Source organism: Vulpes lagopus, chromosome 11 (assembly GCF_018345385.1).
Source record: "Vulpes lagopus strain Blue_001 chromosome 11, ASM1834538v1, whole genome shotgun sequence".
Taxonomy (NCBI): domain Eukaryota; kingdom Metazoa; phylum Chordata; class Mammalia; order Carnivora; family Canidae; genus Vulpes; species Vulpes lagopus.
Genome location: NC_054834.1, coordinates 96,291,413 through 96,363,501, shown reverse-complemented (window position 1 = coordinate 96,363,501; position 72,089 = coordinate 96,291,413). Strand labels below are relative to the sequence as shown.

Genomic DNA, 72,089 nt, shown 5'->3' with positions numbered 1-72,089 from the left:
GACAAAAGGGAAGAGTCTCCAAGAGACTCTCCACTGAGCATGGAGCTGATCCAGGGCTCGATCCCATGACCCTGAGGTAGTGACTTAAACCGAAATCCAGAATCAAGACATTCAAATGACTGAGCCACTCAGATGCCCAATGACTTTGAAACTTTTGAGGTCATGGTCAGTTATTTTATAGCTGACCTCATTTTGGGTCTGTCTGATATTTTCTTATAATTAGATTGAAGTAAATCATTTTTGGCACAAATACTAGAGAAGTGTTTTGTCCTCAGTGCATCATATCAAGGGGTATGTGATGATATCCTATTACTGGTGATATTCACCTTGATACTTGGTTAGGGAGGTGTCTGCTGGGTTTCTCCACTGTAAATTTACTGTATTTCCTTGGAAACTAATAAATATCTGTGGAGAAATACTTGAGGCTATGCAAATATCTTGTTTCTTATTAAATTTTCATCCACCAATTTTAACATCCATCAGAGAATCTTGCTTGCAACAATTGTCACTGTAGTGTTTTATAACATTACAACATAGACAACATGATTTTCTATTTCCTTCATTTCTTTTACATTTATTAATTAGGATTCTTCTTTAAAGTATCTCTTATTAATTTATTCATTCAATAATTTATGTATATATGGGCTCATAGATATTTAACTTTTTTCTAAGGGTTATAATGAAATACTGTAACTCATCTTATTGCTCAAATTAGTACTCCTTTTGCCATTGATTTGCTTCCGTGCCCTTCTGACATGCTTCCATTTTGAGCAACTTGTGGTTTTTTTTTAAGATTTTATTTATTTATTCATGAGAGACACAGAGATAAAGACAGAGAGAGAGAGACAGGTAAAGGGAGAAGCAGGCTTGTTGCAGGGAGCCCGATGCTGGACTCGATCCCAGGACCCTGGGATTATGCCCTAAGCTGAAGGCAGATGCTCGACCACTGAACCATCCAAGCGTCCCAAGCAGTTTCTAACTTGAATTATGTGGTCTGTCTCTTTTCAGCATGTGCTTCAAAATGTGGTTGTTATTAAGTGTCATCTGTCCTGACCAACAAACTGGCCTCCCAAGAGGGAGCACAGGAGCCCCTCACTATCACAGTATCTCAGTTTCATCATATTGTTTGGGCCCACCTCTGGAGATTCTGATTTGGCAGGTCTCATGTTTGGATTCTACCTGGATTTTGTAAAAATTTCATCAAGTGATGATTACAAAGCTAACTGTATTTGGAAGCCACTGCCCTATTCCATAGATTATAGGAGTATATTTCTTTTTTTTTTTTTTAGGAGTATATTTCTTACTGGCCTCTAGCCACACTACTCAAAGTTTAGAAGGCCAGCAGCCTTGGCATCACCTGGGAGCATGTTAAAAATCAAAGTTCTTGGGGATGCCTGAGTAGCTCAGTCAGTTAAATGTCCAAAGTCTTGGTTTTGGCTCAGGTCATGATGTCAGGGTCCTGGGATCAAGCCCTACATGGGCTCCATGCTCAGCAGGGAGTCTGCTTGAAGATTCTCTCTCTCCCTCTCCCCTGCGGCCCCTCCCCCAGCTTGCATACTCTCTCTTTCTCTCTCAAATAAATAAATCTTTAAAAAAGTTCTTAGGTCCCTCGCAGACTTAAGGATGCAGAATATCTGGGAGTGGAGCCTAGGCATCAGCATTTTAGTGAGCTCTTCAAGAAATTCTTATGCACACTGAAATATGAGAAGCCCTGAAAATATACTATGTTATAGTTGGTAAAAATCACAGATGGGGGCAGCCTCAGTGGCCCAGCGGTTTAGCGCTGCTTTCAGCCCAGGGTATGATCCTAGAGACCTGGGATTAGGTCCCATGTCAGGCTTCCTGCACAGAGCGCCCCCACTCCATGAATAAATAAATAAAATCTTTAAAAAAAAATCACAGACAGGCAAACACAGTTCATCCTTTTGGTCTAACCCTTACCTGAAGCAACTACTCCCAGCTGACTTTTTTTTTTTTTTTTTTGTATTTTTTTTTTCCTGGAATGTGTTTACCACAAAGATTCTCGTAATCCAGTGCTATATTTTTCTTGGGTGTCATCCAAATTGTTCCAAACTTATGACTAGCTCCTAAAGTTGTCAAATTAGAGAGGAAAAAGTGGATTCTTGTTTGCAAAGAGGGATACACACATTCCAACACAGAACACCACTTCCTTTTTTTCTCTTGATTTTCAGTATCCTTCTCACAGAAGAAACAATGCTGAAAAAATCAAAAACGTAGTGTATGTGAGAATTAAGTTGTCATTTAATTTAAACTTTTTGTGCAATGAGAATCACTTTCAGACAGACATATATAAGACATATAACATTTCCTGTTATGTCTTAATTTATCAACTGTGTACATTATTATGTATCTATGGCAAACCCTGCAATAAATTATAAAAATCCAGTTGAGGCAGTACACACTGTGCAATTATGCTATTTTATTTTGTATTTTAAAATAAGCATTATTTGCTTCATTATTAAAAATACACATTTAGAGAAAAAGGAAAAGATAATACTGGGTATTTTGGCCAAGTTTACCCACAATAGCCTGATTCATCAATGAGTCAGTTAAATCCTTTAAAGATCACTTGTTAAAAAAAAAAACAAAAACAAAACAAAACAAAAAAAATAAAGATCACTTGTTAAAATGTGATTAATTATACGCATTATTTTATGACTGTATAACCAAACTGATTTATTCAGTCACTTAGGCAATAAACATCCTTCTGCCAGATATTGTGCAAAATCTGGGAGAAATAAAGATGAATAAAGGGTCCGAAAGAATGTGGTGGTTGCAGTAACCACCACTCCAGTCTTGATGACTACAATGACAAATGCTCTCCTCACTCTGTCCTCTGACATAGTAGAAACTGCTGTCTCTTAGCATCTGTGCACAGCCTAGCTTCTTCTAGTAGTACATTATATAGCACCTACAATAGATGTACAGACGTACTAAGAATTCAGTAAACAATTAAAGATATTTAACTTAAAAATAAAGATATTTAACTTAATTTAGGTCTTATTTTGTGATGTGTACAGTGCTAAGTCTTTTAAATATTTATTGCCTGTAATCAGTGCTATGCCTCTCGGGGAGGAAAAGGGCCTGATTTACAGCATTCGCAGATCTCCATGGCAGAAATACTCTGATAATGGCTCATTTCAAGCTACCCAGTGGTTTAACAAGTGATCTGGAAAAATCCTAAAAATTTAACAGCTCATCAAGAAGAGCTGACTCCAGTACACCACTGCGTGCAATCTTCACAGCAAGACTATGTAGTAGTATTAGGACTGTTGTTTTATTATTAGTATGTCCATTTTGCAGATAAGAAAACCAAGGGCACAAGGAAGTCAAATAACTTGCTTAGGGTCAGAGAATAAATGGTAAAGCTAGGATGCAAACCAGGGGCCCTGGAAGGTTAAAGCTAGCATTGCATTAAACTGACTGATGGTAAATTCCATTAGCAACTGTGGAGTAAGGTGAAGAGTTATTAAAATTCCCATGTGAATCTTCACAGATGAATCAAAAGCATTCTGGATTTTGACTTCCTTCCCATTAGAACATGAAACCATTGCTCCCTGGCTGTGTGACCTAAAGTCTTTTCCTTCTTAGGTTCAGGATGTGTTTATCCTGTAGCTTACAGCTGAATTCCTTCATTGAAGAGTTTGCTTTTTAAAATTTCTTTAATTAGTTTAGAGGTAGAATTTAGTGATTCATCAGTTGCATATAACACCCAGTGCTCGTTACATCAAGCACCCTCCTTAATGCCACCACCTAGTTATATCATCTCCCACCCACCTCCCCTCCAGAAACCCTCAGCTTGTTTCCTAGAATTCAGTGTCTCTTATGGTTTGCCTCACTCCCAGTTTTCACATTATTTTATTTTTCCCTCCCTTCCCCTATGTTCATCTGTTTTGTTTCTTAAATTCCACATATGGGTGAGATCATATGGTATTTGTCGTTTTCTGACTGATTTATTTCGCTTAGCATAATACCCTCTAGTTCCATCCATGTCATTGCAAATGGCAAGATTCCATTCTTTTTGATAGCTGAGTAATAGCCCTTTGTGTATATACACCACATCTCCTTTATCCATTCATCTGTCAATGGACATCTAGGCTCTATCCATGGTTTGGCTATTGTGGACATTGCTATAAAAACTGGGATGCATGCGCCCCTTCAAATCACTGTTTGTATCCTTTGAATAAATATCTAGTAGTGCTATTGCTGGGTCACAAGGTAGGTCTCTTTTTAACTTTTTGAGGAACCACCATACTGTTTTCCAGAGAGACTACACCAGTTTGCATTCCCACCAACAGTGTAAGAGGGTTTCCCCTTCTCTACATCCTCACCAACCTCTGTTGTTTCCTGAGTCACTAATTTCAACCATTTTGACCAGTGTGAGATGATGTCTCATTGTGGTTTTGATTTATATTTCCTTGGTCCTAAGTGACGTTGAGCACTTTTTTATGTGTCTGTTGGCCATTTGTATATCTTCTTGGGAGAAATATCTGTTCATGTCTTCTGCCCATTTCTTGACTGGATTGTTTGTTTCTTGGGTGTTGAGTTTGATAAGTTCTTTATAGATCTTGGATACTAGCCCTTTATCTGATAAGACATTTGCAAATATCTTCTCCCATTCCACAGGTTGCCTTTTAGGTTTATTGACTGTTTCCTTTGCTGCGCAAGAGCTTTTTATCTTGATGAAGTTCCAATAGTTCATTTTTGCTTTTGTTTCTCTTGCCTTTGGAGTCATGCCTAACAGGAAGCTGCTGTGGCAATTCCAAGAGGTTGTTGTGTGCATTCTCCTCTAGGATGTCGATGGATTCTTGTCTCATATTTAGATCTTTCATCCACTTTGAGTTTATTTTTGTGTATGGTATAAGAAAATGGTCCAGTTTCATTCTTCTGCATGTGGTTGTCCAATTTTCCCAACACCATGTCTTCTTTCCATTGAATATTCTTTCCTGCTTTGTAGAAGATTAATTGACCATAGAGTTGAGGGCCCATTTCTGGGTTCTCTATTCTGTTCCATTGATCTATGTATCTGTTTTTGTGCCAGTACCATACCATCTTGATGATTACAGGTTTAAAGTAGAGTTTGAAGTCCAGGATAGTGATGCTACTGGGTTTCGTTCTTTTTTCAACATTCTTTTGGCTGTTTGGGGTCCTTTCTGGTTCCACACAAATTTTAGGATTGTTTGTTCCAGTTCTGTGAAAAATGCGAATGGCATTTTGATAGAAATTGCATTGAATGGGTAGATTGCTTCGGGTAGCATAGACATTTTTTTTTACATTTTTTTAAAAGATTTTATTTATTTATGCAGAGAGAGAGAGAGAGAGAGAGAGAGAGAGGCAGAGACACAGGCAGAGGGAGAAGCAGGCTCCATGCAGGGATCCCAACATGGGACTCAATCCTGGGTCTCCAGGATCCCATCCCGGGCCAAAGGCAGCGCTAAACCGCTGAGCCACCAGGGCTGCCCTAGCATAGACATTTTAATAATATTTGTTCTTCCAATCCACGGGCATGGAATGTTTTTCCACTTATTTGTGTCTTGCTCAATTTCTTTCATAGGTGTCTAAAGTTTTCAGAGTACAGATCCTTTACTTCTTTGGTTAGGTTTATTACTACATATCTTACGGTTTTTGATGCAGTTGTAAATGGACTCAGTTCCTTGATTTCTTTCTTCTGCCTCATTGTTAGTGTGTAGCAATGCAACTGCTTGCATTGATTTTATCGTCTATGAAGAGTCTATGAAGTTTGACTTCTTCTTTGCCAATTCAGATGCGTTTTAATTCTTTTTGTTGCCTGATTGCTGAGGACTTCCAGTACTACGTTGAACAATACTGGTGAGAGTGGACATCCCTGTCATGTTCCTGACCTTAGGGAGAAAGTTCTCAGCTTTTCTCCACTGAGGACAATATTTGCTGTGGGTTTTTCCTATGTGGCTTTTATGATATTAAGGTATGTTCCTTCTATCCCTATACTGCAGAGAGTTTTTATCAAGAAAGGATGCATATTTTGTCAAATGCTTTTTCTGCATCTATTGAGAGGATCATATAGTTCTTGTCCTTCTTTTATTAATGTGATGTATCACATTGATTTGCTGATATTGAACCACCCTTGCAGTCCAGGAATAAATCCCACTTGGTCATCTTTTCCCACCTATCCATGGTATGCTCCCTTTGTCTTACCTAAAGCAGGTGTTCACTATGAACAGAAGAGTTGAGATGCTTCCTCATTACCCCAGGACTCCTTTCCAAGTTCACCTATAAACCTCCCATGCTGTTTGCTATTAATCATGGTTTGTAGACGGCACTCATAGAACTCAGTAATGTTAATTGAAGTTTCAAATTTCATATAAGCAGGTGGAACACAAGTCACTGTGGGTGACTAGCCCACCTTTAACATTTGAGGAGCATAGAGCAACAATGTTAATGAAAATCCACATAATATTCATCTAAATATTTAGAATTATAATTCAAACCACTAAGCTGTTAAACGAGAATATATACTCTGTCTTTATAGCGTCTTAGGAAATCAGTTTTTAATATTAGAATTACTGAATTCCTCCAACTTTCTCATAATAGAGCAGGGAGTACTGGTCCCTAACCAAAGGGCTGCTTATCTCCCCCCCACTTCCCCCAGCTCTCTCCTTACACACATGGTTGTGGACCCTTCCCAGCCAATACATCCAAGCTTGATCCCCTTCTCCAGCAAAAGGTCCCATAGTCACTCCTTGGCTCTAGGGGTACACAATGCTGGAGCTGGGGCCCACCTCAGGAAGGCAGTTCAAAGAAGGAGGCCTGTGTTGGCCTTAGGTGTGAGTTCAGGGCTGTTGGGCAAGTAATCCAGAACTCAGGCACCAAGGGCGAGCCCTGCATCTGGAGAGGAGCCTGAGCACAGCCCTGCACAGCACAAGGCTCAGGGTCACGTTGCCTCTTGCACAGATCTAGTTAGTACTGAGGGTAGGAGCTCAGTACTTGATTGTGCTCTTCCTGGGGCCCAACTTTGACCTTCTGAACAATCTTTTTTTTTTTTTAATTTTATTTATTTATTTGACAGAGAGAAAGAGAGTGCGCATGTGAGTGCACACACAAGCAGGGGGAGCAGTGGGCAGAGGGAGAGGGAGAAGCAGGCTACCCCGCTGAGCAGGGAGCCGGGATGTAGGTGCCTGAACCCAGGACCCCGGGATCATGACCTGAGCCAAAGGCAGACATTTAACCGACCTGAGACACCCAGGTGCCCCTGAAGATTAATTTTGAATGATTCCAGTATTTGACAAAAAGATGAAGCAAGATAAGGTAGCAATCTAATATTTATCAAAATTGCCATCATTATGAGCTAAAATTCACCTTTCCAGCCCCTGATGTCAAGTCCAACATTAATGCAGTTTAATCCAGTTTGGCTAATTGCTTATAATAAACATTATGGCAATCCAAAAATGAATGAATGGAAGGCTCCTCAACACTTTCTTACATACAATCTGACTTATTTAGTGCTGCCTCCTTCCAAAGCTCCTCTCTTGAATATGTAAATTATTTGAATAATTTTATTTTAGTTCACTTGAGTGTAAAAGCAAATCATCTCCTAAGATTAAAGATTTGATACCTAAATTTTCTAAACCTTAGAAGCAAAACAATTGAATAAGGCTACGAAGCACCTTGACACGGACAAGGAGTGCTCATGGTTGGGAGCTCAGAGCATAGACACACCTAAGGCTGGGACTGGCTCCTGTCTTGGGGGGTCTCAATGAAGCAAACCAGGCTCAGCTCACACTGCTCTTTAGCATGGAAATTCCCCAACATTTTTATGAGTCAGACTCCCCAGGAGGGCTTGTCAAAAATGCAGCAGAATGTTGGGCCCCACCGTGAGAACTTCTGATTCGATAGGTGTGGGGTGGAGGCTCAGAGTCTGCATTTCTAACAAGTTTCCAAGGGAGTGCTGATGCTGCTTGTCTGGACACCCCATGTTGAGAACCACTGCTCTAGGTTTTTTTTTTAACAGATAGTCCTGTACTGTAGTCACAGCAGGACTTCAGTCTATCACTGATCCTCCTCCCACCTACTTAGTTACATAATTGATAACCCATCTTCATACCAAGTAACCATATAGGAGATTAAAATAAACTATGTAAGCAATTTGCATACCAAAAAAAGTTACAATCACATACAGTTTTCCAAGTTAATGGCCAATTTTAAAAGTTTTAATGATAATTATATCTTCCTGTCCTTTTTTGCTATAAACAAACCCCTGAATTTATTTCAGGGTGATTGATTCTGTTCAGCCCTGTACTTTTCCTAGACAGCAGCACCTCCAGAAGATGGTTTATGGGATCTAAGTCCAAAAGTACTGACGTTCATAATTAGCTTTAATGACCCAAACACCTCTAACTTTCTTCCAGATTTGTTCCTTGTGATGTTACCTAAACCCTTGCTGTTTCTATTTTCAGCACATTATAACCTCTAACAAAAACAGTTATCTCTCCATGTAAAAGACCAGCACCTATGTGATTGGCTGTGAGCAGAAAGGCACATGTTATAAGCATAGACCCATGGTATTTAAGCAAAGTACTGTAAGCAAACTGAGGGAAGCTAAAAGCTGCCACCTGTTTAATTTCTAAAGAATTGTTAAAGTTGGGGATCCCTGGGTGGTGCAGCGGTTTAGCGCCTACCTTTGGCCCAGGGCGCGATCCTGGAGACCCGGGATCAAATCCCACATCCGGCTCCCGGTGCATGGAGCCTGCTTCTCCCTCTGCCTATGTCTCTGCCTCTCCTTCTCTCTCTGTGTAACTATCGTAAATAAAAGAAAAAAAAAAAAAAGAATTGTTAAAGTTTAGAACCACTCTATCACCCAAACCATATTTTTTTTCTACCTCTAGCCTATGTCTGTGTTTCTTCTTTGTAGCCCTTTCCTTCTTTTTAAAAGATTTTTTTTTAATTTATTTATTTGAGTGCGAGAGAGCGAGAGAGAGCATAAGCAGTGGGGAGAGGCAAAGGGAGAGGAAGAGGCAGATTGCCAGCTGATCAGGGACCCCAGCTCGGGGCTGAATCCAGGAACCCGGGGATCATAACCTGAACCAAAGGCAAATGCTTAACCCACTGAGCCACCCAGGTGCCCCAGCTCTTTGCCTTCTTGACCACATCTGCCAGTGGGCAGCCTGACTTTCTCAGGCAGTTTGGTTGGGGTGTCTCTTCAGGACAGGGAGGCAAGGCTCAAAATGAGACATAGCATCACCTCAACCCTAAATATACACTTAAAAATAAATTTAAGATGTCCTTTCCAGCTACTCAATTTCTGTACACCATACACTAGTTAGATACCATCCATATCTATAACTTTATTAAAATGTTTAAATTTTCCAGTAAGTACTTTTCTGCCTCTCTTCAAGGGTGGGGCAACCCAAAATGATAAATTTTATTTTATTTTATTTTTTTTTGATAAATTTTAAAGATAAAACAAATTTTCTGGTAGTGGCTCATGGTCTCTATCATATTGTACATTTTGCAATGTTTCTCAAGCTTTCTGGTGTGCTCGCTGGTTTCTGCAATGCCCTGCTGACCTCCTTGATCATATCCCACACGTCTGTTCTCCTTCTACTTAGAGATTGTGCTGAGGCAAATGTCTGCACTGACTCAGCTTGCTTTGATGGCCATCCCCTATTGACACAGACCAAAGCCAGAGCAATCATGTAACACCTGATGTGTCTTCCCTAAAACACACATAAAGGTTGGAGTCCCTCAGGGCACAAGCCTGATGGAAGGGCCAGAGTCCTCATTCATTTTGCCCATTTTTTAGAGGATTCCATTCTAGCAATATTTCACTTGCACAGCTTTTCATGCAGACTTTTCAAGCTAAATTATTTTTATTTTAAACAAAAATCTATTTTTTTCCAGTGCAGCATGTTTAAGTTAGCATCACTTACTTTGTGAATGAAAATATTTATATATGATTTACTAACTAAAAATCATACCATATTTTGTGCTTTTTGTGTTAGATGCTTTTAATTGCAAAGAATAGAGAACTCTGGCTGTCTCAGATTAGGGAAGTCTATTGTAAATCTTACCCAAATAAGAAAGCAGGGATCTCAGAAACACAACTAGGACACCCGAGCACCCAGAAAAGTCAAATTCTGAAATCTCTCAGGAGAAAAAGGTATGAGCCAGCCCTGATGGGGGACTGGACATGCAGGCCATTCAGGATACAGGTGGCTCCTGTATCCGTGGAATTGCACAGCCCTCTCCATGGCTGGTTACATAATTTGCAGGTGCAGACTGAAAATGTGGAGTCTTTAGATCAAAAAGCAGGTAAAAAGTGCCATTATAGGTTCTAAGATATAAAGCTTTTTCCTTTCTATTGCTGCCTCTCTCTCAACGTGTCATGATTTTTAAAATTTGTTATTTAACATCATTCTAAGTAAAGTGAACATTTTAGATTATCAGCATGTTTTTTTTTTTACCATTCATCTTTATATGATGTGATGTCAGTTTTCAATGTAAATATAAGAGCATTAAGAGATTCATAGTGGAATCATCAAAATTGCACAATTCCTATCTTGTAGTTCCTGTGGACATATATGTTACATTCTTATCAGAGCAGCGAACATGCTGCACAAAACTAATTCAGTTGTTTTCATTTCACTTCTTTATTTGTGCACATCCTACCAACAGCCTCTACCTCCAGTTTCCCGATGATCAGGGAAGGACTGAAAGAGAAAGGATTAACTTTTGTTTCCTTCCATGTCATCATTTTCAGTGGAAGTGGTAGACCAAGATGGAGAAGCAAAATGAGTAAGAAGGAATATGAGAGGGTTCCCCAGTCATTTGTGTTTCTTAAAACATGTTGCATTCTGGAACGCCTGGGTGATCAGTCAGTTGAGTGCACAGGTCTCTTGATTTTGGCTCAGGTCATGATCTCAGGGTTGTGGGATTGAGCCCCGCATAGGGCTCCGTGCTCAGCAGGGAGTCTGTTTGTCCCTCTCCCTCTGCTTCTCCCCCCTCCCTTTTAATAATTAATTAATTGATTAATCAATTTTTAAAAACCACACACATTACATTCTTTGTGTTTTCAAAAACAGTTCTTGTTCTGATGCAAAGTGTGGCCTTTGATGGTGTCAGGGCCCTGCTTACTCAGACTTAAACAGACTGCCTTACCTTGTACTTGCTCTGAGCCTCCACACTCCCATGCGTCTTGGATCCATCACATTCTGTGCTCCTGGGACACTCTAAACATTATACATAAATGAGTACGTAAGGAGTGGCAGACATGCTTATTGTGGCTATCTCAAAGATAAAATTAATATAAATTTCAAGACAGAGGCAGCAGAACATTAAATCAAGTGCTGGGCTGTGTTTGTGGTCACATGTTCATGAAGCTGCCTCTGGTCCCCTCACTAGCCCAGCTGTGTCTGTTTCTACTGCTCTTGCTGCTGCCACTGACTACCTCGTCTTCTCTGTTTTTCACACTGTCCTAATTTCAGTTTATTCATGGGCTTTCATGGCCTTTTTTTGTATTTCTTCTAACTTCTGATGCCAACTGACCCATTCTCTTTACATTGCCACCTAAACTACTGCAAGAGAGAGACTCAGATGCTCTTTTTCTGGGTTTCATGCCAGGCCACCCCTTGGATGGGGCCGAGTGGCTAGGGTGGGAGGGGCAGGAGGGGGGAGAAGAAGAGAAGAGAATTGAAGGCACATGAATTGAATTCAGGAACTTGAAATTATTTCCTTTGCCCTTAGATAATGACTTTTCCATCTCTAAGTGAACGACTACGGAAAATAACTGAAATGACAATGGGTAATTGAAAAGAGAAACACATTTTTTATAGACACGTTACAGCTAAAAATCAAATGGTTGCTCAAAGATTTATTAAAGAGATTTAGACATGAATATTTTCTAGTTTCACGCTACAAATCATACCATGAGCTCTTTTGTGGATAAAAACTATTATACAGATTTTGCCCATATGATTAATTTTACTAAAGAAATAATATTATCTGCATGTTAATATTTCTGTGGGATTCAATTAATTTTCAAAGAGAGGGTATTTTTTTCTTTTCACTGACTTCATAGAAGGGAAAATTTCTGTCTCTGGAAATGTGTGGGAGCAAAAACACAAAGTGTCTATTAAACTTTGGTTTAATAGGGTTTTGGGGATCCCTGGGTGGCTCAGTGGTTAAGCGCTGCCTGCAGCCCAGGGAGTGATCCTGGTGTCCCGGGATTGAGTCCCACATCGGGCTCCCTGCATGGAGCCTGCTTCTCCCTCTGCCTGTGTCTCTGCCTCTCTCTCTCTCTCTGTCTCTCATGAATAAATAAATAAAATCTTTAAAAAAATAAACTTTGGTTTTATTATTCATTTATTTTTATTTGTGGCATGCAGTAATGGATAATATCACCCAAGGCAATCCATGCAAAATTATGAAATGCCTTTTTCTTTGTGAATTCATTTTTTAATGAAAATGCCATGTCTGACCATGGCAGAAGGCCATGGTGTTTCTTTCTTGGGATCATACTTGAGAATGTTGGTTGACCATCATCAGTTCCTTGCATGACTATTTCTACCCAATTAACAGTCATGCAAATAAACCAAATACTATGGAATTCTTGTCTTCATCATAATGTTGATGTTATCTGCCTTCTCCACCCCATTTAAAAAAAAATAAATGAAGGCTGCTGGTGTCAAAATAGAAAATGGAACAGATCAGAATGGGAATACCAATTTATGTATTTACCTAACTAAAATTAATTAAATCACAACAGCCAAAGAATAAATAATCTAATCAAGAAATGGGCAGAAGACATGAACAGACATTTCTCCAAAGAAGCCATACAAATGGCCAACAGACACATGAAAAAATGCTCAACGTCACTTGGCATCAGGGAAATACAAATCAAAGCCACAATGAGATACCACCTCACACCAGTCAGAATGGCTAAAGTTAACAAGTCAGGCAACAACAGATGTTGGTGAGGATACAGAGAAAGGGGAACCCTCTTACACTGTTGGTGGGAATACAGGCTGGTGCAGCCACTGTGTAAAACAGTATGGAAGCTTCTCAAAAGGCTGAAAATAGATCTACCCTAAACCCAGCAATTGCAATTGGTATTTATCCCAAAGATACAAATGTAGTGATCTGAAAGGGCACCTACACTCCAATGTTTATAGCAGCGATGTCCACAATAGCCAGACTATGGAAAGAGCCTAGAGGTCCATGAGTAGATGAATGGATAAAGAAGATGTGGTGTATATATAAAATGGAATATTACTCAGCCATCAAGAAAATGAAATCTTGCCATTTGCAATAACATGGAGAGAACTAGAAGGTATTATGCCAAGCAAAATAAGTCAATCAGAAAAGACAATTATCATATGATCTCACTCATATGTGGAATTTAAGAAACAAAACAGAGGATTATAGGGGAAGAGAGGAAAAAATAAAACAAGACAAAATCAGAGAAGGAGACAAACCATAAGAGACTCTTAATCAGAGGAAACAAACTGAGTGTTGCTGGAGAGGAGGGGAGCTGGAATAACTGGATGATGGACATTTAAAAGGACACATGATATAATTAATAATGAGCCCTGGGTATTATATAAGACTAATGAATCACTGACCTTTATCTCTGAAATTAATTAATTAATTAATTTAATTAAACTAGAATATAAAAAATTAAAGTGGATTAAAATGGGTGGAAACCAAAAAATATCAATTGATACTATTTCAAAGTTTCCTCAGAATAATGAAGTGCTTCTTGGACCAAATAGTACCAATGTTTATTCATTTTTAAAAAATTTTATTTATTTATTCATGAGTGACACATAGGCAGAGACATAGGCAGAGAGAGAAACAGGCTCCATGCAGGGAGCTGGGTATGGGACTGGATCCTGGGACTCCAGGATCACGCCTAGGCTGAAGGCAGATGCTCAACCACTGAGCCACCCAGGCATACCTGTTTTTTTGAGAATACAATACATTTGAAGGGAGTTATCTTGTATCCAGCATGGTGTCACCTGAGAGTGTTTGGTAGACATTGAAAGAACATTCATTGAAGTGAAGTTTGGCAGAATAAATAGTAGTAAATGATCTGTCTGGAGGTTCAGGGGTGAGTGTGTGGTATGTTACAGTATGATGGTGAGGAACCCTTTAACTAGATACTGTGCTCCAAAACAGTTGCCAAACTGCTGATGATAAGAAGCCATTCAGAACTGGTCCACGTGGGGATCAAAAAATATTTGTAAGTAACAACCATTCCTTGAAGTCATCTACAAGGCTGCCTTGGATAGAAGTCTAGAGTCAGGTCTATTTTCAGATTCATTCAACTGTCTTAGGCTGTCCTTTCTCATAACTGTTACTTAAATCTCATTGAATACCATATACTATCATATAAACAGCTAATAAATTATAAATTGAGACAGAAATTCTGGGGAACTTAAAGTCTGGAGTAGGAAGGGGACTTATTTTTTACTGTTTGCCCCTTGACATACTTTGACTTTTATCTTACTGCATTTTTATCTTTAAATTTAAAAAGAAAGGAAGAATATAGTTCGAGGACATTGCAGTATAATTTCTGTAGATGATAGAAATGTAATAATTTCTGTACAATTAAATATTACTGTGAAATAAATGTACAGTTTATTAAATCTACCCTGTTGCTATAGAAATGGATGTAATATAAATGCTCAGATGCATACTAGATTTACATATTGAACAATGCAGTGATATTGTAGACTTAAGCACATATAACAGAAATTTCAATATTTTTGATGTAACAGTTATGTAAATCTGTAGTTGCCAAAGGAATTGTATGGAAAATGACTAGGCTGTGCTTGCTTTTGGTGGGGGGAAAAAATGGACACAGGAAGTTTTCTAAAAAAAAATTATTTCCAGTTGAATAAAGTTGACATTTGGATAGGAGCTCTTTTTCATGGAATGCAGTTACAATGACCATCTTCATTATATCGCACTAGCACGCTGTAGTTATTTCATACAAAGGGGAGATAAGATGTTCTTAGAGCTTTTGTCAATTACATTTTCTTTTTGAAAAGAATAAGGGAACTTATCTATTCTTTTTTCTTTTTAAGAACAGATTGCCTTTATTGAAGAAATAAATGTGGTTCAGGAATTTTTATACCTGAACATGAACAAGGAAGCACGTTCAAAGTTCACTGCAGTACTGTCATACAGGTAAAAATTTAAAACCCACAACACAATATTTTATGTTACTTATGAATCCAGTGGTATGTAATAAAAGTGGGCAAAATGTGGATTGGTGACACTTCAAATTCAAGAGAGTAGTTGCTTCAGAGGAGGTTAAGATGTGAGTATAGAAAGGGAAAAACAGGGGACTTTAACTTTGTAATAATAATTTGGTATTAAATAAAAATAAATTAAATTGATAAATAAAATAGAAACTATTATTGATCTTTTATTGTTAAGAAGAAATAGAATGGAAGAAAATATAAAATGTCAGCATTTGTTCATTTGGGAGCTCGGCTTATGAGAATTTGTTATAGTATCTATTGTACTTTTCAAAAACTTTTCATTAAAAACACTACAAAGAAAGCAAGAAAACAGATTTATTCTATCTACAAAAAGTATAAAAATGCCCCTTTAGTATTATTAATTATTAGAATAAGTAATGCATGTAATAATTTGGAAAGTGAATGACTATTTCTAAACAATGGTCCGTTTTGATTTTGATCAGTTGGTGATTTCAAGGGAGTAAACAAAAGAAACCAAAGGGAAAGAAAAGCAACAAGTAAAAAATACCAAATAAAAAAACACACTTTATTTTTTTAAATGAGAAACCATCTATGGTTCAATGTACCATTATTCTAGGGGGCAGGATGGAGGTGAAAATTGCCAATATGGCTGCTAGATGTCATCCATCTAAAGATGAATCCTGATTCCAAAGATGTTCAGATTTAAAGCAAAACAAAACACTACATCTTAGAACTGGTAAAATTTAATAAGCTGGTGTTCTAGATCTTCCATCTCAAGTTAACCCAACAAAGAATGCAAGGAACTTTTGTTTTTGTTGGAAAAAAAATTTTAAACTTGATAAAAATCTTTAAGGAGGTGTGTCTGGGTGGCTCGGTCAGTTAAGCATCAGATTCTTGGTTTTGGCTCAAATTGAGATCAGTGCAGAGTCTGCTCAGTTCTCTCTCCCTCCTCCTCTCCCACCCCATCTGCCCCTACCCCCCACTAGTACACACACACACACACACACACACACACACTCTCTCTCTCTCTCTCTCAAATAAATAAATAAATAAAATCTTTTTAATAAAAAGTCTTTAATGGGGGATCCCTGGGTGGCTCAGTGGTTTCGCGCCTGCCTTTGGCCCAGGGTGCGGTCCTGGACTCCCGGGATCGAGTCCTGTGTCGGGCTCCTGGCATGGAGCCTGCTTCTCCCTCTGCCTGTGTCTCTGCCTCTCTCTCTATGTCTTTCATAAATAAATAAAAATAAATCTTTAAAAAAAGTCTTTAATGAAATAAGACTTAAATAAATGTAGAGATATGCAATTTTTGTGATTTGGAATGACAATATTGTAAGATTCTACTTCTACTCATATTAATTTATAGGTTTAATGCAATTCCAATCAAAATTGCAAGGAGGTTTTCAAGGAGCTTGAAAAACTTATTCTAAAGGTTCTATGGAAAAATGAAAGTCTAACTAAGGCAAATATAGGAAAGAAGGGATAAGAAGGCTGTATCAACAAAAAATACATTCAGACACAAATATCAGAAAACTGTACTATTATTGAAGCTTACACAGATGAGATGATTTGATTTATGTGTCAAGCTCAGAGGCAGTCTAGGATTGATACTGACAGCTAAACAAAGTTGTGAGGGACCAGGCTCTTTCAGTTTTTCTGTCCTGCCATTCTTAATGTGTAGAGCTTTGTCCGCATGCTTGTTACCTCAGACCACTGTACCTCTAGACCTCATATCTACATTCTAGGCAAGAAAAGGGGGAGATGAGATGAATGGCTTTATCATGATAATTCTTTTTACTTGGAAAAAGATACTGTCCTTAGGGAATTTTGCTTCCATCTCATTATTTGTAACTGTACCACATGGGCAAACTCTGCTCCACAGGAAGCTGAGAAAACAAACATTTTTGGCTAGGGATACTGCTATTCCAAACAAAATAAGAGTTCTGTTTGTAAAAAAGAAATGGGGAATGGATATTGGATAGGTAATTAAGAGAGTCTGCTTTAAGGGATGACTTACTCTTCTGGTAATAAACAACTAAACAGGCTATCAGTGTACTTCTGGAGCAAGTCAAACAAACTGACCGTGAGATAGAACAGGATAAGATAGGATTGTATGAAATGGAATGGTATAGGATGGGAAAGATGGGGATAGAATAGAATAGAACAGAATACAATACAGTATATTACAATACAATGCTCAAAATAGACCCATGTATATATAGGAACTTATTATTTGACAGAGGTGGCCCCACAAATCAGCAGGAAAAGGATAAATTGTTTAACAGATGCTATTTGGAAAACAAGTCCATTATATAGAGAAAAATAAAGTTGGAACTTTATGTCCCTCCATATGTAAAGATGACTTCCAAATAGATGAAAGACCTACAGGTAAAAGGTGAAGCTATAAAGGGAATAGCAGCATATGTAGGAGTGGGAAGGATTTCTTAAGATCCCATGAGACTGTTGGGGTGCCTCAGTGGCTTAGGTGGTTAAGCATCTGCCTTTGGCTCAGGTCATGGTTTTAGGGTCCTGGGATAGAGCCTTACATCAGGGCCCCTGATAAAAAGGGAGCCACTCACGCTCTCTCTCTCTCCCAAATAAAATAAATATTTAAAATAAAAGATCCCATGAAAATAGATAGATATAAATAGATAGATATAACTACATGAATATTACAGATTTTTGTTTAATGAAGGACACAATATATAAGATTTATAGCTGGCTGATCATTTGGGAGAATATATTTACAATGTTAAAAATTGACAAGGAATGAATATTTAACTGTGCTATCCCTTAGAACTTTCTGTGATGAAGGAAATATTCTGTGTCTGTGCTCTCTATGGTTCCACAATCCACATTGGGCTCCTGGACACTTGAAATGGGGATAATGTATCGAGAACTGAGTTTTTAATTTTTAAATTTTAATTACTTTAAATAGGAACATGTGGCTAGTGTCTACCTTATTGGACAGCACTAGGCCTAGAATATTCAAAGAACTCTAGCAAATCAACAAGAGAAATCTAATGTTGTCCAATAGAAAAATATAAATAGGTTGATAGAATGGGAAGTCCAAACAGCCAGGAATTACATGAAAGATCCAAAATCACAAGTAACTGGAAAAATGCAAACTAACATAATACAAGTAACTGGAAAAATGCAAACTAACATAATAACATAGTATTGCAAAAAAAAAGTAGAAAGTCATAAAATACCAAGTGTTGGTGAGGATGTGAGGAAAAGCAACCCTCACCTACTACTGAAGGTTGTGGGTAGACCAATGGCCATCTTGGAAAGCAGTCTAGTGAATTTATGGATGCATATGTCAAATAATCAAGCAATCTACCTCACTTTGTGTAAACAGCTCACACATCTGTCATGAAAAAGGTGCATGATCAAAGATGTTCATCATGATGCTGTTGATGATGGTAGAGATTTGGAAGCTGTATAGGTTCATCATGGTGGAAATGGAGAATTACAGTGCAGTGGAAGCATACTATGGAATACTCTGCTACAGTCAGAAATAATGAACTAGAACTACATATAGAGACAGAGCTTAAAAATCTAGTGTTTGGTGGAAAAGGCAAGAAAAAGATCGAGATGTGTAGCATAATCCTACTAATGTATGTTTTCAAAATTAATTGTCACAGAAACAGTACTACATTTTTCAAGATAGATACCTAAGGACAAATACCAAGCATAACTGTGAAGGGGGAGGGTGGAGGGATAGCAGAGAGCAGGAATGAAGGAGTAAAAAGAGAGAGAACTGCTGCAAAAAGACTGATATATAAATGAAAGAATATGATTAACTTCTTTGCACTTGATGTTCAAAGGATGGGGGAGCAAAATATGACCTGGTACCTGAATTCCCCAGATAATCTAATCATTATCTATGGTTTTCTTGATATGGTGCATATTTTTTATGAGCTAAATAGAAGCATATTTTGTGTCCTGTTGCTTCTTTTATGTCAGTGCTTGCTTTAAACACAAGCATGCTTATAATTCATTATATTGTGCTTTCCTGGTTTCTGTGAACTCCACCAGCTGCTATTGCTTTTGTACAAGAGAATATTTTATGTTCCACTCCAGTATTTCCCCAAAGAACATAATGCTTTGTGAAACCTCTATTGCAGAAAATATGTGAATACTGAATTGAAACTATAAGAACTGAAGAGCAAAAGGGTCCAGAGGAACAGAGCAGGTGACAATTCACGGATGCTCACTTTAGCTGCTCTAGGTGCAGGTTAGATACTATTCTTTCAGACAAGGTTCTCAGTCGAGTGTATTAGTTAATCCCCTGAACCTGAAATGATTTGCATAATCATGTGGCTGGGCCTGGGATTTGATTCCTAGGGCAACTCAAGCTTTTTCAGATTCTCTCTTCCCTTTCTCTCTTTTTCTCTCTAAAATTTTTCAGGAATGGATCTGTGGGTTGTTGTTTTTTTATTTATGTAGAAGCTGATCTTGTAAATCTTTCACAAATTAAAAAGTATTGAGAGCTGCAAAGAAAGTAATTGGACACCTGTATTTTACAGCACCTTCCCTGAGGTATTACCATGACCTTCCTCCTTGTAAATTAGTTTACCTTCTTGTTTTTGTTTACCTGATTTCCTAAATAATGACTCCTCCCAAATTACATGTGCCTCTTCAATTTCAAAAGTATATAATTAAAATGATGGAAATTAATGTCTATATGAATTTCCAGACGATAGCCAGAAAAGTATAGTTGCTTCATTTCAATCCTTATAAAGCTTTCCTTTTCTGCAAAATAAGTATGCCTCTGGGTATCTATCATCTCAACTAAGATGACCACGTCAATTATCTAATACTATTTAATAATTGCTCCAAAACTTAGTGGCTTAAAATAAAGATAATCTTTTGCTGTATCTCATGGTTTCAAACAGTCAGGATTTCAGACAGGCCACAGTGGGAAGCGTGATGACTGTATCTGGGGCCTCATCTGTAAGACTCCCAAGTCTTCAGAGTGGAGTCATCTAAAGGCTTGTTTGCTTACTTGTCTGGAAGTCGATGTTGGCTGTCAGCTGAAACTCTCGGTTCCCCTTTCATGAGCCTCTCCATGTGGGCTGGTTTGAGTTTCCACATAGCATAGAAGCTGAGTTCCAAGGGCAAGTGTCCTGAGAGAGCCAGGCAGAAGCTGCATCCTTTACATGGTCCAGCTTCAGAAGCCACATGGCATCTCTCTCATTATTTCCCACTGATCAGGGCTGTGCAAGCCCCATCTGGACTCAAGGAAAGAGTATCTAGATCCCATATCTTTTGGGGAGGGGTGTTAGCTACATTTCTAAAAAGAACACGAGAGGTGGGATAAATATATTTTATTATCACATCACAACAACCAACTCATTTTAACTTGGAAAAGAAGCTCAAATCCCAGGATGGCTTTGTGCTCAATATTATTCCTTCCTAGCTAGTGCACCTGCATGAGTCACTCTTCAAAAATAAGTAAATGAAACAAGTACTCTCTAAGTTGCCAGTGAAAAGATCTCTTACTCAAGGTTACTAGCTCTTTCAAGATAATTATCAGAAAATGTAATAGAGATAAACCAGTAGCATAAAAGAAACTGTCATAGATAATCAATTAGGACTCATTGGGTTGCAAGTGACAGAAATGAACTCAAACTAGTTTAAGTAGACAAGAATTCATTGTCTCATGAATCTGAAAAGTCCAGGCCTTCATATGGATTCAATCATAGCTGGGCCTAACTGGATTCACCAGGAACTCAAAGGATGTTATCAGGCCTCTGTTTCTTCCCATTTCTTGATTCTTCTTTTCTCTGTACTGGTTTACTCCCAGAGAAGCTCTTTTCTTGTGGTGACAAAGATGGTTCCCCAATATGTCCAGACTCACACAGTCTCTAGTGCTTGTGATAATAGGAGATAAGCTTCCTCTAAGCCTTTTCTTGGCATCCCGAATAATCCCTGAAAAAGGATTAGGGTTAGGGTCTGGTGGGGATACCCACTGGACAAGTCATTGTCAAGGTTCTCAAGAGAAACAGAACCAACAGGTATGGAGGCAAAGAAGTCCCATGTACCACAGCACAGGAGAGTTGGAGAGCCAGGAAAGCTAATGGTATAATTCAGTTTTAAGTCCAAAGTCCTGAAAAATGGGGGGCTGATGATGTAAGTCCCTGTCTGAGTCTAAAAACCCAAGAACCAGGAGAACTGATGTACATGAGCAGAAGAAGATGGATGTCTCAGCTCAAGTGGAGAGAGAAAGAATTTGCCCTTCTTTTGCCCCTTTTATTTGGCCCTTGATAGATTAGATGATGCGAGATTGGTGAGAATGATCTTTACTTGGCCTTCCAATTTAAATGCTAATCTCTTCCAGAGACACTCTCACAGACACTCCCAGAAATAATGTTTTACCAGCTGCATGGACATCCCTTACCCTCTATAGTCTAGTCAAATTGTCACATAAAATTAACCATCATGAGGTGGATGGGAAAATTTGGACAGCCAGAGTCATACCCCAGAGGCACGGGTGGGGAGGTCTTATGATTGACAGCCCTATCAGGTGTCAGAGGAATAGCTCCTGAGTCAGTACTGTAGCTGTGATACCAGATGGCAGGGGTAAGTAGCTGAGATGCAAAAACAACATCTGTGACCAAAGCTAGTATTTTTTTTTTAAAGATTTTATTCATTTATTCATGAGAGACACAGAGAGAGGCAGAGATATAGGTAGAGAGAGAAGTAGGCTCCTTGTGGGGAGCCTGTTGCGGGACTCAATCCAAGAACCCCGGGATCACGACCTGAGCCAAAGGCAGATGCTCAATCACTGAGCCACCCAGGTGCCCCCAAAGCTAGTATGTTTTAATGCCTCCTCAAACATTAGTCTAGAATTTTGGTAGAGTTGAATGGGAGAAAGTCAACTTATTAAATCTTAAGTTAGGAGAACCCAATAAGCAACCTCCTATGTTCTTATGCTATCAAGTGGGGTGACTAAACAATTCCACTTCATAAATCTAGAATGTCACTATTTTTCATATCTACATATTCATTGTTATTTTATCTTTGAAGTGGCATGGTTTAACCTCAGTCTTCAGTCTACACTGGGGGTTTATAGGTCTCCTGTGGAAAGTTGTATTAAATCACAAAGGAAAAACGACCTTCCGGATCCTGTTGGAATATGATTTATGAGTCCATGCTTAAGTGTTTTATTACTATATATCATAACTTTTATTAGTGCTTCCATTAATATTGCCAGTCATGAGCCATAAAATTGACTCTGGGTGTATCCACAGACTTTTATAAAACTCTTTCTGAATCACTAGTTTTTCTGTAAATCATATAAAACATTTTTTTTTAATGTGGCAATTCTCTTGGTTGTGGTTTAGCACTCTCCTTTTTTTAAGAATAGAGTCATAGCTGCTTAGAATTGTGTGAGCTCTTGGAAGTCTCCTAATCTCACTCTGTATTTCCCTATGACTGGAATATAGGCAATCTGTACATTTAGTAGAATGAATGAATCTCTTTCATAATGTCATGCTGCTGATCACCTTACAATGTCCTAAGGGTTATTTTCACTGTTTGTTTTTGAGACAAATTCTAATTATCAGAAATTTCCCAGTTTTGTTTTTTTCCTTTCAGCCCCACAGAGCTAGCCTAAAAATAGCAGGTGCTTAATTTCCCATTGTTAGGTTACCACAGGTTCCCTGGGCTTCTTCAGGCTTCATATTCTCAGTTCTGTCCAACTTTCTTTATGTGTCATAGTTTCCATAGCCACCTCTATCTTGATCACTTGACTTTGACCATGTTCCAGCTCTTACTGGGAATAATGGTTCATCCTACTAGCCCTTCTGTTTTCTGGTCCTCATTTTTGCATCTTCTTCATAGCAGTATCTCCAGAGACTGTCAAACTATTTTCTGCAATCCAGATACCTTATTTTAAGGCCTTTGGTTGACTAAGACAACTACCAAAAAAAAAAAAAAGTAAATGAGATGAGTTTTGTCTGGAATTTTCCCAGACAAATGGGAACATTTGGTTACCAATCTATGATTTGCAGCATCTTCTTCTTCTTCTTCTTTTTTTTTTTACTTAAAAAAAAAGTGAAAAAAAAAAAAAAGTGGAGATTTTTTTTTTCCACTGGTCTTCTTTTTTGATCATCTGGTCTTTTTCCCTTCTCCCTAAACTATCAAAGACTATAACAAAGTTTTATTGATCTCATCCACAGGTCCTATTAGGATTCTTGGATGTAATTGTGACAGGATAATATTTTGAGATGTTACCTAAGATTTTCCTTTCTTAGTTTCTTTTACTCTTTGCTTTTAATGCATTTTAGTCAATGCATTCATTGCCTCAGGGAAAGGTTATTACAGGAGAAAAGCAAAGAAAAGGCTTTTTACATTTCTAAAGCTTGTGCCTTTGGACATAAAAAAAAAAAAATTCTAGGCCCAGAGGGAACTCAGGCCATAAAAATTAGAGGGGGGGTGGCTGGATAAATTGTGTTATCTACAGTCAGGGTCTGCTTTTCTCGACCCTGTCACACCCCCTGCTTTCCTTTCTCTTCACCTGTGATTTATTGAACTACATAAATTTATTCAGACTGGAGAAAGAGAGAGAAGAAACAGTAAGTTTGGAAATCCAAGAACAGAGGAGAATGTGGCCACCCCCGGGGAAAGAGGCAAGGCGTGAGTGTTTTCTTGTGCTTGGAAGGAGAGGAATAAGTGAAATGTCTTAAGTGACATTTCCAGGCAACCCAGGACAGCCTCACAAATCCCTACTCTCCCCAGTACAACCTGGGGAATAGCAGAATGACTCCCCTGAGCCTGAGAGCAGTGTGGAAGTGGTGAACGTCATGCTAACATGGAGGCTTAACACAGAAATTAATGAGTAGTAGAAAGGCAGCAAAAAAGGCCAAATAGGAATTTTACTTCTATATGTTTTTCCGGCATGTCTTCTGAGGAAGGCATGGAGATATACTGCTCAGATCCCTCCGCACACCGCTGTGGGCTGTAAAGGATGCAATTAGTCAAATGCTTCATCTGTTGGTAACTTCAGGCTCTGCTTCACTTCTTAAGGTCTCCCTTCTAAGGTAGCTCCCCAGTGAGTGACTGGGTGTGGAGAGGGTTCCAGCCATTTCTACTCTAAGTCGGGGTCCTCATGGTCAGTCTTTGCTCCTAGCCAACCCATTATTTCAGCCAAGACTGTCAGGCCTGCATCATGGTCTGAGGCTCTTCCTGCCCCATACCATTTCCTCCCCTAAATTGTGTTCTAGTTAACCCTCCCTAAACTTTTGCCCTCCTAACTCTGTCTCTGGGTTGCACATCACTGTCACACAGTACCCAAATGACACAACTTTTCTGTAGGAAAGGCTTCAATTAAAACACTAGCTGGCAGTATTTGTTTTTATTGACATGCATATGTAGCATGTATATGGTTGAAGTCCATTCACTAAGGAGAAAATTTACTGGTAAATTTTCTAATCAAACTTTTGATTGACAGTTAATTGGATTTACAAAAACATAAAAGTCTTCCCAGAACATAGGACCTTGCATTTGAGAAACTTACCCATAGCTTAAAAATGCTTTACGTTTTTTTTATGCTTTACATTTTTCAAAGAAAAAATTTACCTGTGGCCATAATCAATGTAGAAAACCCCATGACATCATTAGTTTACAGTATTAATACTAATGGCTGTCATTTATTATGTACTTACTATATGGCAGGAAATGTGCTAAGCATTTTACATACTTCATCTCATTTAGTTCTAGAGGCTGATGTCTAAATAATATTAATTCATGAATTAGCTAATTACTCTTAAGAGTTTCAACTTTAGCCAGAAAGTACATTAGTACTGGAACTGGAAATTGCTATCCTGGCTATATAATAATGAACGTATTCATTCAAATGTTAATGTATAATGGCAGATCTTGGGAACAGAAATATTATGGTGCTTATTAGTTTAACCCAGTAAAGTGTATACCATAGGAGTAATTATGAACTTTCCAACTACATTATTTATTTAGAGAAGTACTATTTTCTCAAGATATTTTTAAATTACAGGTTGGAAAATTATGATACAGTAAATCTATGTTTGATTTATACAATTTTCATCCGTGTATTTCTTTCAAAATCTGACCTCTTCACAAAATAAGGCATGAAAGCATTGTGTTTACATAGGGGAGTATCGAGGATGGGTAAAGTTGTGTAAGATCCCAACTAGGGACCCTGGCTTTTTTTTTTTTTAATTAATTTATTTATTTATGAGAGAGAGAGAGAGAGAGGCAGAGGCACAGGCAGAGAGAGAAGCAGGCTTCATGCCAGAAGCCCGACGCAGGACTCGATCCCGGGACTCCAGGATTGTGCCCTGGGCCAAAGGCAGGTGCCAAACCGCTGAGCCACCAAGGGATCCCAGACCCTGGCTATTGTGAATGTGATTGTATTTCATCAAATGCTTTTTCTGCATCAGTTGATATTATCATATGGTTTTTCTTCTTTAGCCTGCTTATCTGGTGGATCATGTTGATTTTTAAAATGTTGAGCCAGTCTTACATATCGGAATAAATCCCACCGGATATGGTATGTACTATACTTATGTACGTCTTTATATACATTGTTGTTGGATTAGATTTGTTAATATTGTGTTGAACTTTTGTATCTGAGTTCATGAGAGGTAATGGTCTATATTTTTCTTTTTTTTTTTTTTTGTACTGTGTTTGTCTGGTTTTTGTATCAGAATCATACTGGCCTTATGAGTTGGGAAGTGTTTGCTGCTCTTCTGTTTTTTGGAAGAGATTGTGTAAAACTGATGTTGACTTTTTTTAATGTCCAGTAGAATTCTCCATCAAAACCATCTGGGCCTGAAGATTCTTTTTTTAAAACTTTCAAATTACATATTCCATTTCCATAATGGTTAAAGGATAATGCAGATTATCTAGTTCATCATGGTTAAGTTTTGGTATCTTGTGATTCTCATTTTGACTTTTTTTTTTTTAGTACAGTTGACCCACAATATTACATTAGTTTCAGGTGTACAATTTAGTAATTTGACAAGTTTATGGATTATGCTATATTCACAAGTGTAGCTACCATCTCTCCCATTATATCACTATTACAGTATCATTGACCGTTGTCTTTATGCTGTGTCTTTTATTCCCATGGCTTATTCATTCCTTAACTGGAAGCTTATATCTTCCATTCCCCTCTTTTTGGCTCTTTTGAAGGGAGAAAGGAAAACAACGAGAAGGCCACATATCATATGAAGATCTGACTAGTAATTTGATTTTACATTTACATTTATAGAATATAAAGTATTTGGTACTCAGGATTTAACTTGCCAAATGGATTTGTCAATCATGAATCCAAACAACTGCTGAAATCAATATTGAGGGATTTGTTTGCTTTTCCTTCTTCCACCCTAAATCTCGGGTTTTATTGGCCCTATTTTTAAATTATTGAAAGTAAATGATTCAGTTCTTTGCCCCAAGATCTTATCAAGTATTTCATTTGAAATCACACATGGAGCCTAGGAAATAAAAACCTTCCTCTGTTGTTGAAATAATGCTTCAGATACATGTTTGTTATTTTTATAGCTGTTTTAGTCAGGGAGAATAATGAAGATAGAAATGAAGTATTTCAAATAGAGGAGATTTAATGTGGGGAATTGATTGCACAGATGATAGAAAACTGGAAGAACAACAAGGTCATTGTTAGGAAGCCCAAAGATTAATACCTGCGAGAAAATAATTTTGCAGTCCCATCTAGGGTGGAAAACAAAAGGGAAGACATGAGCCTACAAAACTCTTGGTGCTACAAGGAGTACATGTGGCTGCTGGTGCTGGGACCCCCAAGGGGGTATCATGTGGCTGATGCTCAGGGCTCTGAGAGGGGGCCTTCAGGGACTGGGGCTGGGATGCCTGAACTCACTGGACACTTATTTGTCTGTCAAGTGATAACTATGGAAGAAGAGGGGCAACTAATCAGTGACATAGTAGGACCCATTTCATGAAGGAAGACAGATCAAGAAGAGCCACTCTTGGGGCACCTCGGAGAGGCTCAGTGGGTTAAGTGTCCAACTTCTGATCTCAGCTCATGTCTTCATCTCAGGGTCATGAGATTGAGCCTTGCATTAGGCACCATACTTGCCATGGAGCCTACTTTAAAAATAAAAATAAAAATAAAAATTAAAATAAAAATATAATATAATTAATATAATATTTTTTAAAAGAGCCACTATTGAATGGATCTAAGCCTGAAATAGTATATTACAGAAATCATAATAAAGGTACAGCTGGACAAGAGATTATTCAGCCAGAAATTGAAAGTGAATGTCTATGGCAACTTGTACTCAGTGTAGGGAAGCTATGAATTTAGCACAGGGCCTAGCACATTTGTTGAATGAATAATTTAGTTTCGTTTGGGGACAATATCACAAACATGAACAGCAGGATAGCCATGCCTTTAAATGATAACAAACATTTAAGAAAATGCATATAGTTGTTTTATAAACCTAGTACCCAGGAACGTTTCCTTTTACTTCTTTGGGTTGTTTGGGAAGTACCTCTTCTGTGTAGTCTTTATTTTGAAGAGTGCTGTGGATAATTTAGTGCCTGCAGCAGTAATACCGCAAATTGCAATAAATCAAATTCATGTCACTTAGAATGCTCCTGAGAAATTTTAATCAAAGAAAAACATAAAATTTTCTTTCCATTATAATTACTATAGTAAATGAAATTTCAGATTGTGCTTTATATGCTACTTAATAGGAAAAAGATCAGTTGTTTACATTGAAGAGTAAAGATCTCTTTTACCTTGTTAAATTAAAGGTACTTGACCAAAGTACCACAGTGTTTTCCCTTCTAAGACAAAACAAAGTATCTTCTACTTGAACATGTTCAGTTTATACTTAAAGAATCATTTTCTGGGATCCCTGGGTGGTGCAGTGGTTTGGCGCCTGCCTTTGGCCCAGGGCGCGATCCTGGAGACCCGGGATCGAATCCCACGTCGGGCTCCCGGTGCATGGAGCCTGCTTCTCCCTCTGCCTGTGTCTCTGCCTCTCTCTCTCTCTCTCTCTCTCAATCTGTGTGTGTGTGTGTGACTATCATAAATAAATAAAAATTTGAAAAAAAAAAAAGAATCATTTTCTGGAAGCTCTCAGTGTATTTGTCACAACATTACACAGACACCACTGTAAGTTTCTCTTGAATTGGTGCTGCTATCTGCTGATTGGAAGTTAAAAGTACATTTAGTGTCTCTCAAAAACACCCATTCTTAACTCTCTCCCTGTAGAAAACATAGAGTCTAAGGCAAGGATATTTTTAGTTTTGCCTACTAATAAGTCACAATAACCTTCCATGATTTGGGATTTATGTGATTTCTCATTACACAAATTCAAAATTATACAATTGAATGTGATTTAGGAAAATATCCAGGGGCACCTGGGTAGCTCAGTCTGTTGAACCTCTGACTCTTGATCAGCTCAGGGTGTGATCTTGGTGTCCTGGGATGAAGCTCGGTGTGGTGCTCCTAATTCAGCAGGGAGTTTCCTGGAATTCTCTCCCTTTGCCTCTCCCCCAACACCTGCATGTGCACTCCTCTCTCTCTCTCTCTCTCTCTAAGATAAATAAATCTTTAAAAATAAAATAAATAAAATATTTTTAAAAAAAGAAAATACTCAATTATCTATGAGCCTCCAAATTTTTTTTTCTCTTGTTTATTTTTTAAAGATTTTATTTATTTATTTGAGAGAGAGAGAGAGCGAGCGAGCACATTGGAGAAGGAGCAGAGAAGAGGGACAAGCAGATTCCACACTGAGCACAGAGCTGGGCATGGGACTCCATCCCAGGACTCTGAGGTCATGCTGAGCTAAAAATCACAAGTTGGATGCTTAACCCCTTGACCCACCCAGGTGCTTCGAGCCTCCAAATTTTCTAACTAAAAATGAAACCCTATCAACTGAGTGGCTGTTAAATGATTTGGAGAAAGATAAATTTAATTATGTAACCTGGAAAAGCTATTCTTTTGTCCCAGTACCTTTTATGATGCCTAGTATACAGGGGGCACTCAAAAATATATTTCAATCGATAAACAATCATAAATTAAATAGACTTTAATTTTTTAAAAGGGTCTAAGTGCCTCACACAAAAATGAATTAATATAAAATAGAGAAGAACAGAGATTTTAATCAAACAGAAGAAAATTGAATAAGTGAAAAGATAAAACTTGAAAGAATAAAAAATAAGTTTGGGGGTGGTAAAACAGCCATTGATTAATCTATGGATTTGGTTTTACATGGACAGACTAAAAAGCACAAAGAACCATAAACACCTGCATGATGTAGCATGATGGGACTTTTAAATTTACCTTTTATTTTACCATTTTCTATTAGAAGTCTCACCTTCAACTGAGTCAAGTATTAAATAGGCTATTATTAATGATCCTTAATTCTGACTTTTGCTTCATACTACAAAAACTGCAAACTACATGATACTGCTTGAACAACTATAGTCTGACACTGAACACCGCTTTTTTTGAAAATATTATTTTCTAGGGAATTGCCCAAGAAACATGTTGGAGAGTAAGTATACACTGGATACGGTGGACTGTCCTAAATTGGAAGCTGCAGATTCCAAATGTCAGTTGCCAACTATTATCCCCCTCCCCACACAGGAGTTCCCTCACTCACTGTTCCTCTTGCACCCACTGCTTCCTTCCACTGGTCCTTGAGGTTTGCTGCTGCTGAAACCGCCTCCCTAGGGCTGGCCCTGTTATGCCAGACACAGGACCAGCCTTTACTTGGAGTTTGGCCAGTCTCATTCCTAGCGCCATTGTTTTGGGTTTGCTCTCACATGCCTGCCCTTCCATCTCACTCCATCCCAGTAGTCAGAATGAACAGGGAACATGGCCCTGGCTGACAGCCTGCAGCTTTGGTGATGGCACTTCCCAGGCAGTGAGAGCTGCCTTGCCCTGGGGCAACAGAGCACCTCATTTTGGTGTGCAGCAGGCTGAGGCATGGCAGGACAACTGGAGCCATGTTGAAGTCATAATCCTTGACCAGTTCAAATTATATCTTAGAGAGAAGTGTGACCCATGGTGGTTTTAGAAAGAACTATAGACACGACTTAACCCAATTACATTTTCACAATTGTTTGAATCTATTTCCAAACTCCTAAAAAACCCAATGCACTTACTATTTTGGATTTTTAATTTAAAACAGACTCAAAATATAAGCATGTTGATGTTGGTATTTGGCTGGTTTGAAACATTCCTTTGAAGACAATATGTCCAAGAGTTAATTTAGGCACAAACTGTTTCTATAGGCTTACCCTTTTCTATTTTTGCTCTTGGATAATTATACCACTGTAGAAAAAAATTCCCGGGTAAGTTCCCAAGAATAATATCGCAAACCATGCCACAAAGCTAACATGGAAAAGAAACCACCACTGCTTAATGGATGCACGGTTTCCTTTGGCGTGATGAAAATGTTTTGGAGCAAGATAGAGGTGGTGATTGCACAAGCTTGTGAATGTACTGAGTGCCACTGAACTGTACTGAAAATGGTTAGTTTTAGGTTTTGTGAATTTCACCAAGAAAAAAAGTTCAAAAAAAAAAAAAAAAAGAGGAGAGAGGAGGAGAGAAAAAAAATCACTACTATGCTTTCTGTCACCCCTGAGAAATCTGGGAACTCAACTTTACTTCAGCATCTACCAACACCAGCCCTGTTGCCATTTCTGGTTCAGACACTTGACCTTGCAACCATGATGCCCTCCTCTGAAAGCAAGATAGATGTGCCACAGCTCATGCCAGCAATATGGGAACCTGCGGACAGCTTGTTCTTTATGTTGCAGACGTTTCTTACTGTCAACATCCAAGTTACTATCTGTATTCTAGTAGCAAAGGAAGCTTGAGGGAGCAATACTTATAACATGGAGGTTTACTAATATACAAAAAACCATTCAAAAGATGGTGGGCCACCACAAAAATAGCAAGTATTTGTTACATCATCCTTGCCATGTGGATGCTGTGGTTACCGAGAATTTGATTAAGTTCTAAGGGAGAGAAGGACTTGTATCTTTTACATCCCAGATGATGCAGGCAAAAGCTTGGTTTTGCACTAGTACTCAATTTCTGTTCAGGGCAAATCAATATTCAGAGTATGTACTCCAAATTAGACTATATATTGAAATCTGTCATTTATTGTTAAACTGGCCTGGATTCTTCTCTCAGGCATCCCCATGATATGAGATTAACCACTGACCCATTTAGACATAGGACTAAGGAGGAATACCAGAGATGCCACCTTTGGGGTATCCCCAGAATTCAATGATTTATATCTCTAATAGTAGGCTTTTATGGTCACAGAAAGTGTGTGTGTGTGTGTGTGTGTGTGTGTGTGTGTATAATGTGGCACATAGAGTTTGGGAAGAATGGTGATCTGCATTGCACAAGTAATGGTACCTACCCTGTTCTTGAGGGGAGTGGTGGTTAGTGAATGTCTATATGCTAATATTCACCTACTTCTTTTCAAACAGGTGGTAAATATCATTCCGCAGATCCCATCCCTGTGGTGGCCAGAGAGAAGCCAAGTGGGTGATTTTGTTTTGTAACAATTAATACTAGCATTGATGAGACAAAGATGAATAGGCATAGCTTTAATGAACATAGTACACTGACTCAGATGGAGAGGGTGGACCAGTGGGCAGCCCATATAGGTCCATATGCATATCTTTAAGCTCAGAGACTCCTGGAGGCATGTGTATCCTACACAAAGGCCCTTGGTGTCCTTGACTGCTCAGAGTAGAATAGAGGGATGCATTATGGTATTCACTTCTGTCTTGTGCCTTCCACTGACTGGGCCTTTACTTATAGGTAGAAGACACAGGACCAAATGAATGGACTCGAGTAAGTTGCTGGTGAAAGTAGTAACTAAATGGGCCAACCAATCCCATGTTTCTTTCTTTCTTTTTCTTTCTCTTTCTTTTCTTTTCTTTCTTTCTTTCTTTCTTTCTTTCTTTCTTTCTTTCTTTCTTTCTTTCTTTCTTTTTCTTTCTTTCTTTTCTTTCTTTCTCTCTCTCTTCTTTCTTTCTTTCTTTCTTTCTTTCTTTCTTTCTTTTCTTTCTTTCTTCTTTTTCTTTCTTTTCTTTCTTGTTTAAAAGGTGACAGGGAGACAAACAGTGTATGTTCTCATTCATTTGGGGAATATGAATAATAGTGAAAGGGAATATAAAGGAAGGGAAAAGAAATGTTGGGAAATATCAGGAAGGGAGACAGAACATAAAGACTCCTAACTCGGGGAAACGAACTAGGGGTGGTGGAAGGGGAGGAGGGCGGGTGTTGGAGGGGAATGGGTGACGGGCACTGAGGTGGACACTTGACGGGATGAGCACTGGGTGTTTTTCTGTATGTTGGTAAATTGAACACCAATAAAAATTAATTAAAAATAAATAAATAAATAAAAGGTGACAGGGAGGGCAGAGGGAGAGGGAGAGAGAGAATCTTAAGCAGGCTCCATGCCCAGTGATGGAGCCCAATGCAGGGCTTGATCTCACAGCCCTGAGACCATTACCTGAGCCAAAATGAAGAATCGGATGCTTAACCCATTGAGCTACCCAGGAGCCCCAGCCCATGCTTCCCTCTTAAAGAGGGAGGAACATAGAGGCAAAATTTTTCTCTAAAAGTCTCAAGAATGTTAAGCATGACATCTACAAATAGCTGTGGGGCTGAGACCTTGAACCTTATACTTGCTTAAGCCATCTCCTGTCTGTCCTTATGGAAATGAATGACAGAAAGTCATCAGAGTTCAATGCCCCTGATGATGCTTGGATAAAGAAATAACCCATTTAAAGCTCTAAGAGATAATCTCAGTTAAAGACAGAACTAGAGAAATTGTAGCACAACACAAGAAAATTTCAACAGCCCTAAGGCAGGACAGTGAAATTATACTGCTGACCCTCCCAAGTGAAGTCAAACAAATGATAGTTTAGATGGAGGGATCTAGAAAGGCAGGCATGGTCAAGTTCATGGCAGTATGACATTGATTAGACATGCTGCCATTACTCAATAATGAAGACCACTTCAAAGACCAAAGGAATAATACATGTAAAACTATCTTATTCATCTCTCTAGTCCTCAGTGAAACATCCAAAGCCATGATGTATTCTGAGGTGATGTACTGGAGTCAGGCTCCCTGCTCAGCAGAGTCTAGTCTGCTTCTCCCTCAGCTCCCCCTACCCCTCACTCCCTGTTCTCATGCTCTCTCTCTCAAATAAATACATAAAAATCTAAAAAAAAAAAAAACAACTGCCAAATCTCAACCCCCAGACTTGCTAAATCAGAATCTGTGCTTGATCTAGATCCCTAGGTGCTTCTTGTGCACACTGGTGTTTGAGAAGCATTGCTTACAAGGACTTAACTATACCTTCCACTTGTTAACTCTTTGTGAAAACATACCCTGACCTCAGAGCAAATACCAAGGTCAGCTGTGCACCACAGACGAAGAACGATTGCCTGATGGTTCCTAAATGGTGATTGTTCCTGTTGGTTGCTTTTGTTGGTTGTCGAAGGTTGATTTTTGAGATGAAAGGGAGACTTTTCCTCCAAAATGAAGAGGATTTGCTACTCCACACTGAGAAAGGCTTTATCAAACAACTGTGCTTGTCATAAACACTAGGCCCTTTTATAAACTTTGTTTCCCCAAACTCAAAGACATTGTGTTTTTTTCTTCCATATTTCAAAGTATTGGACCAGAGTGAGGAGGAGCAATTCCCAGGCTAGAGCTTCTACCTGGCAAATGGTGAAGCTCTGGGTATTGTACTAATTACATCTCCCACGGCAGGGCTAACATGGACTCAACCCAACCCAATTCCAGGGTATGTCTTACATTTGACTACTACTATCCATGGTTTATGGTAACATCCAACAGTGGCCTGATTCATGAGTTAAGCAATTGTAATTATGACTAAAATATAGTTCAAAATAAAATAATACTGAATTTTCCATCTGATTATCGAATTTTGTAGTATGATAAATTACATAAATTTTTCAGATGTTGAAACATCTTTGGATTCCTGGGAAGTGCCCCATTTGGTTTGTGATGTATTATTTCTTAGACACTATTATGTAAGGTTGCCCCTGTTTTACTAGAGAATTTTTCCTCTATGTTCATAATGTTAGTGTGTAAGTTAGTTTTCCATACTGTGCATGATCAGATTTGGCTTTGAGATTTTATAAACTTTATGAAATGGATTTGGTGGCTTTCTTTCTATTCTGCTCTCTGAAAGTTTAAGATAGGAATTATCAGCTTGATATTTTGATAAAATTCACCTTTAAACTGTCTTTTCATGGTCATTATGATTACTAATTCCATTTTCTTAGTAGTTATTGGTTGATTTAAATTGCCAAAACCTTAGATGAATCCATTTCTTTCTTTTACAGTTTCAAAATTTTTTATCATGAAGTTAATGGTATTCTTACAATTATTTTCAGTCTCTATTTGTAGTTGTATCTTTTTGTTTTTATCTAAATACTGTTCATCTGTGCCTTTTTTTTCCTGATTAGTCTTTGCTCCTGGTTTCTCTGTAAGTATCCCCTTCAGTGAAGCCTACAAAGGCTCCCTTGAGGTACCATCTCCAGCTGCTTGCTGCCACAAATAGGTAGCCTTCACCTACCCTAACGGTATTTGCTCATTTACTTCTTTATGCTTTGAAATAAATCCATAGCTTTAGTAATGCAGTTTTGCTACTTCTTTACCTTCTTCTGTATTTTATCCCCTTGCTAGGTTCCTTGTGTTGGTTACTACCTATAGTTTTCTTTATTGTACTGATTCATTTTGAGAAAGGGCACATGTTAAATTCATTATTCATTATGCATTTACAGAACAGACAGTTGTCCTGGGCATTATGGGAAATACTGAGAGTAAATAATGAAAAGAAATAGTTCATATCCAATTAGATGATTTTTATACTGTAATATAGTAAAATAAGAGACATTCAGTTTCTCTTAATCAGATGTATTTTTTCAAATTTTTGGACAATTAGATATTTTTATACAATATTATAATTCTATAACATATTTTTTTTAACTGTTATATTTTGAATTCTATAATGGAAGACATCAAAGTATAAAACCACGGCAAGAATACTGTGGCCTTTTATATTTGAGTTAAACTTTAAAAATGTCCTGGCCTCAAAAACTGTTTCCTATAGGAAATTTTCACTATTTTAAATTTATTATAAACAGATGTCAACATTTCCATTCAAAACTACAAAATTCCTGACAGTATTTATTCTTTGTGACAACTGCAGGAAGTGTACTTCTAGACTTTCAGAAAATAGCTCCCAAGTGAATGTAACATTCAAATGGAAGTTTGGTTTACCTTCCTGGAATTAAAACTGCACATTTTCGCTCAAAAATCTAATTCAGTAGAGTAAAAGATAGCTGTCACCATTCCCTAATGAAAATAACAGCTTTTGAAAGGCAAGAAAAAAGGCCTAAAGTTTTACAGGAAAAATGGGCAACCTTGCACTGGAATGAAGGGACCTAGAAACACATTCCAAACCACTAAAATGCAACCTCACTGATGAAAAAGATTTTTAAATTACAGTTGATCCGTGTATATATATGTATAATATTGGCCTTGGTGAGGAAAGAGTAAGAATGATAATAACATACACCTATATTGTGTTTATTACCACTGTTCTTATAAATATGGATTAAGTTTCATGTTATAAATTAAAAGAAAAAAACTGGCAATCTTGTCTTTTCCTATCAAAATCCTATGGTTAGGGATCCCTGGGTGGCACAGCAGTTTAGCACCTGCCTTTGGCCCAGGGCGCGATCCTGGAGACCCCGGATCAAATCCCACGTCAGGCTCCTGGTGAATGGAGCCTGCTTCTCCCTCTGCCTATGTCTCTGCTTCTCTCTCTCTCTCTGTGTGACTATCATAAATAAATAAAAATTTAAAAAAATTTTTTAAAAAATCCTATGGTTAGCAATTGCTAAAGAAATGTGAAGACTCTAGGAAAAAGTGAGCAGTATGTCTAATTCTTTCCAAACATGTAAGTAGAACAAAAGGTCAGTAGTTCTAGAATGCCAGAACTAAGCAAACCAGCGTGTTCTTTTTTAACATATGTAAAATCTTTCACACCTCATTATACTATTTTTTTCAAGCACTGGGCTTGACTGTAAGAAGATGAATCATTGGGGCCAGAAGTTAATCACATATGATGAAAAGTTCCTCCAGGAAAAGCCGTTTGCAAACCAGCTAGCTCAATTCTGATTACCCATCTGCTAAAACTTTATGACAAAGCAATTGAAGACACAAACTCAAGTTGGTTGACTGATTTTTGGCTTCCCCTCTGATTAGCCATTCACAGGCCACCAAGGTACAGTAATGATAATGGTTTGTTGCCCAGTTTTTCACCTATGGAGTTTGTTACGGAGCTTGTTGGGTTTAACAATGATGGGAAGTTGTAGTCATATCCCATTATTCAGGAATAGAGATAGGCATCTATCTTTGACTAGATTTAGTTCTGACTTTTCAACTGGTACAGAGGGGACTGCTAGTTAAACTAAGACCTTTCTTATAGGGGCACCCTGGGTGGCTCAGCGGTTTAGTGCCTCCTTCAGTCCAGGGCATGATACTGGAGACCCAGGATTGAGTCCCACGTCACAGCCTGCTTCTTCCTCTGCCTGTGTCTCTGCCTCTCTCTCTGTCTCTCATGAATAAATAAATAAAATCTAAAATAAAAAGACCTTTCTTATAATTACTTATATTCTGAAAACTTATTCAAAGAGCACATTAATATAACCTTTCAAAAATCACACAACAGAAGATCTTCACTTGTGTGGTGAGTTTGCCCATCAGTGGATGTTTGGATAATGAAAATCTGGAATAACTCAAACCATACAAATTCTATCTCCTGCCTTTTCCATTAGAATATACACATTGGAAATCTAAGTTCTAAACATTTCCTTGACTGAAGATGGGGAGACTTAGTGTGAGCCATCTAGGTACAACCATTTGAGTGTTTATAAAACACTGACCCTTGATGGAAGAGACTTTAATTGAAAAAAAAAAAATTATTTAAAAAAACTTAAATCGATCCAATTAATTTTCAAAATAAGAGTTGACCCATGTTTTCAGTTTATTGCCACACACAAAACATTTTATAAAATAATATGGTAGACTTCCACTTCAACATCCTCATGTAAAAACTTCACAGTGCAAGAAAGTGATCACTATTTAGTATGAAGACATCTAAAGCCAGCCAGTAATTTAAGTATAGGTCAGAATATTTTTGCGAATCTTCCTAAAAAATGTTGGCACATTTATTCAATGCCCAGGTATAAAAATCACTTAGTATCCACTTCTTATCCTTCTGTATATTTTTATATCTACATGGCATCACACTAAATGCTGGTGGACAAAACAACCTAAGAATCTAAAAACTTTTCAGGTAGCGCAATGATTTGAAACCACCAAGGAGAATGCTAGCCCCCAGACATTTTTGTATGTAATCTTCTGTCCATTACCACATAATAAAGTAAAAAAGCTGTTATACCTTAAAAAGAAGCTAAAGGAAAACATTTCACTTTTGCTTTAAAAACATCATTTCTTAGCTCATAAATAGAGAAAAGCTTTAATTTGGGGGTGAGGGGAAGTGTTTCAGAAGTAAAACAGCAAGTTTATGTCAGTTGTACAAATGTCTCATTTAGGAAAGAAAGTATTTTGATTCAAAGAATTCTAAAATATTTCATCATTACAAAAAAAGTGTAATTTAAAGCTAAAAAACGGTAATACCTTGAACTAATATAAATCATCCACTAGCATATCTTATTTTTCACAAAATCCATAATTAAGAAATAATCGATTGGGTAAAGGATCTTTTTCCAAAATTTGGTCAAATTAGCTAAGAAGCCCTGAGTCTCAGGGCTGTCACCTCTCAAATGAGGGTCCTGGACTGCCCTTTTACAACCCTTCCGATTTACAAATTTATATAGAATTGTTAAACTCATGGAATCCTTTTGAGAATGAGGTGTTGCCACCAGATGTATTTTCCAGATAAAGTTCCCACATTTAAGTAGTAAAGCTGTTCTTTAAAAATTCAAAATATTACTTTAAAATTTATTTTTTGTTATATTTCCCTGTCACTTTAAAAGTTGAGTTGTGACTAACCCCATACTCCCCTAAGGTCCTCGTGGTCTCCCAGAGCTGGCGGCTGGCAGTGATCCGCAGAAAGAGTTCAGGCCCTGACTCCAATGCTGTGCAACTCCTGGCCACACTCTGAGTCTCAAAACAAGGATGATAGCACCCGCTCTGTACCTGTTTTAAAGCCCAAGGGAGTGATCATCTTATACCAAAGTATTTGTAAAATGCAAATTATCATATGAATGCAAAGAACTGCTGCTAAGTCCTAGGTGAATTTTTCCTGATAACCAAGTCTAGGTATTTCTCATAAAATAAATGTACTTCATCAATCCTTGTGCATTTATGGTTCTGATTCTTCAGTTACCTGCCTGTCTGCATGTAGTCACTGTGTCTCCTGCTTTTAGCTGCACCAGGCCTGAGAGTGTTGGTCTCTCCTGGAGTCTAGAAGTCTGACCTTTCAACATGTAAGAATCAAAATCAAAATCTCTGTTACCTTAGCAAATGTGGTAACATTACTCACTTTAAAGGAATAGTTCCCTAACTAGGTGAGGCATCAGACTCATCTAGGAAGCATTCTAAAAATTGGGATTTCTGGGCTCCAGCTGTAGAGTCTGATTATATATATGTCTGGAGTAAGACCAGGAAAATTCTGTTCAAAATCTCCCCCAGGTAATCTCAATAATTGATAGTTCGAGGACTCACTGCTTTGACCTCAATTTCTTCTCTAGAATTTTAGCAGCTGCTAGTTTGTTTTTAGTGTAAAAATTTCTCCCTGCATTTAATCACATGCATATTCAGAGTAGATTGCCCACCATCTTGGCTTAGCTACATAGGGAACCTATTGCAATCCTTTGCAATGAAATTAAAAAATGGTAAGTCAACTTCAGAGTGAAGATGATGCATCTACAAGATGCTGAAAGGTGGCTGGTGCTAGACTTGCAGAGCAACTATCTTTTGCTTTACTTATAGTTAGTCACTGGTATATCTGAGGACCATCTTTTTACAATTGTCATTACGCATTAATAATGGAGGTCACAACTCCAAAAAACGGATGGCTAACTAGCTTAATCAGTATCATTAAGAAAATGTTTCTAGCACACATAAATGAAAAGTTCTTTAAAAACCACACAGCTTTCTGTTAGAAACCCAAAGACTTCCATGCTTCTGAAGTCTACCATAAAGAGGAAAGTTGACCAAAACTACAGTTGTTTAAAAATATGTTCAATTAACTGTGAAAATATAAGTGCAAAATAGGTACAATTTCATCCTTTAGGAGGTTGAACAGACATAAATGGAATTCACTTCCCATTTATTCTACCCAAATAGTTAATTTTGAAAATAACACGTGAAGTATTTGGTATAATGTAGTTCTGAACGTCATCCCTTCCAAATTTAATACAAAAGCCACATTTGGATGTTCACGGTGTCCCAAGTGTATCTAGGCACTGCGAAATGTTGTCATGTCTTTTGGTTCTCTGCTGGGGACACACCAGTCGTCAGCCTCATGGTTGGTATTGTAATGCTTCCAGGCAGCCTTGTTATACACTGGCAGTCTCTCTATTGATTCTGTTGACAGAGCCTGAAAGAAAAAGTGGGATCTAAGTCTGGCTTTTTTTTTTTTAAATCCACTATTTGAGAAAATATACAGTGGCATAAGGTTACTACAAATTAAACGGCGCTTTATTGGATTTGTATTTCACTAATCATTAACACCATCTACATACATTTTGAAATGGTGTATATATTTGTAACACATTATTTACTAGTAAGTCCATGGCACTGCTTGTTGTGCATATTGAATTTTTTTGTTTGCAGTCATTGTCCAGCAGCCTCGAAGCTGCTGAATTGAAATTTTATATAGGTATAGGAGATGCTTCTTATAAAAACATGACCCATAACAGAAGCTGGTTAACTGAAAAAGTCATTTAAGGGGTGCCTGGGTGGCTCAGTTAGTTGAGCATCTACTTTTGGCTCAGGTCATGATCTTGAGGTCCCAGGATTGAGCCCTACATCAGGCTTCCTGCTCAATGGGGACCCTGCTTCTCCTCTCCCTCTCCCCCACTTCAACTACTCATGCTCTCTGTCAAATAAAATCTTAAAAAAATTCATGTAAAAGCAGAAAAATTGACATATGTTCCTTAATATATAATTGTACAATCATTTAATGGAATCTATTTCAATTATTTTAAGATTTATTTTATTTTTTAAAACTTTTTATTTATTTATTCATGAGACACACAGAGAAAGAGGCAGAGACATAAGCAGAGGGAGAAGTAGGCTTCCATGCAAGAGCCGGAGTAGAACTTGATCTCAGGATTCCAGAATCACCACCTGAGCCAAAGGCAGAGGCTAAGCCAGTGTGCTACCCAGGAGCCCCCTGTTTCAACCATTTGTTAGAAGAAACACTTTTTTTTTCAGCAGAGTCACTGTACTTTAAAAAAGTCATCATAACAAAATACAATAACTATAAATACAAAACTTTATCTAAGGCATCTTTGCTTTTGATTGAAAAATTCTTGGCCTTGGCTCTGACCCTGTGCCTTCTCCTCCTGCCATTAAGGCCACCAATTTCACTTATAGCATATATGTTACCTGCATTGTGCATAATTTCATGTTTCCAACATATCATTACCATTAATTCACTGTTCTATCTCAGATTCCTGCAAATTACCAGAACTTGAGATAAACCATGTTCCTTCTTATCTTCTTCAAGATATTTCAGTAGGATTTCAACCTTAAGCCATGGATATTCCCAAAGATACAAAAAATATTAAACAGGAAATTTCATTCTGAGAATAGAAAGGAAAGTCTTTGACATTGATTTTAATGTTTTTTTTTTTTTTTTAAGGTAGGCTCCGTGCATGGCATGGAGCCCGACGGAGGCTTGAACTCATGACCTCAAGATCAAGACCTGAGCTGATATCAAGAGTTGGATGCTCAACCGATTGAGCCAACCAGGTGCCCCTGATTTTAATGATTTTATAATATTCCTGTCTTCTATTTTTTCCAAAGCGAAATTAAAATCCTTTCACCTACATATTCTCTTTAAATGCCTCAGAATTGCCAGAACCCCTTCATCTATGGGCTATATCAAAAATGTTACATTTGGTGGAAAAATGTTACCTTCATGTTGCCCTTTTCAAATTACTCACAATTGAGATGGTTTAAAAGAAAATAAAAAGAATTATTATGTTGAAAGAATTTAACCTTTTCGGATAAATTTATTTTTTCCATTATACGGTCCTCAGCATTTCCTATAAAATAGGTGCCATCTAGTGGCCAGAACAAGAAACTGAATGAGGTACCAACAACCCGCTGCTTATTAACCCATCCAGTGGGGTGGGTTAACCCCTCCAACTGAGCTGATGGGGCTGAGCTGCTCTCCAACCCTTTGAAACATGCTGATCTCCCATAAACACAGGAAACATCACAGGCCAGTAGGCTAAGTACTTCTGCTCCCACCAGGTGAGCAAGACTTGCCAAGAGTCCCCTGTACTTGTTCCCAAATCTCCTTATGCATTTACATCTGTCATTTTAATCACATAATTTAATTAAGCATTAGCTTAACCAAAATGCAAAAAAAGGGGCCAGAGGGAGGTTCTTTGAAAACTAAGATGAATGCTTTGGAAAGAGTCATGAAGGAAAGTCACAGAAAGACGACTGTCAAATCTGAGTCAGAAGACATCTATCTGTAAAGGACTACATCTGTATCAAAAAAGATTATGCAGTTGCTTGTCTCTTTGTTTAAAGAAATCAAAACAATGCATTGTAAGTAAAGCTTCTGCAAGAAAGACCGCTGAAACCTGAATCTGCAGACTCATATACAAAGAAAAGACTCAGGCGGTACGTTAAAAGATTGGTGGATTGATGTCCATTCATGTATTTTATATTAAAATTAAATTTGTGTGATATATAACTTTTTATGATTCCCTACTTCAACCTGACTTTTTTTTCTGTTAACAACCATAGTTCTGGTCATTACAGATTAGCGTGAGTGTTTCTTTCCCATAGTCAAGGAGGTAATTTGTAGAAATAGATGAGATCCTATGTAAAAACCATATTATGATATTTTAATAGTGATGTGGTCAAAGAAAATTTCATTACAGCTAAATATTGGTGTTTTATGACCAAGAAGTATCATTAAATCAAAAAGACTACAGTTATTACCTTAATGTAGATGACTGCATCTGTCCCATAACCCTCTAGAGAATATAGCTTTAGGTCTCCTTGGAAGTATTGGGCATAAAGACGTGAGATGGGCAATCCATAACCAAAACCAGCCTGTTTGATGAGAAAAGTGAAGTTCTATTCAGAAAGCCACATAACAAAATACTTTTCTAGTTAAAACAAATGCTTCTGAGTATCCTAGAGCTATCAGAGCCTGCATCTAAGAGATTGTTAATACCTAACCACTAATATTGATCAAACTGAAGCCTAGATGGGGTACTACATGAGATGTCTCCCCCCCTCTGGTCATTTAAAACTCATTTTTATTTTTTCCATAAAATGATTCCTGTAGATCTAGAACAGCACATTGCTTTTCTTCACTGCCTTGCTCTAGGGCATCCCAATACTATTTTTGACAATAGGAGTAAGAATAAAAAAAAAAAAAAAAAAAGAATAGAAAAAGCCTTGTTGGCAGATACATCTCTTGACTTCAGACCATGAATTTCCAGCCTGTATTCTGAACCTGGTTAGATCACTATTAAGTCCACTGTTACTCACTGGCAAATCACTACCCTCTTTAAAAACCTACCAAGCACAGCAGCACCCACATCATGCCCTACCCACCCACCATCCCCAACCCACTGCCTTGAGATAAAAATTTAAGCTTCTAAAAAGAGCTTTCAAGACCTGATCATATCAGGTCTCTTCCGCCCACTTTCTGGTCCAGCTGAACCAAATCTTCAGCTCTTAAGTTCCTCAAACAAATGCTATTTTTCACTTCTGTGTCTTTGCTCATCCTGTTTCTAGTATCTGAAATGGCCTTTACCTGAATAAATCCTACAAATTCTTTAATACAAAGCAAAACACTTGGACTAATGTAAAAACAATTTTTATCACCAACTCAGATGTTCAATGATACTCCATGTAACACTTTAGTTAAGAGCTTATGTCAATTCAGGAATGAGAGTGCTATCAACAAATGCAGGCTCTCTGGCTTCATTTACCTCTACCATTAATTACTTTTCTAACCAGAGTTTCTGTTTACCACTCCAAATCAACTATCCTTTTTCCACATTACTCCTTGTCCTGGGAGGATGCTATCAATGGATACCCCTGCCCTCAGCTTCCAGTGGGTCTAGCCAATGGGGAACCCAGTAGGAATTTAGAGGGAATTAAGTCAGGGTATTCATTCCTGTTTCCTTCCCACTGAGGTTTGCTTCCCTTGGGATTAGACCACTTGAACGTATGCAGCTGCTCTGTTACTGTCCCTTCTAGGTTCTGCTAACTTCTCCTTCTCTCTTTGATTCAGGAGAGTGACAGCTCTACTGCTACCAGCCCTGGATCCCTGTACTCTCCTTGCCCATAGCTCTGTAATTTGTATATGCCACCTCTCCCTTACTTCTTAGTGTAAAGTCAGAATCTAAGACGATGTTCATGTTTATTATTTGACGGTGTCTGCCCACTGGCAGGCACATGGATACATATGCATCTGAACTGGAGGAGCACAGTACTGGAGTAATGATTTTAAAAGTATGGTAAGACATGAAGTAGATTACAGTTGTAGTTACAGAATCTGTGCTGTGTAACAGGTGAAACTATTAGAATGAAGTCCTTCTAATAACTTCTTAGAAAAAATCTAAAAATAGATCCATCTGATACTTCATTTAATCATGTGACAGCGTAACACCAGTACCTATGCCAGAGAGTTTCAAAGCCGTGAAGAACAGTTCTGAGTTACAGGTCAGAGATTTGGCAAAGTGTTTTTCTAGGGGTTAGAGGGCAAGGATGTAGTCAACTCAAAAGCTGATCACATGAAACCTGAAAATAAATGACTGAGGTCAATAAAACATACCACCCAACAATGAAAATTTGAGCCTTTTCCGGGTTGGCAATTAAGTGATCAGAACTCTAGTCTTTTTTCTAAGTCTAGACTATGTGGTATTTCTAATTATAAGTACTTGAGGAAAAAAAATCAACATTGAAGATTAAATCAGCATTGACCAAATGCTAGCAAAACCAGTAACTTAGTCTTCACATTTGACACAGTGTATCAAAATGTGGGTAACCACATGAAACTATGGCTATATCAGTATCCACCTTGGCAATAAGAACTGTAAATAATATTCTTTATCTTGTGCTCTTTTCAATCAAAAGAAGAAATGAGCCAAACGCTGTTAAATTCAGAGGAAAGTTTTTTCTAATAGCTTCCCTTCTCCCTCATGGATACTCTACACAATTGCTTAACTGATTTATTTGGTAATTTATTTGGTAGCCATTTGATTTATCTTTTTGGTAATTCAGAGAAACACACTCAATTCTTTCTTCTTTTTTTTACATTTAATTACTTCTTTTTTTAAAAAATATTTAAGTCCAATTTGCCAACATATAGTATAATACCCAGTGCTCATCCCATCAAGTGTCCTCTCTTGATCACATACCAGGGGCACTGCTCGGGATGTCTCAACACGAGGCCGGGGTGCCGTTGAGTACATGTAGTTGAAGAGTCTGTCAATTTTCCTCAAAGGAACACCACCTCCTCGATCACTCATCTAAGGTGAGAGAGAATCATGCCTTATAACCAAGTCCCATAAATAGCAAAACACCAATACATACTCACAGTATCACAGTTTAACTGCTGACTAGAAAGTACTGCTTTTCTAAAGATTATTTCTCTATTTGAGAGACAGCGCAGGAACATAAGCAGCAAGAGGGGCAGTAGCAAAGGGAGAGAGACAAGCAAACTCCCCACTGAGTGCAGAGTCCCACTTGGGGTTCAGTCTTGCAACCCTGAGATCATGACCTGAGCCAAATTCAGCCGCTTAATTGACTGAGCCACCCAAGTGCCTGAGGAAAGTACTGCTTTTCAAAGCAAGTACCATGAAATCCAAGTTGTCAGTGTAAACATTTTCCTCACTGGTAGACTTTATAAAACTCCTCCAATATGCACAATTCTAATACATAATAAACTCCATCATACTACAGAGTCAGGGCTGTGGCTCTGCGTATTTACTGGTTGCACCGAGCAGTACCAGCAAACACAGACTGGGGCATAAACTAAGTCTATCTGGGATGTAACAATAAATATGTTATTCCTTTCTGGTGGGCGGTTTGGCAATCAGATTCAAAATACATGAACCCTTTGACCCAACAATGTTTATACTAAAAAAAATAATCAAAGAAGTATGCAAAGTATGTATGAGAATATCCATCACGGCACTCTATAGAATAGCTAAAACTGGATTATAACCTAAATAGGGGACTATTTAAGTAAACTAATGCATATTCTAAAATAGAAAACCACTGAGCAATTAAATATAATGTAGAACTATATGTGTCAGCATGAGAGCAGTCCACAAAATATTGTTCAACAGCACAGACCCCCAGACAATTTTCTGGTGAGTTTACAAAGTACACTTGTCCTTTATATTGTTCTAATATCATTTCTCAAATCATATGGTAGATTGAATTTACTAATTTATTTAGACTATATTCATTGTTTTCATTTACAGTTAACAGGCCCTTATTTTCCTAATTATTGTACAGTTCACCTTCTCATCTACTATAGCTATTTTCCTTTGTCACAAAATCTAAATTGATTTTACTATCTGCAACATTAATATACAAACAAATCTGCTTCAATCTGTGTGTGTGGTATACATATATATGAATGAATGGTGCAGTAGATAGATAGATGGTGCTGAATGGCTAAAAAATCAATAGGCCATGGGTGCCTGGCTGGCTTCATTGGCAGAACATCCAACTCTTAATCTCAGAGTCATGAGTTTGAGCCCCACATGTAGAGACTATTTAAAAAAATAAAATAAAAACAAAAGACTTCATCACAAATTAGTTTAAAAGAGCATTATTAAAAAAAAAAAAAAAGGTCAGGGATCCCTGGGTGGCTCAAGTGGTTTAGTGCCTGCTTTCATCCCAGGGCATGATCCTGGAGACCCGGAATCGAGTCCCACATCAGGCTCCCTGCTTTTAAATATCTTTACAGTATGCATATATACTACTTTCATAATGAAAATGACATAGGTGGGATCCCTGGGTGGCGCAGCGGTTTGGCGCCTGCCTTTGGCCCGGGGCGTGATCCTGGAGACCCGGGATCGAATCCCACGTCAGGCTCCCGGTGCATGGAGCCTGCTTCTCCCTCTGCCTGTGTCTCTGCCTCTCTCTCTGTGTGTGACTATCATAAATAAATAAAAATTTAAAAAAAAAAAAAAAAGAAAATGACATAGGTATTTTAATTTTTAAAATAAAAATCTGCTTTGAAGTACCAGTTGAAGGCTTGCCTCTAATACATCTACAGTTAGATAATTACAGTATAAAAATATACAAAGACTTTAATCAGAACTTGTAATGTAGCGTGCTTGAAATTGTTCTTGGCTATGAATTCAAAGTCCAGGGAAGAGGTTTATTTTTGTAAGATTAATAAAGAGCTTTGGGTATTTTCTGAGATCCATCACTTTGATTATTCATTCTTTAATGTAATGCCCTCCTGCATATTTGCTGGTAACATGAGTAAGAAGTGTGGGTGCTCTGTAAATATTAAGTAAACAATATATTAGAATAGATATTAAGATAAAAAAGTAGACTTCAATAAGTATTTCCTGGTTTCCCTTAACCTTTGTCCAGAAAGACTATAGCAATCTTGTATGAAACAAGAAGTGATTTCTAGCCAGAGGCCAGTATTAGAAAAACAAAATCAAGCAGAAAAGACAGGAGGAGACTTTGAGAAGCGTCCTCTTATAAGTGAAGGGGCTAAATAGGCTCTAAGAATATAGTTAAAAACTGAAAAAGTAATCTCCTTTCCTTTGCAGCCAAAAATACAATAAACTGAAATCAGCAGATTTTTAAAGTGGTCAAAAGAGTTTCCAAGGGAATAGTAACAGGATATTATGCTAGAGGATGGGAGTTCTTTGGAAAAATGGAAAGTGCGATTATTCAGAGAGAGGAACAGAGAGTTGGTCTGTACATATTTAAGAAGAATGGCAGTCTGATGACAAATATATTGAGAAAGACATGTGAGAATTAAACAAAAAATTTCTGATTAAGATAATTTGAAGAAAAAAGTCTAGAATCATGAGAAGAAGCCTATGTCAAGGAAATGCAGAGATTATGAAAGAGATGGATGGTATGGAGTAAACGTCAACAGAAAGGCTAAGAAAGAGAAGTTTGCCAATTATTTTTGAAGCTTTTTCTTTAGTGTGTGAAATCACCACTTCTCAATGTCATCTAACCAGGAGTTGCCATCCATAACTTCCTGTTCCCTGTAACAGTGGCCTCCCCAGGCTAATTCATGTGAATTTCAGGCCCAAGGGAAATGAACCACTACTAACTTGATGACAGCTCTAAGGGCAGATTTACTAACCCTGAAATCACCCAGAGCTCCTGAAGTCTCTTTCTCAAGAGATTTCTGATGTCAAGTTTGTAAAATCACCAAGACATTTACATTTTAATTTAAAAGACATGTGGCCATAACACTTATGTTATTTCCAGAATATAGCACAAAGACCAAACCTGAAAGAGCAACTAGAGTCATATGCCAGAAAAAAACAATTATCTCACAGGATTCTTGGGGGGGTGGGGGGGGAGGTGAAAAATATCACAAATTTGAATAAGCCAGAAAATACAAAGACTATATAAAGACATATAAAAACTCAACTATAAGCCATCCTGTTGACTTTTTAATACATGTCATTCAGCACTAGTTCTCTCTCTATCCAAAGACATATGTTAAAAGCAGACCTTGATCCTGAAAAATCTAGTACTAGTGATGGCGATGTAAACTCTACTGAAGAAAATTAAAGCAAGTATTTAACAGAAGAGGTAACAGGAGCTGATGAAGTCATGTGACCTTTGATATGTGGGGGCAGAGCCTAATACAGGTAGGGCTTTTCTCGGGGCTTCAGGAACAGTCTGTTCAAGATCCTTATAAGCCTTTCTCATCTTTTTTTTTTTTTTAAATAGCTTTACTGAAGTAATTCACATACCATAAAATTCAGCTATTTAAAGTGTGAAACTCAATAGTTTTTAATATATTCATAGATATGTACACCCATCACCATAAATTTTAGAATATTTTTATTACTTCAAAAAGAAACCCTGGATTCTTTATTGGTCACACTCCTAAGCAACCACTACTGTTTCTCGTCCCTATACACTTGCCAGTTCTGGACATTTCATATAAATAGAATTGCATGATATGTGGCTTTTTGTGATTGTTTTCTTTTACTTAGTGTAATATTTTCAGTGTTGCAGCAGCCATGTTGTAGCAGGTACTCGTACTTCACTTCCTTTTATGGCCCAACTATATGTCTATACCACATTTTATTGATCTCTTCATCAGCTGATGGACATTTGGGCCATTTCCAGTTTTTGGCTATTATGTATAATTCTGCTATGAACATTCATGTATAAATTTTGAATATCACATTCCTTTTTGGTACATAACTAGGAATGGAATTGCTGGGTCATTATGAAACTTCCTTGACATTAAAGAGATAGAATCCCCAAACAAAGCCTGTCCACCAACACAGGACAAGTCTCTGCTAAGTATCTAAGAACTCAGTGAATCTTCATCCATGCTGCAATGGATGACCACAAGTAAAAGTTTTCTTTTTAGCTACAGACCAATACAGGCAAGCACATGAAAGACAAAACAAAAAAAGGTTATGAGAAACACCCTGCTGTAGCACAACTGAGGTTGCAAAGCAGAAGACATGTGGGACTTATTTTGAATCAAGTAAACCTTAACAAGCAAGTAGCTGACACATAACTAACTAACCAAAAAATAGACACACATTAGCATCTGGGCTGGAAAAAAAAAAGTGATGCATTCCTATTACTTTTTTAGCAAACAGATGGCATTTGCCATATATTTATTTGTATATCACTCTTTTTAAATGAACAGCCAAGAGAGAGAAACAGAAAAAAGAAATTCTGAAGAAACAGTATAGAGAGTTAAGGCATATTAATTTTTTTTAAAAAACAGCTATTATTATCCTCAGAGTGATAAAAGAAGATAAAACTAAACAGAATACTATAAAAAGGAATAATAAAAAATAAAAAGTTCCTGGAAATTTATAAGATAATAGAAACGAAAATTCAATAGAAGAGTTGGGAATTCAAAGTTGAGGACATCTCACAGAGTGGAATGAAAAGTTTAAAAAGATAAAAAGCAGGAGAAAAAAGATAAGAAAAATCAGAGGATCAATTCATGAAGTCCAACATCCTCCAAACAGGACTATCAGAAAATGAAGCAGTAGGGAAGAAAGTACCAAGGACACAGTGGAAATTCTAAAGGGCCCAGCTCAATGAGTAAGAAAAGACCCACACAAAGTCACATCATTATGAAATTTCAGAACAGAGCTGAAGAAAAGATCAGCTAAAGAAAAGCTTTAGTTAAAAGAGACAAAACAACAAAACCTGACACTTAAAACAGGTCATATACAAAGGAACAGGAATTGGAATAAGCATAAGTCTTAAAAGGAATAGTGAGAATGACGTCAGCAAAAATAGTGGAAAAACGAAGTCTCTCATTCATTAAAGCACCAAGAAAAAGGCAAATACTATCATAATTAACTTTGTTTAGAACTCTAGAAATTAACCAAAGGCTTACAGCAATCTGAGGAGAAATTAGTCAAGAAAAACAAGGGACTCTGTGGTGTTTTAACTCGGCTTATTCCCACCCTCACCCCCACTCCCATAAATAACATGGAATCAGAATGGAACTGGTAGTCCAGCAGCCACTGGGTAGGCTATCTTTCTTTGACTTGATTCTGCACTCTCCAATGCAAAAAGTCTTGTATGTGCCCACTTCCCATCCTCAGAAGCATTTGTCAAAAACAATTAGAGATAATGGACTAATTTGAAGGCTCCCTCGGGCAGTGTACAATTAAGGCAAACAAAAGACTAACTAAAAAGTGTAATAGGAAAAGCTAGGGAATGAGATGTCTTTAGGGGCTTAGAAAAGCTCAAGGATATCCTGAGAATCCAGAAGGTCATGTGTATGCCCAGGGCTATGTTCATGTTCAGGAAAGTTTTCATCTCTGATTGACCTTGAGGTTCTGTACACATAGGACCTAAGTCAGACTTGTCACCTGCCTGGCTGAGTGTTGAAGGTGTGCCCCAATATGCACATGGAGTCCCTTTACAAAGACTGTGAGATGGCAGGCATTGAAGAAACTCTCAGTCCAATCATTATTTGACCACTAAGCTAACCAAGTAAACTTCAGTGGCCATATACATTAAAGAATACAAAGAATGGTGTAGGTGTATTTTTTGTAATTTTTTTCTCCTCTCTTCTTTAAAAGACAAATTCAGAGAATAATAATTATAAACTTAATGTAGATGAACATACAATGTATAAAAATATATGTTTCAGAAAGTAACATTACAAAGGATGGGAATGGACCTATACAGGAATAAAAGCTGTGTATACTATTGAAATTAAGTTGGTATTAATCTGAACTAGGTTGTTATACATAAATTAGAATGTTAATTTAATTCTAGGACAAGCACTAAGAAAATAACTCAAAAAAATATAATAAAAGGAACAAGAAGGAAATGAAAATGGTACACCAGAAAATATCATTTTAACAAAAAAGGCATCCATATTTAAAGAAATAAAGAATCAAAAGAGACATAAGAGACATACACAATAAATGACAAAATGGCAAATATAAATTCTACATTAGTGGTAATTATGTTAAGTACAACCAACTTGAACACTCAAAAGATGGACACTGGCCGGGTGGATTTAAGGAAAAAAAGTATATTCTAACCGTATGTTAGGGACACACTTTAGATTCAAAGACACAAACAGGGAATGCCTGGGTGGCTCAGTGGTTGAGCATCTGCCTTCAGCTCAGGTCATCATCCTTGGGTCCTGGGATCGAGTCCTCCATCAGGCTCCCCATAGGGAGCCTGCTTCTCCCTCTGCCTATGTCTTTGCCTCTCTCTCTGTTTCTCTCATGAATAAATAAAATCTTTAAAACAAAACAAAACAAATGAAGACACAAACAGGCTGAAAGTAAAATCATGGGTGGGGACACCTAGCTGGCTCAGTTGGAAGAGTGTGCAACTCTTGATCTTGGGGTTGTGAGTTTAAGCCCCACATTGGGTTTAGAGATTACTTTAAAAATAATAAAATCTTTAAAAAAAAAAAAAGAAAGCAAAATCTTGGAAAAAGATACACAGAAACAGAAACCGAAAGAAAGCTGGGATGGTTATACAAATATCAGAAAAAAATAACCTTAAGACAAAAATCATTAACCAAGACAAAGAAGGACATTTTGTCATAAAAGGGCAATAAAGCATAAGACATAAAATCATAAACATACATACACTTTAACAACAGAGTTCCAAAATATATGAAGCAAAACCAGAGAGAATTGAAGGGAGAAATAGACAAGTCACAATAATAGTTGGAGACTTTAATATCCCACTTTCAAAAACAGATAGGACAACAAGATAAAAGATCAACAAGAAAACAAGATCTGAACAACACTATAAACCAACCAGCTAAGTACTATCTAGAGAACACTCTATCCAACAACAAAATATACATTTTTCTCAAGTACACATGAAACATTCTCCAGGATATGTAACATTCTCCACAGACCATATGTTAACCACAAAACAAGTCTCAAAAAATGTAAAAGGACCAAAATAATACAAACAGTATTTTCTGGCCACAACGGAATGACATTAGAAATAACAGAACAAAATGTGTGAATTAACAAATACATACAAATTAACACACTCCTAAAGAACCAATGAGTGAAAGGAGAAATCACAAGAGAAAATAGAAAATACTTTGAGATAAACGAAAATGAAAACACACCATAAAAAAACTTACAGGATAGAGAGAAAGCAGTACTTAGAGGGAAATTTATAGCTGTAAAAGGTCACATATGTTTATTGGTTTTGTTTCTTAAATTCCACTTATGAGTGAAATCATATGGTATTTGTCTTTCTCTGACTTATTTTGCTTAGTATAATCCCCCCTAGCTCCATCCACGTCGTTGGAAATAGAAAATTTTCTCTTTTTTTGGATGGCTGATTAACTGAATTACACACTTTTAAAATAAGGAACAATAGATGCCTTCAAAATTCTGCAAGATGATTATTGTCAATCTAGAATTTCATGTATGAACCTAAATACTAGGAAAATAGCAATTGAGGCTGCATTGGGGAGGGAAAGTGCTCTAAAAGAGCTAATTCCTCAGCTACCCTAACAGAAAGCTAATATTTGCTGTTAACAATTTTTATATTTCAGAAATAGTGATATCAGAATGCTACTTAAAAATATACCAATAGGGGGCAGCCCTGGTGGCTTAGCGGTTTGGCGCCGCCTTCAGCCCAGGGTGTGATCCTGGAGACCCGGGATAGAGTCCCACATTGGGCTTCCTGCATGGAGCCTGCTTCTCCCTCTGCCTGTGTCTCTGCCTCTCTTTCTCTCTGTGTCTCTCACGAATAAATGAATAAAATCTTAAAAAAAAAAAAAAAAAAAAATATATATATATATATATACACACCAATAGGGGCACGCCTGGGTGGTTGAGTCAGTTAAGTGGCTGCCTTTGGCTCAGGCCATGATCTTAGGGTCCTGGGATTGAGCCCCGCATTGGGCTGCCTATTCCAAGGGGAGCCTGCTTCTCCCTCTCCCTCTGCTGTTCCCCCCACTTGTGCTCTCTGGCTATCTGTGTCAAATAAATAAAATAAAAATCTTAAAAATAAATATACACCAATAAATCCCAGAAAAAATAGCTAAAAGACTGAGTAATGACCCATAAATTAGGCCAGGAACTAATGTATTTGATTTTATACTCTTTGCATTTATTACTTTAAAACAAAATTTAAAATGATTAAAAAATAGAATCATCATACTCCAAGAAATTGGACTATCTGAACAACGCAGTGGAAAAGGCCTGGGGTCAAGGAGCCTGATTTCATGTTCTGTGGTCTTTATTTGCTGGGTAATTATGAGCTAATCACTGTGTCTTAGTTTCCACATCTGTAAAAATTAACAGTAAAATTACTTGTGCTCCTAAGAGGTTTTATGAGAAGCAAATTAAACAACATAAAAGTAGATTGAAAAACATTGTTTAAAAATGAAAAAGTATGTACTATCTACATAAGACTGTAAACACCCAATATTTTAAAGTATACTTATCAAAGTGGCTATTCATGATTACTGTTAAATTTATCTGTCTTCAGGATTTACTTTTACTTCAATCATCTGGATTAAGGAACGGAATAGAAACAGACTCAGGGGAGAATTTCCATAATCTGCCAGATAAATGAAGGAATGTGCTTATTAGTTATTAGAGGTAAGATTTCTTCCTCCTAAAAGTAAGTTATGTCTTCAGAAAATTATGTGCATGCCTGTACATCAATTAAAACAAAATAGCCAGAAAGCATTTACCTTCACAGTCAAATCCTCATTACCCAGTGTGATGTGGACTTGAATAGGAGGGTAAACGCCTTTGTCAGCATGGTGTTCCATCGTTGCTCTCATCGCATTCTGAAATACATTAGGGTTCCACTCAAAATACAACTTTAAAAAAGAGAAACGAATTATAAATTTCAATATATATGCACAATTTGAAATTTAAAAATGTTTAATTTGTTGGAAATATGCCAAAGTATCATAATTCTTATAATTATATTTAAAGAATTACTTAAAAAATTATTGTCCATTTTGGAGGACTTGTGAGACACTTTGATTTAAAGATTTCAACTAAATTCTATTTTCCAAAACCAGACATCTCAACACTTTAACTGGTTTACATTGAAGCCGAAATTGTATCCAAATACTTTTATAATTTAGAAGATAACAAGCAAACCTCATTTTTGAAAAAAGTTTTGTCTTGATTTTTAAGAACCATTTTAATTGCCATAAATCACTTTGAGGGGAAAACAATTTTTTCATTTAGTATTCACAGCAATGGTCTTATTATGACATAGAAACTAATCTAATTCACCACTAATTTGAAACTAAGGATATTTACATCTTAAAACTCTTGATCAATGCCTAAAGGATACACAGTGTACAATGCCAACATATTATAAGCACTAAGAGATAACATGACATGTAGCATTGGAGTAGAAATTGATAAAACTAGATACAGTTAAAAGGCAAAAATGGGACTGCATTTGGAAATAAGAGTGTGTGGCCCTAGTAACATTTTATACTCTTTGCATTTATTACTTTATTACTATCAAAATTGAGTGTCCCTAAGGAGAAGATGCTATCATCTCTACCAAAGGCTATTTAAGATTAGGCTCCAGATGAAAGCCATTATTAATGACATTATGTAAAATCTATTATATAATATGGTAATATTTCTTATATTAAGCATCATGGGGAATAACATCTTAGAAACTGAAGTTTCAAGGAAAAATGAATTTTAATCCTTTAAGTGCCAATTGCTTATTTATTGAATCACTCTGATAGAAAGATTTTTGTCAGACATTAGATATGTTCTTGCTATCCTAGAAAAGAGCATTCTTGAACTCTCTCTGTTCTAAGACATTCAGTCAGACTTTCTGTGTTTCAGCGTATTTTTCTTTTTCATAAGCACGTTGAAAGCCACCTCTGCTCTTTACTAGTTTGCTGCTGGCTGAAGACATGGTAACTAAAGTAAGAGAGATTACATAGGCTTGATTTAGGGTAGTTATTTTCAGCCACAGGGACCTGTACTCCTCATCACTCACTTTTCTGTCAGCAAGTGTCATAGGTGTGTTATTGGGGGGGAAAGTACTCCCAATGTTTCTAGCATAATTTTAGTTTTTGAAATTTTCTTTGTAAAGAGCAAATATAATAGCAAAAGCCCTGTAAATCAATATAAATGACTTTCTCAAAAAGTCCCACAAACATATAATAGTGGGACTCTGTTCTTTTAAAGGTGGAAAATTCAGAATCATTCTCCTAAATATTGTTTTGTAAAAATGTAACTTTATTGAGCACCTACACTGAGCTGCCATTGTACTGGACACCTTCATAATAACCTGGAGAGTATTAGACTCTTTACAGAAAAAGAAATGTAGCCTCAAAAAGGTTGGCTGATTTGCCCAACGGCACATGCAGATTAAGTGGCAGAACTAGTATTCAGACCCAATCGGACTTCCAGGTGTGCAGCTTACCACTGCACTGAAGTGCCCATCAGTGTGGACAAAAGGCAGATCTCCAGCAATGTTGACATGACACTGAGCATGAAATGACATCTTTTAATGAAACTAAGGAAAACCCGTAGAGTACTTCACTTTCAGAGCAGATCCCTAACCTCGGGAAAGGACTGATAAAGGTTATGTAATACTATTTTACAAACCTTGAAAAGTTCAAACACCATGTGATAGAGATGGGATGGTACATAAACCACTTGTATTGGCTGTCCTGGTGATTTTGCTATAGAGCAGAAGAGAAAAATATAAAAGTACAGAGAGATGTACTTAAAGCATTTTTAAGAATATATTGTGTAGTGATGAAAAGAAAACATTTACTATGGAGGATAATATTATTTGGGGGAGAACTGCCACCCCAGTTCTTCACTGTATTAGGGTTTGACCCCATAGTCACATAGATTTATAACTGATGGTGACAACATGAGTTTGCAGTCATTTTTGTGACCCTGCATAACCGTCTAGCCAACCGAGCTTCCCATTTTCTCTGTGACAGTGAGTCTTTTTAAAGGACACTCAGCCTTAAGGTCAGAATTTTACTTTCCAAAATGAAAGTGTTAAGGTCTATATGTTCCATGATCCAACTCACATAAATATACTATTTTTTTAAAAGTCATTTTTAAATAAGCACTAAAATGCTTAAAATGTTTCACCCCTGTGGAATGTTTTTGTTTTATTTCAGGCATTTCTATGTATACAGATCTGAATTAAATTAAGCTAGCATCAGTTTATCAAGGGATATGAATTCTACATTCAAACATTTTATTACATTTAGAAGCCCAGCTGGGGATGCGGTGGCGGGGACAGACGTGGGGGGGGGGCAGGTAGTATGTAAAACAGAACTTTTAGTAGATCAAAGGAGTAAGACTCACCATACCTTAGAATTCTAATTGATCCAATAAATTGGACTCTCCTCTGAATAAACCGCCCCGTGGAAACATAGATGGGACACCTGGAAACTGCTCACAGTTCAGGTTCCTAAACTATCATCTGTGCATTGTGATTCTCTACTGAATGGTATTGTTATGAAACAAAAGAGTTAATATGGCTTTAGAAAAACACGAAGCAATTCTATTTTCAACTGAGGAACTTCTTCCATTGCGCTTTCACTATAAGGTCCAGAATACAGCTTAGGAAAAGCCTATTTAATTTTATTCTTCTTAAAGGGTCGCCTTAACTTAGTAACTGTTTTTCCCTCTACCAAACTATCCCACCCCTCTGAAACACAGACTTATCAATCTCCTTCCAAGACATCTGAATTTTTTTGTCCAAAAGGCCCTACTCAGGGTGCAAAGAGCATCAGAGATAAATGGATTTTCCAGCAGATGAGCATCTTTCTTTCCTCCTTACACACCTCCTGTCTTTTTACTTCCTTAACAATAAAAAATGATTCATTACTCAGGAAGTCGATTCTTAAGGGGTGAACTCTACATTATTGAAGTGCCTGTAACAGTCAAATGTAACCAAAAACAGAAACAAAAATAAGGAAAGAATCAACATTATCAATTAGATATAAACAAAATGGGGAAGAAGTCAAATGCATTTCAGACAGAATCCAACTAAATTACACACACGCACACACATACATACACACACACTCTCTTAACATGATTTTCTCCCTGAGCTTTCATATTCAATAAAGAAGTTGACGAAATGCCCTTTTATATTAAGACATATCTAAATTCTTCTTATCATTCCTTCTCAGATAATCACAACACTGTTCATTGAGGAAAAGACATCATCGGGCTTACCATTTAATTCTTCAAGTTCTAGTTCAGGAGAGTTAATATAATACAAATCACACAGACGCCTAGCATTTTCATAGCCATCTGGTGTGAATCAAAACAAAAAAAAGCATTAAAATAAATTTACTTCTATATCATGCATTAAGATGGAAATAGTACTGATAAATGAAATTTTAGCTATTATAGAAGAAAATACACTTTAATAATCTAGTTTGGGGAAGGTCTTCTTAAGTACAACATGACAAAACCTAATAGCCATAAAGGAAAAGCGACAGATATGATTATAAGAAAAAAAAAAAAACATCCATATAGAAAAAGACACCATAAAAAAGTAAAAACAGCAGGGTGAAGAAACTACTTACAATACACATAACAAACATGTAGCATGAAAGTTTAGGATATGGACACTTTCACTCATTGTTCGGTATCTTTTTGGGAGTATCAAAATTTTAAATGCATTTTCAATGTTTTAAATTTAGGAATCTTACTTTCTAAAATACTAGCAAAGTCAGCACTTATCTAAAGATGTTCACTGAAGTTTTGTTCGTAATAAAAAAATGAAAACAACCTAAATACGCAACAACAGAAGAATGGATTAATACATTCTGATATACCCATTAAGCCATTCAAAAACCTGAGGTTTATCCATATGTACTGAATGGCTATAAACTTGTGGTATGATGGCTATAAACTTGTAGAAAAATACACATACAGTAACCCCATCTTCCAAAAACAAACCATGTGAGACCAGCGATTACATATGTTCATGAGTATATGTGGTATAACAGAAAAAAAGTATGGAAAGATGCAAACCAAACTACTATGAATTATGGCTCCTAGCGTAGGGTATTAGAAAGGGGGAGGGGGGAGCCTGAATCTTTTTGAAGTGTAACCAACACCCTCATATCACTATACTTTGCCTTAAAAAAGCATTATATCAACAAAATATTCATCCTACACATAATATACAATAACATTATAAGATCAGTCTCAAATCCACACATATTTGCTCCTAACATTTTGTCTCAGGATATAAATAACTGTTTTAATAGCAAGAAATAACACTCAGCTATATTGATTCTTGTATCCTTCCTCAAAGGAGAAATATAACTATTTACCTTTAATAACTTCAACTACATCGCAGTTTGGATTTATGCTTCCAATGTGTTTTCGATGAGCTGGGCTTCCTTTGCCTTTTCCACCAAACAATAAAGCTATCAAAAAAATAAAAATAACAAAAAAAAAATAAGCTAAACTCTCTATTGCCATTTACCAGATTTGAATATGGTTTCTCCAAATGGTACCAAACAGTAGAACAGATATTTTCCTTACACATAAACATAGTATTTTACATTCCATAAAAATACCTCCTTTGTAGGGCAGTCTGTGTACTCAATAGGCAAAAAAAAGTAAAATTAAATGTTTACTAAAAGGAAGTTTCCTAAATAAATTTAAAATATGCCAACACATTCACTTTATTTTGCTTCTTCTCTTGACTTCTGGAGACTTACAGTGCTGATTGAGTAACATTCTAATTGAAATGCGACTCATGTAGAAGCGATCCAAAAAGTACTGAACATTCTGGCTGGTGACAGGATCCACCCCGAAGCTCTCCTTGTATTCAATCACACCCTGCGCCATCGTGGGAATAACATCGTTGTGTCGATTCCTGATCCGAATCACAGTATCTGTAAAGCTAAAAAAAAAAAAAAAAAAAATCTAGGTTTAACTAACTTATACTAGGCAAGAAATACTCATTTCAGTAAAAAGAGCATCACTTATTTAAATATATTTCAGATCATAAATATGTGTAACATATGACAGTACAAAAACTTTCAAAATAAAACTTTTGAAACGTAATTATTTTCTTGGAACTCGTAAAAGCGAGTCTGCCACAAAACATGATCCTAACAGTGTTAAGGTTTTTTTTTTTTTTTTAAACCATTATCAACTAAGATCATCTGAGCACTCCCTATGAGGACACTCTTCCAGGGACCTTCAGCATTACAAGAAGACAGAATGCTTGCTTCTAGGGAACACATGCTCTGTAAGGAATAAAGATGAATAAGCCAATAAAGCCTGCCTGTTTTAGAACTATTCCCTATGGTTCCAAAAGAGAAAGAACCATTGAGAACAGAAAAGTGAAAGAAATTCTAATTCCATTGAACCTATAAGTTCAAAAATGGGAGAGAAGAAAAACCGACTGTTGCCTTAAAAATTTTCAAGGCACCCAGCCTTCCCACTTCTGTCATTTAGAAGATATTACTGCATGGTTAATTTAAAGAACTAAATAAAAGAGAAAAGAAGCCTTAATCATGAAATAACAAAATCTACCTTGTAACATACCCATGGGAATGTACACTTCTGAATGAGTGCTTGAGCACTATTAACTTATTCCAATGATACTATCATGGCTCAAAATATTTTTGGAATTCCTAGTTCATAATCTGCTTCAAAACCAAACTCTTAATCCAAAATACAAACAACAAAACTCCTCAAAAACAACAAACGACTCATCATTTCTAGTCAGCCTTTTATTTCACTTCTCTCTTTTTAAAACCCCCAAAACTGTTATTCTGCTTGACTGCTTTCCTTATTTTTTAGATTCAGCTCTCACCATTTTCAGAAGGTTCTGTAGCATAACGTTTATTTTTAAGTAAGAGGACATGGGTTCAAATCCTGATCCTACTGCTAGCTGGCTATTTGATTTTATTGCTACCTTAAGTTTCTTAACTTTCTGTGCACAGACAGTATTAATTCAATAGCATTGTTTTAAAGATTAAATACACAGTGTGCTTCATACCTAGGCATAGAGTAAATCCTTGATGTTATTTTCAGACCAAAATATGTTTAAAAAGTGAAATGTTGCCATCATCTTTAGAGACAGTAACAAAAAGGAAAAAGTGTAATACACTCTGAGGACAACAAAAGAAGTGGTCTTCAAGTTCTGAGCAATGTTCATGGGAATAAGCAGATAACTGCCTGGGAAGACTACCTGGGTTTATTAATGCTGGTATGCGGTTATTAAATTGGTCATATTACTTCCATTATTTTACAGACCAGAGGTCATAAAGTGAGACCCACAGATGTGTTTTTATAAGCCTTCATTCTTTAAAAAAAAAAATTAATTTGCTGCAATCTTTAAAATTGGGAGATTTTACATTAAAAATCTAAACTTGGGGCACCTGGGTGGCTCAGTAGTTGAGCATCTGCCTTTGGCTCAGATTGTGATCCAGGGATAGAGTCCTGCATCAGGCTCTCCACAAGGAGCCTGCTTCTCCCTCTGCCTAGGTCTCTGCCTCTCTTTCTGTGTTTCCCATGAATATTTAAATAAGATCTTTAAAAAAAAATTAAAAACCTAAACTTACTGCTTTTCTTTAAACACACACAAAAATCAGACAATCTAGATGGTGTTTCTGCATTGAGCTGGAGCTCAAAGAGGAATGTGCTGTCCAGGTTGAAAGATCTCACAGGTCCCCTATTATCCAAACGGCACTGAGGCCACATCTAGATTTCCACTGATCATCGCACTTGAACTGTGTCATGTCTTATATTTACTGATTTACAGTATTTGCCTTACCTGTATGAGCTGCTATAGACACGTATACTATAATATGTTCTGGAGTGGAGAGAAACTGAAAGTTAATTTCCCTAAAGTAACCCAATAGCAAGTTTAAGCTCAATACATTTATATTTTTCATATGACATTTAAAGAATATAAAAATTGTATTCAGAATAGGGTCCAAATATTGTACTCACTCATAAATAGTTTTAGCCTCTTCAGCACTTTTGTCTTTAAATTCAAGAAGTTCCTGAAGACTCTGGATATACCTAAAATGCAAATCAGCAGGGTAAATTTGTTCTTTTATATTTTGAAAGTTCAATATTGTGAAAATATAAAAAGGTATTTTTAGTATCTTTTAATATAGAATAGTGCTACAAATTATGGTTGAAGTAGGATTTTTAGACCCATTTACATTTAAGCAAAGTGCCTGGCACAAAGTAGCAGAAGTTTCATTTTCTCCTAAAAACATAGGTTAAATCTGATTTAAGAATTTTAAGATTTTGGGGCGCCTGGGTGTCTCAGTCTGTTAAGCAGCTGCTTCAGCTCAGGTCATGATCTCAGAGTCCTGGGATGGAGCCCCACATCAGGCTCTCTGCTTATCCAGGAATCTGCTTCTCCCTCTCCTTCTGTCCCCCCCCCCCCACCACCCTTCTCATGCCTGTGCTGGTGCACACTCTCTCAAATAAATAAATTCTTTCAAAAAAAAGAATTTTAAGATTTCCTACTTCCTTTTATATACTTCTATACTCTAAAATAGCTTTTCAGCTTCTTAAATTTACCACCATACAGTATAAATGCTGACTGTCACGAGAACTGAGTCTGTTACCATTAACTACGTGATCTGGGGCAAATGATTTAACTTGTTTTAGTTTCAGTAAAATGTGGAGGCCCATCCACCTCGGTCTAACTTAAAATCTGTTAAAATCTCATACTCCTTATAGGCCTTTAGTGTTTTAAAAAATCTTTAATTAGTTGCAGTCTTTCAATTGGGAGATTTTTAAATTAAAAATCTAGACTTGTATGAGGCACCTGGGTGGCTCAGTTGTTTAAACATCTGCCTTTGGCTTTGGGTCCTGAGATCAAGCCCTCGCAGGGAACCTGCTTCTCTCTCCTCTCTCATGCTTTCTCTTGCTATCTCTGCACTATCTCTGTCTCTCTCAAACAAAATCTCTCAAAAAAATAAAATAAAATAAAAAGATTTTATTTATTCATGGGTGACAGAGAGAGGCAGAGACACAGGCAAAGGGAGAAGCAGACTCCCTGTGAGGAGCCTGATATGGGACTTGATGCCAGAACCCTGGGATCACGAGCCAAGCAGATGCTCAACCACTGAGCCACCCAGGTGTCCCTAAGTAAAATTGGGTTTTTTGTTTGTTTGTTTGTTGTGCTTTTTCACTCTAGACTTGTGGCTTTTCTTTAAGTACACAAAAACCAGCTGATCTGGACAGTGTTTCTGCATTGGCAATGACCAGCTGGAGCTGAAAGTGGTTATCCTTTAGAAGCACATACTCTCCAGGTTAATAGCTTATGTCCAGTCAACAAATATTTGTTAAAAGCCTATAATTTACCACATGGTTCTTTTAAACAGAGCTGAAGCAAAACAAAAGTCATGAAAATGTAGGTTTTTGATCTACCTAATGAGTCAAGGTGGCAAATGGCCTGTTAAGGAAGGAGCAAAATGAGGAAAGCCAAATGACTTTCTCAAGGTTATGCTGCCAAGCACAATGGCAGTACAGGGCCAGAGCTGAAAACACTTCACTATTCAGTGACCTTCGATAATATAGGATCTGCTTTGGCTGCTCTGTTGGCACTTTATCTACAACTGTCTTTAGTAGGCATCCAGGGGCAATGAAAATGTTTTAAAACTCTGTAAATCCATATGTTGGTTTGAAAAGCTGTTCTTGACAAGCAGCGTGCCTCTCCGCAGTCCAAAACATTCCAAAGATTCTGGTATTTGCTTTAACCCATACGTTTTTCTCTTCACTGGCAAGAAAAACTATGCTCTTTATTCAAGAGATAATTGAGCACCTACAACGTTTTAGGCACAGATCAGATTTCAAAATGCAGCATATTCTATTTTTAATGAAGAATTTAAAAAACAAGAATAAGCTTCCATAGAAAATTATATGTTCTCATTTTATATTCCATCATAGTTCCTAAACAAATGTTTCTTCTTTAAACCACATTTATAGTTGTCCCGTATTTGAACTAGATAGCATCTCATTATCACATATTATAGCAGTCATACTGCTTTCGCTTGTTTTTTAAAATTGAAGTTTCATCAGTTTCTCCTATAAGCTATGATACCACAAAAAAGCGCTAAGATTTCCATGAATCATAACTGGGAAAAATCTTACAGCTAATTTTTTTTTCTACTTAAGACTCAATTCTGGTAAACTCTTTTGTTTGAAATGGGTAATGCTTAAGAGTATAATACTTTTAAATTAGTAACATTAAAAAAATAAAATAAATTAGTAACATTAACAAAAAAGGCTGTATTTAAGCGACCGCATATGTATGCACTGCCACTGTCATTTTTTAGAACAGAGATCATAGTTTCTTATATGATTCCACTAACTTCTAATTATTTTTAAGTGGTGGAAAAAAGATTTTATCTTTCATGTTTGATAAATATAGTTAAATAAAATAAATTCGGTTTGTTAAAAATACACATACACACCCTTTAATACATTTTATCATTCTGACTATAGCACGGTAGAAAGAAACAAATCGGGGCTTGAATCCCAGCTCCCCGGTACTGCCTTTGGCAAGACACCTGTAGGTGCCTCAGTTTCCTCATCTGTAAAATGGTGATAATGCCTAATGGGCAGAGTTGTTGAAGGGATTAAAGGTAATGTATATAAATCCCTATCCATCAATACATGGTAGATATTATAACATAAGATCCTGCAGATTCAATAACATAAACCGTAAATTTAGTGTGTTTATTTCTGTGCAGTTCTGAATTTTTTTTTTTCAAAGCCAAGGAGTGGTAGAGTCCAGGATTCAGGGAACAGGCCCAGACATACCCAAAAGAAGAAGAAATGCTCTTACTACCATAAGCTTAATTCCATGGAAGAGTAAAAAAAAAATATTTGCTTTCACCTTAAGTAGAGTCTATAAATCCACTGAAATTGCAAACACGAGATAGGAATCTTACCAGCTTTGTACCAATTGAACTGATGGAGTCCTGAGTAGATTATCTGGAAGAAGACTTATTTCTTTCATTATATTTGCCAATCTAACAGGTAGCTCTTGTCGCAGAAACATAAATGAGGTCTTTTCACAAGCGTTCATAGATCCTAAAACCAAACACGGTGCGAACAGCAGTAAGTAGAGGGCCACAAGGCAGTAGAAGCCAAGAGGCGGGGAGAAACAGAGGGAGCTACTGGGCAGTGTCAGAGTGCCAGCATCACCATGATGCCCGGGAAAGGAAGAGGAGGCAAGGGACAAGATAACCCTCTGGAGGGTTGTGAGGCGTCCTAAATGGCCTTCTAATTCCTGAAGGAATTGCTTTGTAGAGTGATAAAGATACTTTCCAATTGCTTTGTAGAGTGATAAAGATACTTTCCCCGTCTCCATCACTTGCACCCTTACTGGGATCATCTTAGACACAAGGCAACCTGAGCAAGTCTGAGCAAGGTGTGGAGTCTAATTAACAGTAGGACCTGCCAAAGCCTATCCTATGTAACCAGTTGCTGCTACTATTTAGAAAATCTGTTTCCTAACTCTGGGTTTTTAAAGAAATGAATACCTAAGATAGAGAAATTTTGTCATATGCATGGGAACCACAATAAGCAAGACTCGGTGTAGAGGAGGGCTTGCAGGCAATAGAAAACAAAAAATACCAGGGCCTGTGCAGCGACCATCTTCAAGCTTCTAAGCCCTGCATTCCGCCTCCCTCCCCTCCCCGCCCCCCACCCCCACCCCCCGCCCCCCATTCAATTGTCTGATTCCTGGAAAGCAGCCTGCTCCTCTTTCACTCCTATCAAGACGCTAAACAGAGCAGTTGTAGAATAGCCTTTGGCAAGCAGTCCCATTTAAAGTCGAACAAAAAAGTCATGTTATTTCAGCAGTGCATTTTAAACCTGAGAATTTCATCTTGCTGTTTTAACAAGAGACAACCTTAGAGAAAACCAGACTGTCCATAGCAGGAATGATGGAATGAGAGGAAAACATTCTCTTGTGAAAGTTTAATGGCATACTGTGAACAAGGCCAAATTCACCCCTTCATCAAACTATAGTCATTTTAAAGTAAATACAAAAAAAAAAAAAAAAACCGAGAGGGCTTTGCTCCAAAAAATGTTTTGCCCCTGTGCACCATAATTTTAAGATAAAGCTGCCAGCTGTGGTGGTATCTTTTGAGCCCACTAATGACCCATTACTGACTTAACAGTACTCGCAATGCAGAAGATAAGTCTTGCTACCGGTATTTTATGACCTTCCTGGTTTATTGGTTTTCCCTTTCCCCGCTCGGCACCCTCACATGAGAAGTCAAAGTTAAAAGTCTAACTTTGCCATTTCTCTGCAATCTGTTGCATCCTTTCTAGAGAAAATCAGGAAGCGTCCAGCCGAGGAAGAGGAAAAGTGGACGGTCGCTTCTGCAGAAAGGAGTGTGGCAACCCCACAGCGCCTGTGCTCACGCACTTTCTGCGTGTGCTGGAGACTTACTTGCTGATGATGAAACGAATGTGGCGCGGCTGGAAACACTATTAAGCAAGTGGCAAGGAAAACACTCTGTGAAACGCTCGGGCCAGTTAAAACCTGCCTCCCCTCGCATCACGGAGATTTTACGCAATCGTTCATCATCAGTCTGGAGAGTCGGAACCCGACTCCGGGAGGTGCGCGCACGGCAGCCCCCGGCCCGCAGCTCAGCGCTTCCGAAGGGGCCCGGCGGGGGGCGCGACCCGCACACGTGCGCTGGGGGGCGGGAGGTCCCCGGCGCCCGCGGCCCTCAGGGTTGGTTCTGCGACGCTACGCGGTAAGGAGGCTCACGCCCCCAGGGGCTCCTCGGGCCCCCGCCCCGGAGCGCGAGGATCTGCCCGCAGGGGAGGAAGGAAGCACCGGGTGGGGGTGGGGGAGACGTTAGGGAGGGGGGAGGTTAGGGACGGGGGAGGTTAGGGAGGGGAGAGGTTAGGGAGGGGGGAGGTTAGGGAGGGGGGTCGTTGGGGGATGGGAGGGGGGGACGTTAGGGAGAGGGGTGCGCCGGCTGGGAGGGGGAGGTTAGGGAGGGGGGAGGTTAGGGAGGGGGGTCGTGGGGGGGTGGGAGGGGGACGTTAGGGAGGCGGTGCGCCGGGTGGGAGGGGGAGGTTAGGGAGGGGGGACGTTAGTGACTGGGGTGCGGGGGAGGGGTGGGAGGGGGGACGTTAGGGAGGGGGGGTCGTTGGGGGGTGGGAGGGGGTAGGTTAGGGAGGGGGGTGCGCGGGGGGGGGGTGGGAGGGGGGACGTTAGGGAGAGGGGTGCGCCGGCTGGGAGGGGGAGGTTAGGGAGGGGGGAGGTTAGGGAGGGGGGTCGTGGGGGGGTGGGAGGGGGACGTAGGGGGGCGGGGGGGGGGACGTTAGGGAGGGGGGTGCGCGGGGGGGGTGGGAGGGGGGACGTTAGGGAGGGGGTGCGCGGGGGGGGTGTGTGGGAGGGGGAGGTTAGGGACGCGGGTGCGCGGGCGGGAGGGGGGCGGGCGCGCGCAGGGCCCGGCCGGGGCAGGGGCCGCGGTGGCCCGCGCAGGGCCGCGCACAAAGGCCCGAGGCCCGGGCCGCACTCACCGAAGTCCAGGAACTGCTTCATGGAAAGCGGCGACGGCGAGAAGCGCGCGTAGAAGTCCACCTGGCCCGGAACGCCGCTGTCGGGCGCCGGCCCGGAGCCCGAGTCCGAGGCGAGGCTGCGGCCGCCGCCGGGGCTGGCCGCCCGGAGCCCGGAGCCCGAGCGGGCGCAGGCGGCCCCGCGCAGCAGCAGCCGCGCCCGCCGCATGCCGAGCCCCGCCGGAGGAGCCGGGCCGGGCCGCCAGGTCGCCGCTCCGCGCCTCGGCCCGGCGCTACGTGAGGGACGTGGCGACCCTCGGGGGCGGGGAGCGGCTGTCACCGCCGCGGCCGCCGCCCCCCTCGCCGGAGCCCGGCCCCCTGCGCCGCTGGGCGGGACCCGGAGCGGGAGGCGGGGCAGGGGCGGGAGCGCGCGGGCGGGGGGCCGGGGCGGGGCGGGGGGGCGGGGCCCGCGCGGGGGCGGGGGCGGGGGGGCGGGGCCCGCAGGTGCGCCCCCGCCCGCGCGCTCCGCGCCTCCCCCGCCCCCCGCGCCCGTGCGGCTGCGAGTCCGGGGCCTTCCGGAAACTCCGCGGCGAGGCGAGCCCCGAGGTCACGGGGGTCGACGCCGCACCCTGGGGGCTGCAGGATCTGACCCTTGCCCAGCGGGGGCACCGGCACCGGGGGGCGTAGCCCCAACCTTCGCGGCGAGTGCAGACCCAGACCTGCGGCTCTCGGCGCGGGCGCCCCGGGGCCCCGCCCCTTGATCGACTTTGTCTTTAACTGTCTTGGCAGCCCCACGGTTTGGCTGTGCCCTCCTTCCGCTTCTCCAATTTCCTCGATTTGGGACGGGGCATCTCTGGATATGGTAAGTTGAAAATGCATTTAATGCACTTAACTGCGCAGCGGCGTGGCTTACGTAGCGCTTCCTTCCATTCGCCTGCGGTTGGGCAAATCGTCAAACACAAAGCCCATTTTATAACAACACGGGCTTCATGGAAGTGCTGTACTGAAGGTGAAACACGGGGGGCTGGGACCTGGGCTGTTTACCCTGGTGATTGTAGGCCTGGGCTGGAGTTGCAGCTGCTGCTGCAGGACCACAAGAGTAGCGTGCCACGCTTCAGCTCGCTTAGGAAAAGACCAGAATTCAAGGTATGATTCACGCTGAGCGGGTATCGCTTTTGATCCATTGTAAAGTAGAAAAAAATCATTAAGTTCAACTATTGGAAGTCAGGAGGGAATTGCAAGACTAGACAATTCTTTTTAAAGATTGTATTTATTTATTCATGAGAGATACAGAGAGAGAGAAGCAGAGACAGGCAGAAGGAGAAGCAGGCTCCATGCAAGGAGCCTGACGTGAGACTCGATCCGGAGGCTCCGGGATCAGGCCCTGGGCCTAAGGCAGGCGCTAAACCACTGAGCCACCCAGGGATCCCCGACAATTTCTTAGAGTGGTGAAATTCCCTGCAGCTGCAGAGGCAGCCGTCTGTGCTGAAAATCACCACTGCTGTCTCTTCTTTCCAGAGACTTCCCCATCTGTCCATCCCCAGTGCCTTGGCATGTCTTAGATGCAACGAGATTACCTTTTCATGGGTAGTTTATCAGCAAAATATGTATACATGTGTATCACCAGCAGTTACTGGTCTAGAATAATTCATTTCTCCGTGGTGGTCAGGTCTTGGGTTGTATAAAGATATGATATATGTAAAGGAGATGATAGTTTCTCTTTTTTTTTTTAGGGTGTCTTAGTCCCACAAGTGTAGCCTGAAGGAGGAGTCCCCACCTGGAAACAGGTGTAGGTAATTGAGGGGATGGGTTGACAACAGCACCTGAACATAGTTTCTGAAAGTGGTGCCTCTAACAGGTTTTTCAGGTATCTGTTACCTTGGTGGTTGTTACAACTTTGGTGAAAATATCTTAGAGAAAGCAGGATGAACATAAGACCAGGAGATGTGTAGAGAAAGTAAGGGTGGTATCTGTATTATATGTTTGCTGTTCCACCAGGCATGCTGTGCCCTCCAAATCTGGCTTTTCTTCATCCCTTCTGTGAATGTTTGCTAAATGCCGACTGTAGGTACCAGGTAATGTTCTGGGTGGCTGGGAATAAAGCCATATGCAATTCAGATAGGATCCCATATTCAGATACATCTGCACTTAGAAAGCATATACTATAGGGTCAGACGTGGGAGAAGAATTTTACACCATATCTTCAAAATATTAGAGCACCTGCTCCATGAACGGATTAGATTTGTTCCGAGTGGCTCAGCTGATGGAAGACTTAGGGACAGAAACTATAGGAAAGCGGATCTGACTCACACATGGAAAAACTTTGGATGGTTATATAGTCATTTGACTACAAGCTGGCAGCCTTAGAGTCCCAGAGGGTCCTTGTCAGTCGTGTAGAGGACAGTTAATGACGCTGCAGGGAGAATCGTAGGAAAGCGGTAATGAACAGAGCCTCGCTCCTGGTTTCAAATCCTGGCTCTGCCATGTACTAGCTCTGTTGTGTTGAGGGAGTTACTTAACCTGAGCTTCAGCCTCCTTATCTATAAAGGGGGACTGTCTCCCTGGGTGACTGTGATATACATGGTATAGCTATCTGGGCACAATACCCAGGACCTTCTAGACTCTCGATTAACGGCATCTATTTTTTCATCGTCGTTGCTGTTTTTGACATTATTTCCTTATCCAAATAAGGATGAGGTTTTATCAGAATCACTCATACATGTTTGGCCTAAAGCCAACTTTACCAAAGGTTGTGAGGAAAGACAATTTAAAATGAAATATTAGCCATCCTTAAAATCGTCTCTCAACCATTTCTACAACTCTGCTCCAACCTCCTGTTTGGTTGCGTTCCTCCTCCTTCCTTCTATATTACTTCCTGAGCTCCAAAATCTTAACTATCATCATAATATATTCAGCTCTCTCAACCCTTATTTGCAACTCTGCTGCTTTCCACTTGAGCATGTGGAGGTGCTCAGCTGAATAGTAACTTCTGTGGAAGCACAAAGGCCCAGCAAAGACCTTGAGATTTATTTTAGCAACTTCGTTCTCCCAGAAATCAGTCCAACTGTTGTTTTTATTTTTTAAGATTTTATTTATTGAGACATCTGGGTGGCTCAGCAGTTCCACGTCTGCTTTCAGTTCAGGGCATGATCCTGGAGACCTGGGATCCAGTCCCACATCAGGCTCCCTTCATGGAGCCTGCTTCTCTCTGTGTCTTTCATTAAAACAACAACAACAACAACAACAACAACAACAACAAAAAACAAGTTGCAGGGGGTGGGAGGTGGTCATGGAGCAGAGGGAGAGGAATAAGCTGACTGCACGCTGAGCCACACGGTGCTGGATCCCATGACCCTGAGATCATGACCTGCTCTGAAACCAAGAGCCAGTTTGGTCTGTCAGCCCAACTGAATGAGTCACATAGGTGCCCCCCAATCCAACTATTTAATGTTTTTTCTTTTCTCCAAAGTATATTCACCAAACTTCCACCCAATATCCAGAGAATAATATGAAAATACATTTAAAAAATGGTATCAACATTTTGCTTTTTGGTCAAAGGCTTAGTGTCCAGAAGCGGGAGAGAACATTAGATTTTTTTCCCCCCCAGGTGTCTCTTAACATGATGGTTGTTAAGATTATGGTAAAGATATCCTAGAGGAAGCAGTTGTAGGAAAAGGAAAAAAAATGCCCTTCCCTATCAGGTTTTTCCAGCTGGTTTAGGAATTAATTTGACAGGAGACAGATTAATAGGAGAAAAACCCAAGATTTATTATGAGCATATGGAGACCCAATAATGAATTTGACACCCCAAGAAATGACCAAGGCAGGCAGGTTTTACACATTTCAGACAGAGACAATAAATTTGTGAGGAGTTGACAGGATAAAGAAAACATGTCCCAGAGCTTTAATTAGTAAGGAATTCTAAGAATTTGGGCTGAGGTTTAGATTAGTAAAAACAAGATTTGTTTCTACAGTTTTAAAGTCTCTATCTCTGGTGATAGGGATGTCTTTTTACTTCTTAGTATAGGGAAGGTACCTTTCATGTGGAAGATTTTCTTCCTGCCTTCAGGGGGGAAAGGGAAGATCTCTCCTCGCCCCAGCTGTTTCTTCTTCTTCTTCTTTTTTTTTTTTTTAATTGGAGTTCAGTTTGCCAACATATAGCATAACCCCCAGTGCTCATCCCGTCAAGTGCCCCCTCAGTACCAGTCACCCCAACCCCACGCCCACCTCCCCTTCCACTACCCCTTGTTTGTTTCCCAGAGTTAGGGGTCTCTCATGTTTTATCTCCCTCTGGTATTTTCCACTCATTTTCTCTCCTTTCCTCTTTATTCCCTTTCACCATTTTTTATAGTCCCCAAATGAATGAGACCACATGATGATTGTCTTTCTCCGATTGACTTACTTCACTCCGCATAATACCTCCAGTTCCATCCATGTTGAAGCAAATGGTGGGTATTTGTTTCTAATGGCTCAGTAATACTATCCATTGTATGTATAGACCACATCTTCTTTATCCATTCGTCTGTCGATGGACACCTAGGCTCCTTCCACAGTTTGGCTATTGTGGACATTGCTGCTATGAACATTGGGGTGCAGGTGTTCCAGCATTTCACTACATCTGTATCTTTGGGGTAAATCCCCAGCAGTGCAATTGCTGGGTCGTAGGACAGATCTATTGTTAACTCTTTGAGGAACCTCCACATAGTTTTCCAGAACTATGGAAACTATGGTGGAAACTATGGAAACTATTTTCCAGAACTATGGAACTATGGTGGGTTTCACATTCCCACCAACAGTGCAAGAGGGTTCCCCTTTCTCCACATCCTCTCCAGGAAAAAGGACAGTCTCTTCAATAAAGGGTGCTGGGAAAATTGGACAGCCACGTGCAGAAGAATGAAACTAGACCACTCCCTTGCACCATACACAAAGAGAAACTCAAAATGGATGAAAGATCTAAATGTGAGACAAGAATCCATCAAAATCCTAGAGGAGAACACAGGCAACACCCTTTTTGAACTTGGCCACAGCAACTTCTTGCAAGATACATCTATGAAGGCAAGGGAAACAAAAGCAAAAATGAACTATTGGGACTTAGTCAAGATAAAAAGCTTCTGCACAGCAAAAGAAACAGTCAACAAAGCAGCTTACAGAATGGGAGAAGATATTTGCAAATGACGTAGCAGATAAAGGGCTAGTATCCAAGATCTATAAAGGACTTATTAAACTCAACAGCAAAGAAAGAAACAGTCCAATCATAAATGGGCAAAAGACATGAACAGAAGTTTCACCAAAGAAGACATAGACATGGCCACAAGCACAAGAGAAAATGCTCCACAGCACTTGCCTCAGGGAGATACAAA

At 38.7% G+C, this 72,089-nt stretch overlaps 1 protein-coding gene and 1 long non-coding RNA gene across 4 annotated transcripts; one reads left to right on the top strand and one right to left on the bottom strand.

The window, feature by feature from the left end:
• Window positions 1–37,304: 37,304 nt before the first annotated feature.
• Window positions 37,305–67,108, bottom strand: PDK1 (pyruvate dehydrogenase kinase 1). 2 transcript variants are annotated; one of them, XM_041774017.1, is made up of 11 exons: window positions 66,754–67,104; window positions 64,155–64,296; window positions 61,189–61,260; window positions 58,941–59,125; window positions 58,548–58,643; window positions 57,436–57,513; window positions 55,834–55,910; window positions 53,928–54,026; window positions 44,932–45,042; window positions 42,494–42,607; window positions 37,305–39,905 (listed from the first exon to the last, which is right to left on the bottom strand). In XM_041774017.1, the coding sequence occupies exons 1-11, from the start codon at window positions 66,956–66,958 to the stop codon at window positions 39,765–39,767; spliced, it is 1,320 nt and encodes a 439-aa protein (XP_041629951.1). In that variant the 5' UTR covers window positions 66,959–67,104; the 3' UTR covers window positions 37,305–39,764. The 2 variants fall into 2 exon arrangements, with proteins under 2 accessions (XP_041629951.1, XP_041629952.1); XM_041774018.1 differs by lacking the exon at window positions 42,494–42,607 and having other exon boundaries at window positions 66,754–67,108.
• A 72-nt stretch (window positions 67,109–67,180) lies between these two features.
• Window positions 67,181–71,126, top strand: LOC121501708. Of its 2 annotated transcripts, XR_005990667.1 has the most exons (4): window positions 67,181–67,591; window positions 68,463–68,522; window positions 68,728–68,804; window positions 71,081–71,126. It is a non-coding gene; the product is annotated as an uncharacterized LOC121501708 (long non-coding RNA). The 2 variants fall into 2 exon arrangements; XR_005990666.1 differs by lacking the exon at window positions 71,081–71,126 and having other exon boundaries at window positions 68,728–69,512.
• The last annotated feature ends 963 nt before the right edge of the window (window positions 71,127–72,089 follow it).

What these genes read in the sequence shown, in the direction of transcription:
- PDK1 (XM_041774017.1), bottom strand. Translation starts at nt 66,958, where the DNA reads ATGCGGCGGGCGCGGCTGCTGCTGCGCGGGGCCGCCTGCGCCCGCTCG. An exon ending in GAAGCAGTTCCTGGACTTCG is followed by an intron (nt 64,297 to 66,753) that starts GTGAGTGCGGCC and finishes GTTTGGTTTTAG; the next exon opens with GATCTATGAACGCTTGTGAA. An exon ending in GAGGCTAAAACTATTTATGA is followed by an intron (nt 59,126 to 61,188) that starts GTGAGTACAATA and finishes TTTTTTTTTTAG; the next exon opens with CTTTACAGATACTGTGATTC.